Source organism: Triturus cristatus, chromosome 2_2, assembly GCF_964204655.1.
Source record: "Triturus cristatus chromosome 2_2, aTriCri1.1, whole genome shotgun sequence".
NCBI lineage: Eukaryota > Metazoa > Chordata > Amphibia > Caudata > Salamandridae > Triturus > Triturus cristatus.
The window spans coordinates 576849604-576921692 of NC_140582.1; the positions used below are offsets into that span (position 1 = coordinate 576849604).

Here is a 72089-nt window from a genome sequence, read left to right on the forward strand (position 1 = left end):
CAGCACGATCCATCCAGTCCACAAGAGAGTGCTACAACATCTTAGAGCAATTCGGAATGGGGACAATTCCTACCCCGTTGCGAGACACTTTGCAGCATATCACAACAAGAGTACTCAAGGCCTAGTTTATTTTGTGATAGACTGCATTCCTCTAAACCAACGAGGAGGTAATAGAGAAAAAAAGTTGCGTAAACTTGAGTCTTGCTACATTTTAGAGCTCAATACACGGTCCCCTGGAGGACTGAATATTGAGGAAGATTTAGTCACACACTTATAATCAGACTTTGTGTCAGCGCTGGAATATAGAATTAAGTATTTAATAGGCAACTTCTCTGCCCCGTTTTTAACTGTATCTTTTTTTATAATTTTTTTGTTTATTTGTTGTTGTATATCAGATACACAATCACAATTTCAATCTTTAAGATTAACCATGAATGTATTTGGGATTATACTGTAGTACTAGCCCACTTGGGGTGTAGGAAAAGAATGAATTTTACCTGTAATTTGTTCTTAATATATGCACTGAATTAACGGCCCACTGGGGCTTAATTATAAATAGTCGCATAAGAAAAACTGATGCCATTTATGCTATATCAGTACTCAAGGGAACATATTCTCTACCTCATAAATAAGCAGGCAACTTTTTGACAATTTGCGTTTGCTATGTGTATCAAATTTTAGCGTAGTACTGACTCGCTTTCCGAGCTATTTCTTCTATTCTAATGAGTCTGAGAAGAAATACTTTTCACAACTAATGGCATTATGCTTTCTTAATCTGTAATGTATTGAAATGTACTGAGGAGTGAGGACTTATTTATTTGTTTACCTAAATTGATATCGTAATATGTGACTATCGTATATTGAGTGCATGTATGCTATGATGACAAAAAACTACGAGTCTTTCTTTCAATACACTCTGTTAGTAGTCTTAGTCATGTGACACGATGTGAACACTTTATTTAAAATGGCCAAAGAAACGGGCAAGTCGTTGGTGAACAAGCCTGCTAGTCAGGCGAAACGCGTCCTACCAGCCGATTGCAATAAAAGTTTATTGACCAGAACACGGCGTCGTCATCCTTGCGTTGCGAGGAACTTTCGAAATTTACTACGGACCGTGCCTGGGTGGTCCGCTCCGACGACGCACCCTCTGTTCAGGAGTGCGGTGGCAGTTACCTAAGCCTGGAGGCATCATATATATATATATATATATTACCTACTGGCGGTCGCCAGTAGGTAGTTATAGTTAGGACCACGTTTCCATAGGAAAACCTCAACATTCTATTTTGAATAACTTTGGCGCCGGTCGACGAATCCTCGCGAATTTCTCAAAATAGGTGGGGCGCTACGCTCCGCTCCTACCCTGAAAGTCTCGGGGGGATCCGTCAAGCGGGGGCTGAGATAAAAGGGGGGTCCCAAAACGCGTTTTTCCCATGCATTTTTCCATAGGACCTTTAGAACGAGCTACAGCCCGAACGGCTGAACAGAATTACTAGAAATTTGGCAGAGAGGTAGTCCGTAGGTCAAGGAAGTGCCTTTTGTAGGTTTGGTGTAAATCAGTTCAGTTGATTTTGAGAAAATAGCCTTTAAATCAATATATATATCTGAGCCAGCTTACGGTACGCTTACCGTACGCTTACGGTAAGCGTACGGTGGCGTGCGCGAGCGCGATTCTGATTGGCTCTTAGATCTTAGTAAACATTCGAATCGGCCGAAACCAGGAAGCGGCGGCCGCCATTTTGTGTATTTCACTCTGAAAAAAAAGAGTGAAAACAAGGAAAGGGGGCAATGAGGAGAGTTACAGACCCCCTAACAATTGTAAGGGGGTCAAAGAAGGACAGAAAAGTACAAAAAAAACATTTATTGATTTTAAAAAAAATCACGGGGTACGCGTACGGTAAGCTCACGGTAAGCGTACGGTAAAAAAAATAAAAATAAATAAATGAAAATCAGATTTAAGAGTTTAGAAATTAGGGAGCTCTAAAAAGAGCTGTTGTGTTTATGGAGTCATTTTTTTAGTGGTACCTACAAGTAAGTACCGATGCAGAGTCTAAGGTTCAAGAGGAAGACTCTGTTCCCTTCATCATTGAAGTGCACACCATCTCCTCTATAAATGTCTTGCATGTCGTAACGCAAGTTGTTGTGGTAAATGGCACCCATACCATAGTCACGGAGGAAAGCAGAAACAGATTTGTTGACGTGCTTTCTTGCTTTGTCAATCTGTGGACAGAAATGATTGGACCAGTTCCATTTTTGCCTTTGGCATATGTTGGAAAACACAAAGGCAGTTTTAGGGAAAAGTGTAAACAGTTGTGCAAAGGTGTCCTTCATAAGCATTTCCAGACCTACCCCAGTCAAAGTGCCTAGGTCATTGCCACCACAGTGCACTATTATGAGGTCAGGGTGTTGGATTTGCATGAAGGATTTCACCAATGGCATCAATTGGTGCCACTTTAACCCTCTCTGACCAATCCATTTAATGTCTACATTTGGCAAAGCAAGGTCTCTCACCATATCTGTTTTCTCTGCAAACTTTTCACTCCAGAAGACATAGCTGTGCCCTACAATCCACACTGTGAACATCTTCAAAGGAGAACTGGATGCACTCAGGAGGTGTCTTTCAGTAGAATGGCAATATGAAAAGAAAGACAGTTTGGAAATGGAGGCATACATATTTTTTACAAAACAAAAAGAACTGATTGGCTGTTTCATACCATTCTAGAAAAAAAACTAGGCTGTATGTGAAAATTAATAGAAGCATGTTTTGTATTGGTACAAAAAAATGTGTAACCAAAGAACAGTACTATGGATTTGCAGTTAGGTTTGAAAAGTCAAGCACTCTTGCTCTGTGGAATTGAAACATTGTGTGTCGAACTTCTGACCTAACTGCACACAGCAGTGTTCCATGAGCTGTTGCTATGGTAGCAGGCAGAAGTCAAGTTGGGGGAAGGGTACTAGGCAGAAGTCAAGTTGGGGGCAGGGTACTTTTGGAAAAGGGTTGGTTTTCAACCAATAGAAATGTGTCATTACATTTGAAAAAAAGGGGGAAGCACTGAGATTTGAAACTTACATGTATATGTGTGGAAAAATAGAGGGAAAGTTTGCCATTATCTGGTTCTGCTGAGAGGAGAGAGGTGTACAGAACAGAGATCCTGGCTCTGATAATCTGCTGTTTGAGTGACACATTTCTTTCACAACTAACTAATTTTAAAGGTGAGTTTACAGTTTGAGAGGGGATGTATGTGGTAACTTAAGAAATGAATAATAGAAATGGGAATTGTTTTTGTTGTAGTTACACATGGTGGATTCATAATGTGTCAGTCTGTAAAAGAGATTTTCACTTGGCCCGAAAAAAAAAGAGCAGTAAGTGTGCTTTCAAATTGGCAAAGAAATTTCGTTTTGGCACTAATGTGAAAACATGACTCTGTGTGCATAGAAGAATTATAGGCAGAAATGTATTGCGTCTTGCTCTGGTGATTTCACAGTTGCAGTAGATGGAAAAGAGGAGCGAATTTTTGGGGGAAGAAGCAGAGGTTTAGCACACACCCATGTGCTTGCCATGTATAGTCATGCACAGTAATTAGAAGCGAGTGGGGTTTTCAGGTTTAAGTCTGTAATGCAAATACATTCAGCATCACTAAGGCTGGTTGCCCCTGCTGGAGTGTAGGCAGTCACAGAGAATACACACGGTGGTGGTCTGAAAAAAAAACTGCTTGGACATGTGCATTTAAATAAATTAAAAAAAAAGGTTTCAGAATGTGTCAGTCTGTAAAAGTGATTTCAAATTGAAAAAAGAGATATACACTTGCCCCCGAAAAAAAAAGAGCAGTAAGTGTGCTTTCAAATTGGCAAAGAAATTTCGTTTTGGCACTAATGTGAAAACATGACTCTGTGTGCATAGAAGAATTATAGGCAGAAATGTATTGCGTCTTGCTCTGGTGATTTCACAGTTGCAGTAGATGGAAAAGAGGAGCGAATTTTTGGGGGATGAAGCAGAGGTTTAGCACACACCCATGTGCTTGCCATGTATAGTCATGCACAGTAATTAGAAGCGAGTGGGGTTTTCAGGTTTAAGTCTGTAATGCAAAAACATTCAGCATCACTAAGGCTGGTTGCCCCTGCTGGAGTGTAGGCAGTCACAGAGAATACACACGGTGGTGGTCTGAAAAAAAAACAGCTTGGACATGTGCATTTAAATAAATTTAAAAAAAAAGGTTTCAGAATGTGTCAGTCTGTAAAAGTGATTTCAAAGTGTAAAAAGAGATTTTCACTTGGCCCGAAAAAAAAAGAGCAGTAAGTGTGCTTTCAAATTGGCAAAGAAATTTCGTTTTGGCACTAATGTGAAAACATGACTCTGTGTGCATAGAAGAATTATAGGCAGAAATGTATTGCGTCTTGCTCTGGTGATTTCACAGTTGCAGTAGATGGAAAAGAGGAGCGAATTTTTGGGGGAAGAAGCAGAGGTTTAGCACACACCCATGTGCTTGCCATGTATAGTCATGCACAGTAATTAGAAGCGAGTGGGGTTTTCAGGTTTAAGTCTGTAATGCAAATACATTCAGCATCACTAAGGCTGGTTGCCCCTGCTGGAGTGTAGGCAGTCACAGAGAATACACACGGTGGTGGTCTGAAAAAAAAACAGCTTGGACATGTGCATTTAAATAAATTTAAAAAAAAGGTTTCAGAATGTGTCAGTCTGTAAAAGTGATTTCAAAGTGTAAAAAGAGATTTTCACTTGGCCCGAAAAAAAAAGAGCAGTAAGTGTGCTTTCAAATTGGCAAAGAAATTTCGTTTTGGCACTAATGTGAAAACATGACTCTGTGTGCATAGAAGAATTATAGGCAGAAATGTATTGCGTCTTGCTCTGGTGATTTCACAGTTGCAGTAGATGGAAAAGAGGAGCGAATTTTTGGGGGAAGAAGCAGAGGTTTAGCACACACCCATGTGCTTGCCATGTATAGTCATGCACAGTAATTAGAAGCGAGTGGGGTTTTCAGGTTTAAGTCTGTAATGCAAATACATTCAGCATCACTAAGGCTGGTTGCCCCTGCTGGAGTGTAGGCAGTCACAGAGAATACACACGGTGGTGGTCTGAAAAAAAAACAGCTTGGACATGTGCATTTAAATAAATTTAAAAAAAAAGGTTTCAGAATGTGTCAGTCTGTAAAAGTGATTTCAAAGTGTAAAAAGAGATTTTCACTTGGCCCGAAAAAAAAAAGAGCAGTAAGTGTGCTTTCAAATTGGCAAAGAAATTTCGTTTTGGCACTAATGTGAAAACATGACTCTGTGTGCATAGAAGAATTATAGGCAGAAATGTATTGCGTCTTGCTCTGGTGATTTCACAGTTGCAGTAGATGGAAAAGAGGAGCGAATTTTTGGGGGAAGAAGCAGAGGTTTAGCACACACCCATGTGCTTGCCATGTATAGTCATGCACAGTAATTAGAAGCGAGTGGGGTTTTCAGGTTTAAGTCTGTAATGCAAATACATTCAGCATCACTAAGGCTGTTTGCCCCTGCTGGAGTGTAGGCAATCACAGAGAATACACACGGTGGTGGTCTGAAAAAAAAACTGCTTGGACATGTGCATTTAAATAAATTTAAAAAAAAGGTTTCAGAATGTGTCAGTCTGTAAAAGTGATTTCAAATTGAAAAAAGAGATATACACTTGCCCCCGAAAAAAAAAGAGCAGTAAGTGTGCTTTCAAATTGGCAAAGAAATTTCGTTTTGGCACTAATGTGAAAACATGACTCTGTGTGCATAGAAGAATTATAGGCAGAAATGTATTGCGTCTTGCTCTGGTGATTTCACAGTTGCAGTAGATGGAAAAGAGGAGCGAATTTTTGGGGGAAGAAGCAGAGGTTTAGCACACACCCATGTGCTTGCCATGTATAGTCATGCACAGTAATTAGAAGCGAGTGGGGTTTTCAGGTTTAAGTCTGTAATGCAAATACATTCAGCATCACTAAGGCTGGTTGCCCCTGCTGGAGTGTAGGCAGTCACAGAGAATGCACACGGTGGTGGTCTGAAAAAAAAACTGCTTGGACATGTGCATTTAAATAAATTAAAAAAAAAGGTTTCAGAATGTGTCAGTCTGTAAAAGTGATTTCAAATTGAAAAAAGAGATATACACTTGCCCCCGAAAAAAAAAGAGCAGTAAGTGTGCTTTCAAATTGGCAAAGAAATTTCGTTTTGGCACTAATGTGAAAACATGACTCTGTGTGCATAGAAGAATTATAGGCAGAAATGTATTGCGTCTTGCTCTGGTGATTTCACAGTTGCAGTAGATGGAAAAGAGGAGCGAATTTTTGGGGGAAGAAGCAGAGGTTTAGCACACACCCATGTGCTTGCCATGTATAGTCATGCACAGTAATTAGAAGCGAGTGGGGTTTTCAGGTTTAAGTCTGTAATGCAAATACATTCAGCATCACTAAGGCTGGTTGCCCCTGCTGGAGTGTAGGCAGTCACAGAGAATACACACGGTGGTGGTCTGAAAAAAAAACAGCTTGGACATGTGCATTTAAATAAATTTAAAAAAAAAGGTTTCAGAATGTGTCAGTCTGTAAAAGTGATTTCAAAGTGTAAAAAGAGATTTTCACTTGGCCCGAAAAAAAAAGAGCAGTAAGTGTGCTTTCAAATTGGCAAAGAAATTTCGTTTTGGCACTAATGTGAAAACATGACTCTGTGTGCATAGAAGAATTATAGGCAGAAATGTATTGCGTCTTGCTCTGGTGATTTCACAGTTGCAGTAGATGGAAAAGAGGAGCGAATTTTTGGGGGAAGAAGCAGAGGTTTAGCACACACCCATGTGCTTGCCATGTATAGTCATGCACAGTAATTAGAAGCGAGTGGGGTTTTCAGGTTTAAGTCTGTAATGCAAATACATTCAGCATCACTAAGGCTGGTTGCCCCTGCTGGAGTGTAGGCAGTCACAGAGAATACACACGGTGGTGGTCTGAAAAAAAAACAGCTTGGTTTCATAATGTGACAGTTTGTTATACAGATTTTCACTTGCCCAAAAAAAAAGAGGAGTTTGTGTGCATTCAAATTGGCAAAGAAATTTCGTTTTGTGACTATTGTGAAAAGAAATGTAGTAATATATTTAAATACAATAAAGAATTTTTTTTTTAGTTTTTTTGCAGGTATTGCTGAAGAACAGTGAACAAAATTTAAGATGCCTACAAAATCTCGAGTTCAAAAAACGCTAAAAAAAAAACTATATTTGAGGACAACTGGAGGACCAAAGTTAGTAGAAGATGCTGATGTTGGGAAAAAGAAAAAATCTTCTGGTAAGCAAAAAAGACAATTCCTAAACAAAATATTGAAAACAAACAAAAATGTACAAAATGTCTGTTCTCGGAAAAATGTAACAAAACCTACAGAACAGCAAAAAATTGAGGATTTAGTTAATGCAAATATACCTTCTGCAATTGAAAAGTTTAACATAAACAGAAAAACAGCATTTAAAGAGATACGTAGAAAAATGTTTCAGAGAAGAGTTATGTCCAATTTGATAAAGGATATAAAGAAATATAAGCAAAAGGCTAAATATTATAAGAGAAAAAAAGAAATTGAAGCCATTGCAGCAAAGGCATTAGAATTAAAAAGGAAACTATTCATATTAATTTTGAATAGGATGCGTACATTAGATAAAATGGTTAATGTACTGAAATCACAAAGCAAAAGCAAAAGAGTAGTGAACAGAACAAATTTTTGTAAAGTGTTTTTAGGAAAGTGGATGCATAGCTCAAGTAGTGAACCTTTTTTTAATGAAGAGAGCTATTTTCAAAGTAATAGTTTGCTGCATGCAGTTGACACCAGAGGTCGTTCATACGAAGTAAAAAATGGTTGCATAATGGAGAAGGAGATAATGGTTCCAAGAGATGAGGTACAAGTGATGGCAGATGAGGCAATGGGGAGACGTCCTAAAGCCCCAGTGTACACTTGGAATTGTAGTAGTATTTGCACTGTGCGTCAGGAATCTATTGACAGATTTCGAGAGTTTCTAAGAGAATATAGTAAAAAAAGTGTAAAACAAAAGATTAAGGTGCTTCAAAGTCTGGATCCATGCAGAGTGAGAGAGAATACTGGTTTGCAGGGTCATTCTCTTGCTTGTCTATCTAGAAAAGTGTGCAATAGTGTTTTCCATCATTTTAGGATGCTGGCTGTTCATCATACTGAAATGAGAAAGTTTGTGAGACGGTTGTATTTTGCCAAAAGTCCAGCAATAAAGTTAAATGAATTGAATAGGGCTCTGTTCCGAGGAACGGTATCAGATGTAGAGAAGGTTGTTGATGAAATTCAGTTTTGTTACTTTGGTCCTGAACAAAACAGTGCAGAGAAGGACACAGTAAATGAGGCAGAAGTGGAAGAGAATGTAGAACCTTGTGTAAGTAAGACATTTAATGATCACATAACAAAATTTGCAATAGTCTCTAATGAAAGACCAAATGTTACTTGTATTTGTTGCCGCAGAACTCATTATAGAAAACAAACTAGGAATGTTGATCTCTACAGAAAGAGTGAAAATGAAGATAATTATAAGTGGATGGATTTTGCAACATATATATTTCTTGAAAATTGTTTTGAATTGGGTGAAGATCAGCGTATTTGTAAATACTGCTACAACAAGTTAGAGGAAAATAGAATGCCGACCAGAGCTGTACATAATAATTTAGAATTGGATGCTATTCCTGCTGAACTTTCTGAATTAAATACATATGAGTCTATACTCATTCAATGTGTTCATCCGTTCCAGACCATAGTACGTATGGAGCCCAAAACTGGTAAATTACCTCCTTCAGATTTACTGAGAGGTTTAAAAGGTAGAGTGGTGTATTTGCCCTTGGATTTGAAAAAAAATATGGAAACTATTGATGCGGATACTTTGGAAACTGAACCATTAATTATTCTGGTTAATGGTGTACCTACAAAGAATAAGAAGATTTGGCAGGAGCTGGTAGATGTGCGGAAAGTACAAAGAGCAAATTTGTATTTGAAAAAAAATAACAAATGGTATGAATCAATTTATATAGTAGAAGAAGAAGAAGAAGAAGATTTACAAGGAGATACAGAAACACCAAGTGGACAAATTGAAAAAGTGGACAAGTCAAAGGAAGAAGAAATTTATGAACATTTTAGCATACATCCTCTCCATTCGAAAGAAGTTATGGGAGACAATATTGATCTCTTTCAGATGAAGAAAGCAAAAGGAAATCCCGTGAGTGTATGGGAGGAGAGCTTGGAAGCTCGATGTTTTCCCCAGCTGTTTCCTAAAGGAAAAGGAGGACGATACGATGAACGTCCGGAACAGATTCCAGCTTCTGAGTATCGGACTACAAGACTATATGCTGAAGATCCCAGATTTCGACAAAGTATCCCTTATTTGTTCCATCTTTTATTTGAAAGCGACTTGTCTGCACTGTCTTATGCAGTAAATCACATTTTAAAAAGTGGAGTACATTTACAAAATGTGTCTGCTAAGGATTTTATGGAGAAAGTGCAGCACCGAGATGATCATTTGGAAACACAACTGATCAATCTGATGGCTTGTCAGCGTGGGACAAATGAATATTGGTACCGACGCCATGGTGAACTAAAATGCATGTTACGCAATTTAGGAACACCAACATGGTTCCTTACCCTAAGCTGCGCCGAGTACGCTTGGGATGATTTACTGGATTTTCTACGAGAGGCCAATTCAAACATTGAAAACATCGAATACAAGACAGCAGGAGAACTGTGCTCATTGGATCCGGTTAATGTTTGCAGATATTTCAATCATAGATTTGAGGCTATGATGTCCTTCATCTGCAATAAAAAAAATCCACCCCTTGGAGAAGTAGTGGATTTCTTTTGGAGAAAAGAGTACCAGGCAAGAGGTGCTCCTCATATTCATATGCTGCTGTGGATCAAGGATGCCCCAAAGTTTGGAACAGATACTGATGAAGCAGTGTTATCTTACATTGAAGAATATGCAACATGTGCTATACCTAAAAGCACAGAAGAGTACAAGTTAAAGGAGCAAGTTCTACGTTTCCAAAGTCATCGGTGTGGAAAATACTGTCGACGGAAATACAAGAGCAAAGAAAAATACTACACTAAATGTCGATTTGGATTTCCTAGACCTGTTCTTACAAATGGAAGAGTCAACAGTTTTATGTCAGCTGTGAGACATACTATCACAAGAAAATCACCTAAGAATACCTACAACCTTAAAAGAAAAGAAGAATCAAAAAATATAAATGACTACAACCCAGTCATTTTATCCATGTGGAACGCTAACATGGATATACAGTATGTTGCTGACAATTCCATTGCTGTTGCTCGATATGTAACGTCTTACATTACGAAATCAGAAAAAACAGAATAGAAGGAAATGTGGGAAGAGATTTCTCACGAGAAGACTGTCAGTAAGAAGCTGTACAGTTTCAGTTTGAAGATGTTATCGCATCGAGAAATTGGATCCTACGAATGTTCAGATAGATTATCTTCTGCAAGTCTCTACTCGAAGTCAAGAAGAATAATTTGGGCAAGTTTAGGCCTTGCAGCAATGAGAAATCGGGTACTGAAATCTGTTGGAGAAATTGAATATTTGGCACAGTTCGAACCTGAAAGTACAGATATATTGAAAACAAACATGTTGGACACATATTATCCCAAGAGAAGTCATCATCTGGAGAACATGTGTCTCTATGAAGTGCTGCAGAACTACATTTATTCACGGAAAGCTGCAGAAGACATCAATAATGGAAAATATAAAGTCGTTGGTGAAGAAGGATGTTTGGTGAAGCAAACCAAAGGAAGTTTGATAAATCACCGGAAGCTGAGTTGCGACACTACCGACAAGAAAGAATTTTACTACTTGGCTCTTTTACAGTTGTTTAAACCATGGCGTTCAGAGGATGAACTACTGGGAGAATTCCAGAGCTATGAAGATTCTTTTAATGCTTGCAAAGACAGCATACAATGCAGTACATTCTCAACTTATCTGCAAATGTTAAATGAAGAAATTGAACAGGAAACTACAATTGCAGCAGAAATTGCTAGAGACAGTTCTCAGGACAGCCAAAGTTCAGGAACATACAGTCAAGATCCCCTAGGACAACCAATCGTTGAAAATGAAGCATCAATAGCCATGAATGAAGTGGAAACGGCTATGAATCAAGCTCAAGAAGAATTTATAGACTTAGAAAATTTGGAAAGACAACTGAATCAAGAGCAGCAACAAATTTATGAAGAGATCAAAAACAAAATTGATCACGGATTTCTACATGAAAAAAAAGAGTGCTCATGCACATCATTTCATCCAATCAGGATGTATGTAAGCGGACAAGCTGGCACTGGAAAAAGTTTCCTAATTAAAGTCATCAGAAGCTACCTAAAGCAAAAAACAGATTCTACTTTGTCTTGTGTGGTTACTGCTCCAACTGGGTTAGCAGCATATAACATAAAAGGAATCACCTTACATCGTTTGCTAATGTTACCAGTGGAGCATGAGAACAAAATACAATTCAACAAGCTAACTGGAGAAGCATGCTTGGAAGTTTCAAGAGTATTGAAGAAGATGCAAGTTCTCATTATTGATGAGGTGAGCATGGTATCAAACTTAATGCTTGCCTTTGTGCATTTAAGAATGCAGCAAATTTTGAAGACAGACTATGACGTGTTATTTGGTGGAAAACACGTCATAGTTTTTGGGGATCTTTTGCAACTTACTCCGGTTAAAGGACAACCAGTGTTTAATACTGTGACACATGAAGACACGAAGAAGTCATTGGGAAGCATTGGAAATACAAATATTTGGTCCTTCTTTGAGTACAAGGAACTTACAACTAATATGAGGCAAGCAAACGATGAAGAATATGGAAGTATTCTGAAAGATATCAGGATTGGACTACTCACAGAAGTTGGGAAAAAAGCATTACAGAGTCGGCTGTTACATAACTTATTTCCAAAGGAAGAAATAGTTGCAGAGAAAATATACAAGAATATTGCAGAAAACAAAAGTGTCATCTGCTTAATGCCAACTCTACGTGAATGCTCAATATTTAATGAGGAGCTTTTGAAATTGGAAAAGGAAGAGATCAGGAAATTGGAAGCAGTGGACAAAATTGAGGATGGAAGAATTACTGTCACAGTAACAGGCAAACTGAAAAATAAATTGGACTCACTAGAGAAGAACATCTCCAAAACAGCAGGATTAGAAAAAAATCTATATGTTTGCATGAACTGTAGAGTGTTTTTAAGGAGAAATTTGGATGTTGAAAAAGGCTTAGTAAATGGAGCGATGGGAAGAGTTGTGGGTTTTATTAATTATCAGAAAAAAGATGGAATTGAATGGTTAAAAATAAAATTTGATCAGATAGAGGAAGTTAAAGACATTTGTCGTTGTTCAGTTCGTTTCATGCTTGTGAAAGACTTATATGTACGTAGGAAGCAGTTTCCGTTTTCTCTAGCATATGCTGTAACTATTCACAAGTCTCAAGGATTGACTGTAGATTGTGCATTTGTGAACATTGGATCTAGTGTGTTCAAAGAAGGTATGGCATATGTTGCTTTGTCACGAGTCAAAACATTATCAGGTTTATTCATGATAGACTTCGATGACTCAAAAGTTAGTGCTGATACAAACTGTGTAAAGGAGTATAATAGATTAAGAAGAAGCTATGCTCCTCATTTAGGTCAGTATCCTGTGTTGGAGAAACGTGTAGTTTCTCGTAAAAGGAGAAATGAGAATATCTGTAATGAAGATGTAGAGAAGAGGAAAAAAAAGAGGAGTGATGTAATTGCAAGCAAAAAGAATAAGGAAAATGAAGAACAGGTTGTAGGATGTCATTTTGAAAATAGCTCTGGTGTCAACTGCTACGCAAATGTAGTGCTGAATGTTGCTTTTTATCTGGAAAGTTTGCAAGAGCAGATAATAATAAATCAGGGAAAAAGATTCTGTTCAGAGCTCAGTCTCCTTTTTCAAAAGCTGAGTAAAGATAAAACTCAAATAGAAAGTGCTACTGATATTAGAAAACTTTTAGATGTATGTTCAGGACGAACACAGTTTTCTCAAAATGAACAGCAAGATGCTCACGAATTTTTGATGTATTTTCTTCAGGTAGTGGAAGAAGAAGGAGTTCCCATTGACATTTTTTTTGGTCTCTCTTATAAATGGGAACATAGTTGTGATAATTGTTATAATATAAGTGGTTCTATTGTTGATAATGAAAGGTTTATTTATTTGACATTGCCAGAGAGTAAAACAGTCACTTTTGCAAACTTAGTTAAAGATGCTAATCATAGCATGAAATGTGGTGAGTGTAATTCTGACATGTTATCAACATTAATTTTAAGGGAATACGGACAGTATGTAATTTTAATGATGCAACGATGTAGAGCTGATGGATCAAAATTGGATACTTTAATAAAGAAGTTTACAGGACAGCAATTATCAATTTCAGGAAAAACTTTTGTAACTGTTGCAATAATTTTCCATGATGGACCTACTGTTACTTCTGGACATTACACAGTTTATCTAAAATGTGAAAAAGGATGGACACTGTGTAATGATTCCCAATTGATTTTCAAACAACGTTTGCCTTTTGATTTAGCAAATTCCTATCTAATCTTCCTGAAACCTAAATTTTAGAGAGACTTGGCAAGATCTGGACAAAATAATTTTACCATTTTACAGGATTACCATTGCAATTTTGTAGAAAAAAGATTTTTAAAATTATCATTTGGCCTAAAGGAAAGATAACCAATTGTAATGTGGACTTTTTAAATTTTTAATGCAATTTTGAAAAACCAATAATTTAGAGATTATCGGTAACTTCTGCACATTTTAAATTTTGGAATGTTATTGGACTGCCACTGGAAATTTTTTCAAAAATGATTTCAAAAATTACTATTTGGCCATGTGGAAAAGTAAGCAATTCTATTGTGGACTAAATAAATTATTCGAAAAATTTTCGTGAACCAAAATGTTACAGAGAATCGGTGAGATCTGGACAGATTAAACTTTAGAATTTTAATGGTTTTCCCTTGGAAATTTATTCCAGGGAAAGAATAAAAAATACTATTTGGCCTAAAGGAAATAAAATCAGATGTATTTTGGAGTTATTTGAGATATATTATTGTGAATGTACTTCTGAAACAAAAATATCAGACGGTATTTTAAAGAAAAAAGTATTGTTTTTAGATGACATTTTTTAAGAATAATATGCATTTCTGTAATGATAAGTTTAAGTGAGAAGAGATTCTGGGCTTTTTTAATACAATCTTTGAGATTGTTATTTTTTTTTGCCCGCTGTAAAATGATGAATGCAATTGCTTTCACAATTTATAGTGAAATGCAATATATTCTGAAAACAGCAAAAATAAGGCAAAAATATTTTTTGGAAAAAAATGTAAATATGTGTACTGTATTATAAAATGTTTTAAAAATATTAATACTTTTTTCTTTTTTTTCAGATCGATATAGAAAATTTTCGTAAACTACAACCATTTTAAAAACTATTTTTTTAAAAAACAAATGAATAAATATTTTTTTCAGTGAGTATGGTAAGTCAATAGTAATAATTGTAGTCTTTCAAGGACCTTGTAATGTGAAAAATGATTTTTAGTGTTTTTTTTAAAAAATAAAAAAAAAGGTACGCTTACCGTACGCGTACGGTAAAAAAAAAAAAGTTTTTTAAAAAAAATGTAAAAAAAAGATGAAAGATAAGGTTGGCTCTTAAAAGAACCGTTGTGTTCATGCAGGGACAGAGGAAAGGAACCATGGGAAAATCATTCAAAGCTACAAATGTGCTGATCTATTTTGTTATTCAATAGGGAAACACTGGTCTCCCTATAACAAATTAGAGCTTTACAAAATGTGCAATGAATATCAACCTTCCGAAATCGAGGGTTCATTTCCAGAGGGCCAGCAAAAGGAGATTCTCCCCCCACAGATGAAGGGCTCACCTGAGCTGCAGAAGAAGGAGTAAGCTCTGCAGGTGATGGTCCAGGCTGAGCTGCTGTGGATGTACTGGCTCGTCTTTCTGAAGAGTTACCTCCAAAAAGTTGAGCATGTGTCCTTTTGTGTACATCCTTGAGGTGCCTCATCATGGTGTGATTCCCAAAGGAATACTTCCTGTCAGGATTACCTCTAGAAAGTACACGCTTACACAGCTTGCAAGTAACTAAGGGTGCATTCACCTTTTGCTGGCCTTCTGGAAAAGTAAAATAATCCCAAACATAAGAAGGTTTTACTTTCCTCGCTCTCTGCCTCAAGACAGTGCTGCTGGTGCTAGCCTCACTCTCAGAAGAGCTCTGCTGTTCTGCCATCGTATCCCAAAGACAAACCAGCTCCTTCTCCCAAGGGATCACAAGCAGAAATGAGGGGAATGGGTGTGGTGTAGGAGAGTTCTAGAACTGAAAGTAGTTTCAACCAATCAAAAGTTGTGTTTCAAGATCACATGACCTACCGTACGCTTACGGTACGCTTACGGTGCGCTTACGGCAAAAAGTACGCGTGCGCGTAAAAAAGACACGCGCTTGCGCACATGCGCATAACAGTCATTTCCCGGCACTTCCGCGTAACGTGCGCGTGTTGCGTAAGCGCGCACGCGTCCCACGCGCAGTACGCGCGGCTACGCAAAGTGCGTAACTATACGCAAGCAGCGTAGATAGATTACGGACGTTGCGTAAACCGTACGCTTACCGTGAGCTTACGGTACGCGTACTATAAAAAAAAAAAAAAAAAAAAAAAAAATCTGGAAATAAATTTTACATGTTTATTTTAAAAAATATATATAAAAAAAATATTTAAGGATTTTAAAAATTAAAGCATAGTCTTTATAAAAGATAAGAAAATTAAAATAAAAATATGTTTGAAAAAAATGAAGAATATAAAAAAAAAATAGCATTTAAAAAACCTTGCAAATTCACTGAAAAAACCATGGGTTTCACACACGTTATAGTTAGGAATTAGCATTTAAAAAACCTTGCAAATTCACTGAAAAAACCATGGGTTTCACACACGTTATAGTTAGGAATTAGCATTTAAAAAACCTTAGAAATTCACTGAAAAAACCATAGGTTTCACACACGTTATAGTTAGGAATTAGCATTTAAAAAACCTTAGAAATTTAGTGAAAAAACCATAGGTTTCACACATGTTATAGTTAGCTGGACATTTTACTCGTAAAAAACCAATGAAATTGCCCCGTTATAGTTAGTTCAGCTAACTATAACTCGCGCGCCCGCAATGCACTGCTGATGACGTCACATATTACATCACTCATGACATGGTCAGTGACATCACTCATGACATCACTGATGACATCTCAAATGACATCACTGATGACATCACTGATGACATCATCCAGTGAATGTGTGTTATTCTGAAAATTAAATATGTTTTATATATGTATATCTCATGGTCGATGGAAGAATAAATGGGTATATAAGTGTCTAAATGGATGATTTGTTTTTGAAAAATTGATTGTGTAACTGACTGATTAAGTGTATCATAGTGAATACATGGCTTAGTGAGTAATGTTTAAATATGTAAATATCTGTATCAGTCTCTCACTTTGTGTATAAGTGGCTGCATGGGTTGGTGAGTAGCTACATGGGTGCCTATTTAGGTTATTAGTTGTTTTTTTGAGTATCAGTCTGAGTGTCTGCATGGTTCGGTGGGGGGTATTACGTAGTGCATCGGTGCATGAATGAGTGACTCACTGTTTGTATGTGTTGAACACAGCATGTGTGCAGGACTGTATGGGTGGATGAGTGTGTGTATGGGTGTGTTAGTGAGTGAATGACTGTCTCAATAGTGTCTTCAGGAGTAACTACATACGTTTTAAACTAGTATATGTGACTATTGGTGTATATATGTGAGTATATGTGAAAGTGAGAGATTGAAAGAGTTCCTGTATGAATAAGTATGTGTTTCTATAAGTGATTGTTTAAAAGACTAAGTATGTGTAAGTTTCCGTAGAAGTAAGTGTGGTGGTGTGTGTATAACTGTATATGCAAGTAAATGTATGTTTGATTCTTTATTAGCATGAGTGACTATGTGTGTGAGTAACTCTATGGATGAGTGGCATTGTGTAACAGGATGTATAGATGTATGAGTACATATGATGAGTGAGTACATGTATGAGTGACTGTATAGGACTGTTGGTGAATGAGTGGATGTGTATGTGGATCTTAGAATTACTGAAGAGGTTGTTGTAACTGGTATTGGTATGTCCATTGTTTTGAAATTTTTAGTCTCTATTTTTGAATGTGTGTATCAAAGCTTATATTAAGGTGAGAGGAGGTCTGCCACTCTATCACAAGGATGATGTCATCAGTGATGTCATTTGAGATGTCATCAGTGATGTCATGAGTGATGTCACTGACCATGTCATGAGTGATGTAATATGTGACGTCATCAGCAGTGCATTGCGGGCGCGCGAGTTATAGTTAGCTTAACTAACTATAACGGGGAAATTTCATTGGTTTTTTACGAGTGAAATGTCCAGCTAACTATAACATGTGTGAAACCTATGGTTTTTTCACTGAATATATATATGTATATATATATATATATATATATATATATTATCTACTGGCAGTTGCCAGTAGATAGTTATAGTTAGGACCGAGTTCCCATAGGAAATCTGAAAATTCTATTTTGAATAACTTTAGCGCCGGTTGACTTATCTTCCATTATCTTTTGTCGATCTATTTCGGCATCTTTAATGAGGATCCCCAGCATCCTCCGTGATGCCTCTTGATTGTTGTCTGCCCACTCTATGAGCATATTAGGATTGGGGTCCTCATACGTGGGGGCCACCAAAATGCGAAGCCCTCTCGGAATCCTTTTTACTTCTAGATACCTTTGGAGGGACTTAGCCTCCTAAAAAGGCAAGGGAATCTTCGAGGGAAGATATCCTCTTCAGACCCAGCAAAAGTAAAAACAAAAGAACTAATCCAGAAAATAATCAACCAAGAATGATTACAACCTATAATCGCAAACATGGCCAAATCAGAAGCATTCTTACCAAACATTGGCACTTGATCAGAAATGACCCGATTCTTAGCAAACTAACTCAGAGAAGACCAGCAATCACATTTAGAAGGGCGCGGTCTTTCAGGCAAATGCTGGTGAGCAACGTTATGAAGCGTCCTAATAAACAGTCCACGAATTGGCTCAAACCCAGAGATGGGTTTACTAAGTGCACCAAATGTAAAGCTTGTAGTTTTGGGAAAAATACACAGGTTTATACATTAGGACTATCAAAACGGATGAAAAAAATCAAAGGACATCTTACATGCAAGACAGATTTTGCTGTCTACGTCCTTCAATGCCCTTGTGGCTTGAGGTATGTTGGCAGCACGATCCATCCAGTCCACAAGAGAGTGCTACAATATCTTAGAGCAATTCGGAATGGGGACAATTCCTACCCCGTTGCGAGACACTTTGCAGCATATCATAACAAGAGTACTCAAGGCCTAGTTTATTTTGTGATAGACTGCATTCCTTTAAACCAACGAGGAGGTAATAGAGAAAAAAAGTTGCGTAAACTTGAGTCTTGCTACATTTTAGAGCTCAATACACCGTCCCCTGGAGGACTGAATATTGAGGAAGATTTAGTCACACACTTATAATCAGACTTTGTGTCAGCGCTGGAATATAGAATTATGTATTTAATAGGCAACTTCTCTGCCCCGTTTTTAACTGTATCTTTTTTTATAATTTTTTTGTTTATTTGTTGTTGTATATCAGATACACAATCACAATTTCAATCTTTAAGATTAACCATGAATGTATTTGGGATTATACTGTAGTACTACTAGCCCACTTGGGGTGTAGGAAAAGAATGAATTTTACCTGTAATTTGTTCTTAATATATGCACTGAATTAACGACCCACTGGGGCTTAATTATAAATAGTCGCGTAAGAAAAACTGATGCCATTTATGCTATATCAGTACTCAAGGGAACATATTCTCTACCTCATAAATAAGCAGGCAACTTTTTGACAATTTGCGTTTGCTATGTTTATCAAATTTTAGCGTAGTACTGACTCGCTTTCCGAGCTATTTCTTCTATTCTAATGAGTCTGGGAAGAAATACTTTTCACAACTAATGGCATTATGCTTTCTTAATCTGTAATGTATTGAAATGTACTGAGGAGTGAGGACCTATTTATTTGTTTACCTAAATTGATATCGTAATATGTGACTATCGTATATTGAGTGCATGTATGCTATGATGACAAAAAACTACGAGTCTTTCTTTCAATACACTCTGTTAGTAGTCTTAGTCATGTGACACGATGTGAACACTTTATTTAAAATGGCCAAAGAAACGGGCAAGTCGTTGGTGAACAAGCCTGCTAGTCAGGCGAAACGCGTCCTACCAGCCGATTGCAATAAAAGTTTATTGACCAGAACACGGCGTCGTCATCCTTGCGTTGCGAGGAACTTTCGAAATTTACTACGGACCGTGCCTGGGTGGTCCGCTCCGACGACGCACCCTCTGTTCAGGAGTGCGGTGGCAGTTACCTAAGCCTGGAGGCATCATATATATATATATATATATATATATATATATATTATCTACTGGCGGTCGCCAGTAGATAGTTATAGTTAGGACCAAGTTCCCATAGGGAATCTGAAAATTCTATTTTGAATAACTTTGGCGCCGGTTGACTTATCTTCGTGAAATTTTCAAAACTAATGGGGCGCTCTGCTCAGCTCCTACCCTGAAAGTCTCGGAGGGATTCGTCAAGCGGGGGCTGAGAAAAAAGGGGGGTCCCAAAACGCGTTTTCCCCATGCATTTTCCCATAGGACCTTTAGTCGAAGGTACAGCCCGAACGGCAGAACAGAATTACTTGAAATTTGGCAAAGAGGTAGTCCTCAGGTCAGGCATGTGCCTTTTGCTTAAATGGTGTAAATCCGTTCAGTAGTTCCTGAGAAAATCAAAAGTAAAATCACATATATATCTGGGCGGAGCCTAACCACACATCTCATCGTGAGATCTGATTGGCTGTCAGCACTTCATCCAAGAAGTGTTGGCAGCCATCTTGGGACCAATATACATGATAGCACCTCATTAAAAAGCATTGCAGTTAATAGACGGTTTTAAGACGTTAGTTACATTATAAATCATTTGTTGGTGGTACCATACTCATTTTAGGAATTGCGGTGTGTTCTAGGGTGATTTTACCATGTGAAAAAGCCTTCTGCTGTGATATCATGAATCATGTTTGAGAGAAAACTATTTTCTCATGCTTTTCCCACAGAGGTTTGGAAGGTGATCTATAAGCTAACTGAGAGCATATTTTCTGTAAATTCACATTATCTTTCTCAGTCATGTGAGAATGAAGTCTGACATTCTCAGAAAAACATGTACATCCAACAAGGGCAGAGACTGTCAGTTGATTCCTTTGTGTTCTACTGCAGCTTCCCAGAGTGTTCTAAAGAACAACTAGAGCGCTAACAGTCCTATTTATGACAAACGTATGGCACACCTGAAGCCACCTTGGTTGGAATAAAGTGGTAATTCTTAAAACATTTAATTTAAAAAGGAACAAAATGAGGGGGTTCAGTTTGCCAGAGAAAGTATGATTAGTGCTGCAGAAAGAAAAATTAGGGCAAATTTTGACTTCTCAAATCCTCTTCTATTTCATTAAAAAGTTCTGACATGCAGACTGAAACATGCACTTTCAATACCAGCAGCAGACTTCCCTGGTGAGCAGTAGCTTTATTACAGTGATCTAATGAGCAACTAGAGTGCTAACATTCAGAATTTATGGCAAATGTGTGACATATCTGAATACCTTCTTGATGGAATCAAAGTAAAAAACTGAAAGCATTTCCTACTGAGGAGACTGCAGTAAATGAGGAAATTAGGAAACTTCATTACAAATAAATCTCCCAAGATGGCCACCAGACACAAAAGAGCCTAAATGCAGCACAAATATCACCCAGATGTAGCCCACATGTAGCCCAATGACAGAAGTGTGCAAAACACTTATTGTTTGTGTATTTGCAGTTTTATATAGTGCAGACTTGTCAGGTATTGGAATGCTTTACATGAGCATTGGTTACATCACACAAGATCAAATTCATTTTGGTTGTAGACATGGGGAGATTAAGTGATTTGACCACAACCACAGAATGTTGAGCTGAAGCAGAAACTCCAACCTGGTTCCCCAGTTGCAAAGTCTGCAGCTCTGGAAGTACAACCACATCCTCTCGCCAAGGTGCAACATTTAATCTAGTGGTCAACTGGATAAAAAAACATAAAGATTACAAATAATTTAAAAGTTCTTTGTCGCTATTTGAAAACTCAGAAAATATGTCCTCATTTTAGTTTTTTAGAGCACTAACCATAATTTTGATGCAAATAAGACCCTCTCATATATGTAATTTCTAAAGGAAATACTCTAGGTATTACAGTTTTGATTACATCAAGATGACATCAGGCGTTCCACACTTTTGTAATACACATAGAATGTTAGCAATCTAGTTGTTCATTGGGATACTGTTGTGAGGCAGAGGCCAGGGGCACGGACTCTGAAAATTGAAGGCAGGTAGGAGAGCGCAGAGGCAACAATTTGACCACACTGGTTAGGCAGGAAGGGCAGTGGCAGCACAACAGACTATGGAGGGCAGTGGAAAGGGGGGCAGGGGCAACAAACCAACAATACAGGACTGGCAAGAGAGGCTGTGGCAATATAATAGACCATTGTGGGCAGAAGGAAGAGGCAGTGGTAGTACAACCATACATGCCAACAGACCCATTTCAGCCAGGAAACGTCGAATGTTTTTAAGCTCAAATGGGCTTTATTTGATCTGTCTCCTGTCTACAATCTCCTCTTTTTCAATGTAACTCAAAGGGGAAAATCAATACCCCAGTTTTTTTTCAAAATCTCCCTCTTACCAAGTTCAAAATGTTCGCAAGTATGGTACATTGAATCAAGGTAGGCAGGAGGAATTGGTGTAGGGACATGGACTCGGATAACAGAGGACAGGAGGGACATGGAGAGGTGCACCAAACTGACCCTACAGGGCAGGCATCAGGGTTTGCAGCAGCACAATACACCACACAGTGCATGCGGGACGGGAGTGCAGCACAACAATCCATAGAAAGCAATAGGGAGGGGACAGGACCATGCACATGGACAACAGAAAACAGATGGGAAAGAGGCAATGGTAGCTAGCTGACCATAATGGACAGACAGGAGAGAAAGCTGGAGCATAGCAGACCATAAAGGGCAGGAGGGACGGATCAGGGACATTACAATGGAACAGACAAGCCAGGAGGGAGGGAATAGGGGGTCTGCACATGGAAACAGAGGGCTGGGGGCAAGGTGGCAGGGCAGGAGCAGCAAGATGACCATGGAGGTCAGGCAGGATGGGCACTAGAAACACGACACACCATGGAGAGCAACAATGAGACTGTGGTGGCATACACACAGACCATGGAGGGAAGGTGGGAGGGGGTCAGGGGTAGCTAGCTGACCACACAGGGAAGGTGGGAGGGGCCATGGCAGCACAGAAGACCATGCATGGCAAGCAGGAGGATTAGTGGCAGCACAATGGCTATGAAGGGCAAGAAGGAGGGTGCAGGGGCATGCACAAAGGACCATGGAGGATAGAAGGGAGGGTCAGGACCTGGGCACAGACAAGAGAGTTCAGGGGAAGGGGCAGGCAGGAGGAGCAGTTGCAGCACAACAGATCAGGGAGGGCAGAAGGGTGTGGCAGTAAAATGGACCATGGAGGACAGGAGGAAGGGGATAGGGGCATGGCATGTGGACAGGCAGGGTGGAGGTAGCAGGGACAGGTTACAGTCATCTGACAATGCTAGGCAGGTGGGAGGGGAGTGGCAGCTCAACAGAACACTCAGAGTAGATAGGAGTGACAGCTCCATGGAACATAGTGGGCAAAAAGGATGGATCAGGGGCATGCACAAATACATCGGAGGGCAGGGGGAAGGAGAATAGGGGCAGCAAGCTAAGCACAGAGGCTAAGCAGGAGGTCAATGATGGGCCATAGAATTGGGCAATGGAGGGCAGGAGGAGTGGACTGGTACATCATGCTACATGGAGGGCAGTGGCAGCACATCAGACCATGCATGGCAGGAGGGAGGAGGCTAGTCCATGGATTCAGACAACAGAGGATAGGGAGGAGGTGGATGGGGCAGCAAGCTAACTGTTTAGAGAAGGTGGGTATTAGGAACGTTATTGTTTTTAAAATGTGTATATGTGCGAACTACTGTCAGAGCTCACCTTTAGCTTCTCGCTGGTTACTGTTGTCTTGCACGGGAACAGAAGTTGCTAGCTTCCCGACTCCCACTACCAATCACTCAGCACCAAGATATGTCTTGGCTCTAACTGATCAGCCGGGGGGAAGGGGGAAATTGGATAAAATAATAAACAATAGAAGAGACTGGTTCTGGACCTTCTGGTTTCCTATCTGGAATTCTTCTTCTGCTTTCACTCTGCTACTGAAGACTCCTAAGGGTAACTAAGCACACAACAAATAATTATTTCTCCTCTACTCTATCTTGTTTCTTTTCCTCTCTTCTCTTGTGAAATGCTACCTACCCAGGATCCTGAACTCTGTGCCTCTCTTCTTGTTCAACTCTGCCTTTCTTCTTTTCTTGTTATGACGTCTCTAATTATCTGTAAAACATATATCTTGTTAATTATACCTATTTATTCTTGGGTTAAGGCATCTTCTACTCTTTCTCCTCTTAACCTACCATTAATGTTACTGTTTGTTTCCTTCTCTTTCTTTTTGTGGTATCTCTTCTTTCTTTTCCTGCTCCTTGCTATTCTAAAACTGTTATCTGCTAGATTTTTTCTTCCTCTCCTTAGGTTACTGCGGAGCTGCTATAACTCAGGTAAGTCTATCTCTTTTCTTTCCTAGTTAACTGTTGATATTGTCTGTTTATTTCTCCTCAAGAACCCTTTTCGCAATATATTCCATAATGTTCTTCTTTTCTATTACAGGACTCTGTATGCTGAACTCTGCTGACCACGGTAAGTCTTAATTACTTATTGCGTCACCAAATATTGCTTAACATATTTATGTGCTTGAAAATTCTATCAATGATTCACTTAGCTTTCTTCTGTTTTCTTTTCAGGTGCGGCTGAAGTCTTCACTCGCTTCCTGTAGAGACGAGATGACTCCGTACTCGACTCCCGGTAAGTTGCCCACTACGGACTCAAGCAGGTATTTCTGTCCTCTTCGGTAAGTTTCGGTTTTCTTGACTCAGAACAACTCTCAAAAAGTTTCTCTCTGGAAAAACTTCTTACTCAATTATTCACTTCAGAACTGGGAACACAAGCGAACACGTCTTCTCTGAGGAAATGTCTTAGTGAAGTGCGCATTACTTCAGGCGCGCGCGCGTCACACCGTCTCTCTGGATTTGTTGACAACTAGACCGCAGACCCCAGCGCCTTAGCGGCCATCTTGGAATTGCGGGCATGCCACAAACTCGACCATTGAGGTCTATTCGAAACCGAAGCGCCAATCGAACTTAATTCCTTGTGCTTCACTTTGGAACTCACATTAGGGATCCTGACAGTACCCCCCACCAAGGATGGTCCTTCCACTCTGGGCTTGGTTGGATTGCGCTGAATAAAAAGTTTTATTAGCCTAGGAGCATGAACATCTGAATCCAATTCCCAAGACCGCTCCTCAGGACCGTAGCCTTTCCAGTCCACCAAATAATACAGTTTACCTCTAACTAATTTTGAGTCCAGAATTTCTTTCACCTCAAACTCCACTCCTGTATCTAGCTGAATTGGTTTTGGAATTGGTTCTTTTCTCAAATTAGGAACTGCCTTATTTAAAAGAGAAACATGAAACACTGGGTGAATTTTGAATTGGGAGGGTAAAGTCAATTTATAGGTCACTGGACCGATCTGCTCAGCAATTGGGTAAGGGCCGATATATCGTGGCTGAAATTTTCGGTTCCCTTTTAGCCTTAAATTTTTTGTATTCAACCAGACTTTATCTCCAATTCCTAGTGGAGGAGGTTTCTTTCTTTTCTTATCTGCGTACTTCTTATACTTTTCCTTAGCCTGTACTAGATTCTTTGATGCCTTTTCATGTACTGAATTTAAATGAGCTACCAAATCCTTAACTGCTGGGACTGAGAGCTCCACATCTTGTACTGCTGAATTTGGCTGTCTACCATAGTTTAAGTAGAACGGAGAATACCCAGTGGAAACATTCTTCGCGTTATTATGAGCGAATTCTGCTGTCCACAAGTAGTCCGGCCATTCTCCCTCCTGTTTCAACAAGAACAGCCGTAAATATTGCTCCAATTCCTGGTTCACCGTTTCCGTTTGTCCATCTGTCTCCGGATGGAAACTGGTGGAAAAACGAGTTTCTACTTCTAACCTTTTCATAAAAGCCTTCCAGAAATGTGAAACAAATTGGGTCCCCGGTCTGATATTACGATCTTGGGTATTCCATGTAATCTGACAATCTGGGTACTAAAGTGCCTTGCTAACTGTTTTGCTGTAGGGATTCCCTTTAAGGCCAAGAAGTGTGTCATTTTCGTGTATGCATCTACTATTACTAGTATTGTATTTGTCCCTTGACAAGATGGTAAGTCTGTAATTAAGTCTAGGGTGATTGTATGCCAAGGATGAGGAGGAATGGGCAGGGGTTGCAACAGCCCTTGGGGAGCGTGCCGTTCTGATTTTCCCTGAGCGCATATCTCACAAGTCTTTACATATTGTTCTATAACTTTACTCATCTGTGGCCACCAATATTTTCTTTTAATTAGATCTGCTGTCTTGAACTCTCCCTTGTGGCCAGCCAACAGGTGATCATGGCATTCCTGCAAGGCTTGCTTCTGCAATGCTGTAGTCGGCAAATACAATGCACCTTCTTTAAATAGTAATTCATCACGAATTTCTCTTCCAGGTTCTAGTTGTGCCCACTTCTGCATTTCTTCTGAGGTTAGAGCTTGGATTACTTTTTCTTTAAAGTTCAGTATGTCAGTGGCGCCGATAATCTTGGTATCTGGTATGATCACTTGAGCACTTAGTGGATTTCTTTCTTCTCCGGTTCCCAACCTAGACAAAGCATCCGCCTTTCCATTCTGTGCACCCGGCCGATAAGTTATCACAAAATCGTAATCGGCAAAGTACAGTGACCAACGGAGTTGGCGAGGTGTCAAGGTTCTGGCTGACTTCAATTTTAAGTTTCGATGGTCCGTGTAGACTGTTACCACATGGTGGATCCTCATTAGATAATGTCTCCACTCCTTGAAGGCGTCTTTTATTGCCAGCAACTCTTTTTCCGTAATTGTATAATTGATTTCAGCTGGTGTCAGCTTCCTGGATCGATAAGCCACCGGGTGTAATTGGCCCGTTACCTTATTCCTTTGAGAAAGAACTCCACCAATCGCAAGGTTCGAGGCATCTGTCTCGACATAAAAGGGCTCCATCGGATCGGCATGAAGGAGGATAGGTGCAGTGGTGAATTCAATCTTCAAATCTTTAAAGGCTTGCTCTGCTTCCCCCGACCATTCGAATCGTGTCCCTTTCTTCAGTAGTCGTGTCAAGGGTAGTATTCGTCGAGAAAATTCTCCAATACAAGTTTGTTGAATTGAGCTAGATAAGCCACCAGGTGCTTCCAGTAAGCGCCGCTGCTCTGCGTTGCAGAGAGGTGGTGCAGGCCGTGCTCCTTTTTACACCTCTCTGCAATGGCACTTACTGGACGTACCTAGTGGGCTATTTTGCCCCTAGGGATCCTCAGGATTCAAGGGGACTTAATCTCCCAACTTAAAAAACGGCCACAGGGCATGTTTACAGAGTGGGGAAGGAAGGGGACGGGGCCTGAGGTGATGTGTGCAAACACGCCCTATGGCGCGTTTTAAGTTGGGGAAATAATTCCCCTTCAATCCTGAGGGCCCCTGGGGGCTAACTAGCCCACCAGGTGCTTCCAGTAAGCGCCACTGAGCTGCGTTGCAGAGAGGTGGTCTAGGCCGTGCCACTTTTTACACCTCTCTGCAACAGAGCTCTGTGGCGCATACTGGAGGTACCTAGTGGGCTAGTTGGACCCTATGGACTCTCAGGATTCAAATTAACTTAATCTCCCAACTAAAAACAGCCACAGGGCGTGTTTACACAGTGGTGAAGGGAGGGGACGGGGCCTGAGTTAACGTGTGCAAACAAGCCCTGTGGCGTGTTTTAAGTTGGGGATATAATTCCTCTTCAATCCTGAGGGCCCCTGGGGGCTAACTGGCTTAGTGAGTAATGTTTAAATGTGTAAATACCTGTATCAGTCTCTCACTTTGTATATAAGTGGCTGCATGGGTTGGTGAGTAGCTACATGAGTGTCTATATAGGTTATTAGTTGGTTTTTTGAGTATCAGTATGAGTGTCTGAGTGTCTTCATGGTGCGGTGGGGGGTATTACGTAGTGCATAGATGCATGAATGAGTGACTCACTGTTTGTATGTGTTGAAGACAGCATGTGTGCAGGACTGTATGGGTGGATGAGTGTGTGCATGGGTGTGTTAGTGAGTGAATGACTGTCTCAATAGTGTCTTCATAAGTAACTACATATGTTTTAAACTAGTATATGTGACTATTGGTGTTTATAAGTGAGTATATGTGAGAGTGAGAGATTGGTAGACTTCCTGTATGAATAAGTATGTGTTTCTATAAGTGATTGTTTAAAAGACTAAGTATGTGTAAGTTTCTGTAAAAGTAAGTGTGGTGGTGTGTGTATAACTGTATATGCAAGTAAATGGATGTTTGATTCTTTATTAGCATGAGTGACTATGTGTGTGAGTAACTCTATGGATGAGTGGCATTGTTTTACAGGATGTTTAGGTGTATGAGTACATATGATGTGTGAGTACATGTATGAGTGACTGTATAGGATTGTTGGTGGATGAGTGGATGTGTATGTGGATCTTAGAATTACTGAATAGGTTGTTGTAACTGTTATTGGTATGTCCATTTTTTTGAAAATTTCAGTCTCTATTTTTGAATGTTTGTATCAAAGGTTATATTAGGGTGAGAGGAGGTCTACCACTCTGTCACAAGGATAATGTCATCAGTGATGTCATTTGAGATGTCATCAGTGATGTCATGAGTGATGTCACTGACCATGTCATGAGTGATGTAATATGTGACGTCATCAGTAGTGCATTGCGGGCGCGCGAGTTATAGTTAGCTGAACTAACTATAACGGGGGAATTTCAATGGTTTTTTACGAGTGAAATGTCCAGCTAACTATAACATGTGTGAAACCTTTGGTTTTTTTATTGAATTTCTAAGGTTTTTTAAATGCTAATTCCTAACTATAACGTGTGTGAAACCCATGGTTTTTTCAGTGAATTTGCAAGGTTTTTTAAATGCTAATTCCTTACTATAACGTGAGTGAAACCCATGGTTTTTTCAGTAAATTTGCAAGGTTTTTTAAATGCTAATTTTTTTTTTCTTCTTCTTTTTTTTTTACATATTTTTATTTTAATTGTCTATCCTTTTTGAAAGACTATGGTTAAATTTTAAAAATTCTACAATATGTTTTTATTTTACAATTTTTTTTAAAATAAACAGGTAAAATTTATTAGCAATACTTTTTTTTTTTTTTTTTTTTACCGTGCGCGTACGGTAAGCGCACGTCTTGCTGTAATTACGTTAGATTTCTACGCTGTTTGCGTTCATTTACGCAATTTGCGTAGACGCACGTCACGCGCGCATAGCGCGTAACGCGTACGCTGCACGCGCACGTTACGCGGAAGTGAAGGGGCGTGCCTGTTTTGCGCATGCGCGCGTGCGCGTGTCTTTTTTACGCGCATGCGTACTTTTGCCATAAGCGCACCATAAGCGTACCGTAAGCGTACGGTAGGTCATGTGATCATGAAACACAACTTTTGATTGGTTGAAACTACTTTCAGTTCTAGAACTCTCCTACACCACACCCATTCCCCTCATTTCTGCTTGTGATCCCTTAGGAGAAGGAGCTGGGTTGTCTTTGTGATACGATGGCAGAACAGCAGAGCCCTTCTGAGAGTGAGGCTAGCAGCACTACCTTGAGGCAGAGAGCGAGGAAACAAAAGACCTCTTACATATGGGAGTATTTTTCTTTTCCAGAAGGCCAGCAAAAGGTAAATGCACCCTTAGTGACTTGTAAGCTGTGTGGCCGTGTACTTTCAAGAGGGAATCCCGACAGGAAGTATTCCTTTGGGAATCACACCATGATGAGACACCTTAAGGATGTACACAGAAGGACACATGCTCGACTTACTGAAGGTAACCCTTCAGTAAATCAACCAAGCACATCCACAGCAGCTCAGCCTGGACCATCATCTGCAGGGCCGAGTCCTTCTTCTGCAGGTCAGGTGAGCCCTTCATCTGTGGGGGGAGCATCTCCTTTTTCTGGTCCTCTGGAAACTAACCCTCGGTTTCTGAGGGTTGAAATACGGTGCGCCACTTGTCATGATCTAATTTGTCATAGGGAGACCAGTATTTCCCTAGTGAACAATAAAATAGATCAGCACATTTGTCGTAGAGACTAATATTCCCACTCTTTCTTTCCTCTGTCCCTGCATGAACACAACGGCTCTTTTAAGAGCCAACCTTACCTTTCATCTATTTTTTATATATGTTTTTAAAAACTTTTTTTAATTTTTTTTTTACCGTACGCGTACGGTACGCGTAATTTTTTTTTTTTTTTTTTTAAATCACTAAAAATCAATTATCACATTACAAGGTCCTTGAGAGACTACAATGAAAAACTTAAAATGTGATTGTAGAGAAGTGGAAAAAAGGGACCATGATATTATTGACTTACCATACCCACTCAAAAAAATATTTATTCATTTAATTTTTTTTTAAATTGCTTTAAAAATGGTTCTAGTTTTCGAAAATGTTCTATCTCAATCCGAAAAAAAAGAAAAAAGTATTAATATTTAATAAAACATTTTATAATACAGTACACATATTTACATATTTTTCAAAAAATATTTTTGCCTTTTTTTTGCTGTTTTCAGAATATATTGCATTTCACTATAAATTGTGAAAGCAATTGCATTCATCATTTAACAGCGGGCAAAAAAAAAATTAACAATCTCAAAGATTGTTTTAAAAAAGCCCACAATCTCTTTTTGCATAAACATAACTTTATAGAAATGCATAATATTCTTAAAAAATATCATCTAATATCAATACATATTTCTTTAAAATACCGTCTGATATTTTTGTTTCAGAAGTATAATCACAATAATATATCTCAAATAACTCCACAATACATCTGGTTCCATTTCCTTTAGGCCAAATAGTAATTTTAAAATTCTATTTTGATTAAATTTCCAATGGTAATCCAATAAAAAACTAAAGTTTAAATTGTACAGATCTCACCGATTCTCTGTAACATTTTGGTTTCCGAAAGATTTATTAATAATTAAATAAGTCCACAATAGAATTGTTTACCTTTCCGCATGGCCAAATAGTAATTTTAAAAATCTTTTTTGAAAAAATTTCCAATGGCAATCCAATAACATTCCAAAATTTAAATTGTGCAGATGTTACCGATTTTTTCTAAATTTTTGGTTTTCCAAAGTTTCATTCAAAAATGGAAAAATTCCACATTACAATTGGTTACCTTTCCATTAGGCCAAATGATAATTTGTTAAATCTTTTTATTTGTAAATTCCAATGGTAATCCAATAAAATGGTAAAATTGTTTTGTCCAGATGTTGCCAAATCTCTCTAAAATTTAGGTTTCAGGAAGATTAGATAGGAATTTGCTAAATCAAAAGGCAAACGTTGCTTAAAAATCAATTGGGAATCATTACACAGTGTCCAGCCTTTTTCACATTTAAGATAAACTGTGTAATGACCAGAAGTTACAGTAGGTCCATCATGGAAAATTATTGCAACTGTTACAAAAGTTTTTCCTGAAATTGATAATTGCTGTCCTGTAAACTTCTTTATTAAAGTATCCAATTTTGAACCATCAGCTCTACATCGTTGCATCATTAAAATTACATACTGTCCGTATTCCTTTAAAATTAACGTTGAAAACATGTCAGATTTACACTCACCGCATTGCATGCTATGATTAGCATCTTTAACTAATTTAGCAAAAGTGACTGTTTTACTCTCTGGCAATGTTAAATAAATAAACCTTTCATTATCAACATTAGAGCCACATATATTATAACAGTTTTCACAACTATGTTCCCATTTATAAGAGAGACCAAATACATTTTCAATGGGAACCCCTTCTTCTTCCAGTACCTGAAGAAAATACATCAAGAATTCCTGTGCGTCTTGCTGTACATTTTGAGAAAACTGTGTTCGTCCTGAACATACATCTAAAAGTTTTCTAATTTCAGTAGCACTTTCTATTTGAGTTTTATCATTACTCAGCTTTTCAAAAAGGAGACTCAGCACAGAAGAGAATCTTTTTCCCTGATTTACTATTATCTGCTCTTGCAAACTTTCCAGATAAAATGCAACATTCAGCACTACATTTGCGTAGCAGTTGACACCAGAGCTATTTTCAAAATGACATCCTACAACCTGTTCTTCATTTTCCTTATTCTTTTTGCTTGCAATTACATCACTCCTCTTTTTTTCCCTCCTCTCTACATCTTCATTACAGATATTCTCATTTCTCCTTTTACGAGAAACTACACGTTTCTCCAACACAGGATACTGACCTAAATGAGGAGCATAGCTTCTTCTTAATCTATTATACTCCTTTACACAATTTGTATCAGCACTAACTTTTGAATCATCAAAGTCTATCATGAATAAACCTGATAATGTTTTCACTCGTGACAAAGCAACATATGCCATACCTTCTTTGAACACAGTTGAACCAATGTTCACAAATGCACAATCTACAGTCAATCCTTGAGACTTGTGAATAGTTACAGCATATGCTAGAGAAAACGGAAACTGCTTCCTACGTGCATATAAGTCTTTCACAAGCATGAAACGAACTGAACAACGACAAATGTCTTTAACTTCTTCTATCTGATCAAATTTTATTTTTAAACATTCAATTCCATCTTTTTTCTGATAATTAATAAAACCCACAACTCTTCCCATAGCTCCATTAACTAAACCTTTTTCAACATCCAAATTTCTCCTTAAAAATACTCTACAGTTCATGCAAACATATAGATTTTTTTCTAATCCAGCTGTTTTGGAAATGTTCTTCTCTAGTGAATCCAATTTATTTTTCAGTGTGCCTGTTAATGTGACAGTAATTCTTCCATCCTCAATTTTGTCCACTGCTTCCAATTTCCTGATATCTTCCTTTTCCAATTTCAAAAGCTCCTCATTGAATATTGAGCATTCACGTAGAGTTGGCATTAAGCAGATGACACTTTTGTTTTCTGCAATGTTCTTGTATATCTTCTCTGCAACTATTTCTTCCTTTGGAAATAAATTATGTAGCAGCCGACTCTGTAATGCTTTTTTGCCAGCTTCAGTGAGTAGTCCAATTCTGATATCTTTCAGAATACTTCCATATTCTTCATCGTTTGCTTGCCTCATATTAGTAGTAAGTTCCTTGTACTCAAAGAATGACCAAATATTTGCATTACCGATGCTTCCCAATGACTTCTTTGTGTCTTCATGTGTCACAGTATTAAACACTGGTTGTCCTTTAACTGGAGTAAGTTGCAAAAGATCTCCAAAAACTATGACGTGTTTTCCTCCAAATAACACGTCATAGTCTGTCTTCAGAATTTGCTGCATTCTTAAATGCACAAAGGCAAGCATTAAGTTTGATACCATGCTCACCTCATCAATAATGAGAACTTGCATCTTCTTCAATACTCTTGAAACTTCCAAGCATGCTTCTCCAGTTAGCTTGTTGTATTGTATTTTGTTCTCATGCTCCACTGGTAACATTAGCAAACGATGTAAAGTGATTCCTTTTATGTTATATGCTGCTAACCCAGTTGGAGCAGTAACCACACAAGACAAAGTAGAATTCGTTTTTTGCTGTAGGTAGCTTCTGATGACTTTTATAAGGAAACTTTTTCCAGTTCCAGCTTGTCCGCTTACATACATCCTGATTGGATGAAATGATGTGCATGAGCACTCTTTTTTTTCATGTAGAAATCCGTGATCAATTTTGTTTCTGATCTCTTCATAAATTTGTTGCTGCTCTTCGTTCAGTTGTCTTTCCAAATTTTGTAAGTCTATAAATTCTTCTTGAGCTTGATTCATAGCCGTTTCCACTTCATTCATGGCTATTGATGCTTCATTTTCAACGATTGGTTGTCCTAGGGGATCTTGACTGAGTGTTCCTGAACTTTGGCTGTCCTGAGAACTGTCTCTAGCTATTTCTGCTGCAATTGTAGTTTCCTGTTCAATTTCTTCATTTAACATTTGCAGATAAGTTGAGAATGTACTGCATTGTATGCTGTCTTTGCAAGCATTAAAAGAATCTTCATAGCTTTGAAATTCTCCCAGTAGTTCATCCTCTGTACGCCATGGTTTAAACAGCTGTAAAAGAGCCAAGTAGTAAAATTCCTTTTTGTCAGTAGTGTCGCAACTCAGCTTCCTGTGATTTATCAAACTTCCTTTTGTTTGCTTCACCAAACATCCTTCCTCACCAATGACTTTATATTTTCCATTGTTGATGTCTTCTGTGGCTTTCCGTGAATAAATGTAGTTCTGCAGCATTTCATAGAGACACATGTTCTCCAGATGATGACTTCTCTTGGGATAATATGTGTCCAACATGTTTGATTTCAAAATATATGTACTTTCTGGGTCATTTTCGGCCAAATATTCAATTTCTCCAACAGATTTCAGTACCCGATTTCTCATTGCTGCAAGGCCTAAACTTGCCCAAATTATTCTTCTTGATTTCGAGTAGAGACTTGCAGAAGATAACCTATCTGAACATTCGTAGGATCCAATTTCTCGATGCGATAACATCTTCAAACTGAAACTGTACAGCTTCTTACTGACAGTTTTCTCGTGAGAAATCTCTTCCCACATTTCCTTCAATTCTGTTTTTTCTGATTTCGTAATGTAAGACGTTACATATCGAGCAACAGCAATGGAATTGTCAGCTACATACTGTATATCCATGTTAGCGTTCCACATGGATAAAATGACTGGGTTGTAGTCATTTATATTTTTTGATTCTTCTTTTCTTTTAAGGTTGTAGGTATTCTTAGGTGATTTTCTTGTGATACTATGTCTCACAGATGACATAAAACTGTTTACTCTTCCATTTGAAAGAACAGGTCTAGGAAATCCAAATCGACATTTAGTGTAGTATTTATCTTTGCTCTTGTATTTCCGTCGACAGTATTTTCCACACCGATGACTTTGGAAACGTAAAACTTGCTCCTTTAACTTTTTCTCTTCTGTGCTTTTTGGTATAGCACATGTTGCATATTCTTCAATGTAAGATAACACTGCTTCATCAGCATCTGTTCCAAACTTTGGGGCATCCTTGATCCACAACAGCATATGAATATGAGGAGCACCTCTTGCCTGGTACTCTTTTCTCCAAAAGAAATCCACTACTTCTCCTAGAGGTGGATTTTTTTTATTGCAGATGAACGACATCATAGCCTCAAATCTATGATTGAAATATCTGCAAACATTAACCGGATCCAATGAGCACAGTTCTCCTGCTGTCTTGTATTCGATGTTTTTAATGTTTGAATTTGCCTCTCGTAGAAAATCCAGTAAATCATCCCAAGCGTACTCCGCACAGCTTAGGGTAACGAACCATGTTGGTGTTCCTAAATTCCGTAGCATGCATTTTAATTCACCATGGCGTCGGTACCAATATTCATTTGTCCCACGCTGACAAGCCATCAGATTGATCAGTTGTGTTTCCAAATGATCATCTCGGTGCTGCACTTTCTCCATAAAATCCTTAGCAGACACATTTTGTAAATGTACTCCACTTTTTAAAATGTGATTTACTGCATAAGACAATGCAGACAAGTCGCTTTCAAATAAAAGATGAAACAAATAAGGAATACTTTGTCGAAATCTGGGATCTTCAGCATATAGTCTTGTAGTCCGATACTCAGAAGCTGGAATCTGTTCCGGACGTTCATCGTATCGTCCTCCTTTTCCTTTAGGAAACAGCTGGGGAAAACATCGAGCTTCCAAGCTCTCCTCCCATACACTCACGGGAGTTCCTTTTGCTTTCTTCATCTGAAATAGATCAATATTGTCTCCCATAACTTCTTTTGAATGAAGAGGAAGTATGCTAAAATGTTCATAAATTTCTTCTTCCTTTGACTTGTCCACTTTTTCAATTTGTCCAGTTGGTGTTTCTGTGTCTTCTTGTAAATCTTCTTCTTCTTCTTCTTCTTCTATATAAATTGATTCATACCATTTGTTATTCCTTTTCAAATACAAATTTGCTCTTTGTACTTTCCGTACATCTACCAGCTCCTGCCAAATCTTCTTATTCTTTGTAGGTACACCATTAACCAGAATAATTAATGGTTCAGTTTCCAAAGTATCCGCATCAATAGTTTCCATATTGTTTTTCAAATCCAAGGGCAAATACACCACTCTACCTTTTAAACCTCTCAGTAAATCTGAAGGAGGTAATTTACCAGTTTTGGGCTCCATACGTACTATGGTCTGGAACGGATGAACACATTGAATGAGTATAGACTCATATGTATTTAATTCAGAAAGTTCAGCAGGAATAGCATCCAATTCTAAATTATTATGTACAGCTCTGGTCGGCATTCTATTTTCCTCTAACTTGTTGTAACAGTATTTACAAATACGCTGAACTTCACCCAATTCAAAACAATTTTCAAGAAATATATATGTGGCAAAATCCTTCCACTTATAATTATCTTCATTTTCACTTTTTCTGTAGAGATCAACATACCTGGTTTGTTTTCTATAATGAGTTCTGCGGCAACAAATACAAGTAATATTTGGTCTTTCATTAGAGATTATTGCAAATTTTGTTATGTGATCATTAAATGTCTTACTTACAGAGGGTTCTACATTCTCTTCCACTTCTTCCTCATTTACTGTGTCCTTTTCTGCACTGTTTTGTTCAGGACCAAAGTAACAAAACTGAATTTCATCAACAACCTTCTCTACATCTGATACCGATCCACGGAACAGAGCCCTATTCAATTCATCTAACTTTATTGCTGGACTTTTAGCAAAATACAACCGTCTCACAAACTTTCTCATTTCAGTATGATGAACAGCCAGCATCCTAAAATGATGGAAAACACTATTACACACTTTTCTAGATAGACAAGCCAGAGAATGACCCTGCAAACCAGTATTCTCTCTCACTCTGCATGGATCCAGACTTTGAAGCACCTTAATCTTCTGTTTTACACTTTTTTTTACTATATTCTCTTAGAAACTCACGAAATTTATCAATAGATTCCTGACGCACAGTGCAAATACTACTACAATTCCAAGTGTACACTGGGGCTTTAGGACGTCTCCCCATAGCCTCAGCCGCCATCACTTGTACCTCATCTCTTGGAACCATTATCTCCTTCTCCATTATGCAACCATTTTTCACTTCGTAAGCACGACCTCTGGTGTCAACTGCATGCAGCAAACTATTACTTTGAAAATAGCTCTCTTCATTAAAAAAAGGTTCACTACTTGAACTATGCATCCATTTTCCTAAAAACACTTTACAAAAGTTTGTTCTGTTCACTACTCTTTTCCTTTTGCTTTGTGATTTCAGTACATTAACCATTTTATCTAATGTCTGCATCCTATTCAAAATTAAAATGAATAGTTTCCTTTTTAATTCTAATGCCTTTGCTGCAATGGCTTCAATTTCTTTTTTTCTCTTATAAAACTTAGCCTTTTGCTTATATTTCTTCACATCCTTTATCAAATTGGACATAACTCTTCTCTGAAACATTTTTCTACGTATCTCTTTAAACGCTGTTTTTCTGTTTAAGTTTATCTTTTTAGTTGCAGAAGGTATATTTGCATTAACTAAATGCTCAATTTTTTCCTCTCCTTTTCTATTGAAAACATTTTTTCCAGTACAGACATTTTGTACATTTTTCCTTTTTTTGAATATGTTCTTTAAAAAATCTTTTGTTTGCTTACCAGAAGATTTTTTCTTTTTCCCAACATGAGCATCTCCAACTAACTTAGGTCCTCCAGTTGTCTTCAAATATAGGTTTTTTTTGTGGTCTTTCTTTACTCTGGATTTTGTAGGCATCTTAAATTTTGTTCACTGCTCTTCAGCAATACCTGAAAAAAACTAAAAAAAAATTCCTTTATTTTATTTAAATATATTACTACATTTTTTATGTTCTTTAGAAATCTTAAAATACTATAAACCCCTTTCCTATAAATGAAAATCACAATAACACCTTCACAAATTAAATTTCTAAAAATAATTCCTGTGTGCACACAAAGTCATGCTTTGAAATTAGGCAGAAAACTGCTTTTTCAGACCAGCACCATGTGTAACCTGGGTGACTGCCTACACTCCAGCAAGGGCAACCAGCCTTAGTGATGCTGTATGTATTTGCATTACTGACTGAAACCTCAAACCCCACTCGGTTGTGAATACTGTGCATGATTCCACAAGGTAAGCAGCTGGGTGTGTGCTAAGAGTCTGCTTCTGCACCAAAAAATGGCTCCCCCTTTCCATCTAATGCAACTGTGAAATCACCAGAGCAATACGCAATAAATCTCTGCCTGTAATTCCTATATGCACACAGAGTCATGTTTTCACATTAGTCACAAAACGAAATTTCTTTGCCATTTTGAAAGCACACTTACTACTCTTTTTTTTGGCAAGTGATAAACACTTTTACAGACTGACACATTATGAATCCACTTTTCAGATTCTTAAAAAAGCACATGTCCAAACTGCTTTTTCAGTCCAGCACCATTTGTAACCTGGGTGACTGCCTACACTCCAGCAAGGGCAACCAGCCTTAGTGATGCTGAATGTATTTGCATTAATGACTGAAACCTCAAACCCCACTCGCTTCTGAATACTGTGCATGATTCCACATGGTAAGCAGCTGGGTGTGTGCTAAGAGTCTGCTTCTGCACCAAAAAATGGCTCCCCCTTTCCATCTAATGCAACTGTGAAATCACCAGAGCAATACGCAATAAATCTCTGCCTGTAATTCCTATTTGCACACAGAGTCATGTTTTCACATTAGTCACAAAACGAAATTTCTTTGCCAATTTGAAAGCACACTTACTACTCTTTTTTTTGGCAAGTGATAATCACTTTTACAGACTGACACATTATGAATCCACTTTTCAGATTCTTAAAAAAGCACATGTCCAAACTGCTTTTTCAGACCAGCACCATTTGTAACCTGGGTGACTGCCTACACTCCAGCAAGGGCAACCAGCCTTAGTGATGCTGAATGTATTTGCATTACTGACTGAAACCTCAAACCCCACTCGCTTGTGAATACTGTACATGATTCCACATGGTAAGCAGCTGGGTGTGTGCTAAGAGTCTGCTTCTGCACCAAAAAATGGCTCCCCCTTTCCATCTAATGCAACTGTGAAATCACCAGAGCAATACGCAATAAATCTCTGCCTGTAATTCCTATTTGCACACAGAGTCATGTTTTCACATTAGTCACAAAACGAAATTTCTTTGCCAATTTGAAAGCACACTTACTACTCTTTTTTTTGGCAAGTGATAATCACTTTTACAGACTGACACATTATGAATCCACTTTTCAGATTCTTGAAAAAGCACATGTCCAAAGTGGTTTTTCAGACCAGCACCATTTGTAACCTGGGTGACTGCCTACACTCCAGCAAGGGCAACCAGCCTTAGTGATGCTGAATGTATTTGCATTACTGACTGAAACCTCAAACCCCACTCGCTTGTAAATACTGTGCATGATTCCACATGGTAAGCAGCTGGGTGTGTGCTAAGACTCTGCTTCTGCACCAAAAAATGGCTCCCCCTTTCCATCTAATGCAACTGTGAAATCACCAGAGCAATACGCAATAAATCTCTGCCTGTAATTCCTATTTGCACACAGAGTCATGTTTTCACATTAGTCACAAAACGAAATTTCTTTGCCAATTTGAAAGCACACTTACTACTCTTTTTTTTGGCAAGTGATAATCACTTTTACAGACTGACACATTATGAATCCACTTTTCAGATTTTTTAAAAAGCACATGTCCAAACTGCTTTTTCAGACCAGCACCATTTGTAACATGGGTGACTGCCTACACTCCAGCAAGGGCAACCAGCCTTAGTGATGCTGAATGTATTTGCATTACTGACTGAAACCTCAAACCCCACTCGCTTGTGAATACTGTGCATGATTCCACATGGTAAGCAGCTGGGTGTGTGCTAAGCGTCTGCTTCTGCACCAAAAAATGGCTCCCCCTTTCCATCTAATGCAACTGTGAAATCACCAGAGCAATACGCAATAAATCTCTGCCTGTAATTCCTGTTTGCACACAGAGTCATGTTTTCACATTAGTCACAAAACGAAATTTCTTTGCCAATTTGAAAGCACACTTACTACTCTTTTTTTTGGCAAGTGATAATCACTTTTACAGACTGACACATTATGAATCCACTTTTCAGATTTTTTAAAAAGCACATGTCCAAACTGCTTTTTCAGACCAGCACCATTTGTAACCTGGGTGACTGCCTACACTCCAGCAAGGGCAACCAACCTTAGTGATGCTGAATGTATTTGCATTACTGACTGAAACCTCAAACCCCACTCGCTTGTGAATACTGTGCATGATTCCACATGGTAAGCAGCTGGGTGTGTGCTAAGAGTCTGCTTCTGCACCAAAAAATGGCTCCCCCTTTCCATCTTATGCAACTGTGAAATCACCAGAGCAATACACAATAAATCTCTGCCTGTAATTCCTATTTGCACACAGTGTCATGTTTTCACATTAGTCACAAAACAAAATTTCTTTGCCAATTTGAAAGCACACTTACTACTCTTTTTTTTGGCAAGTGATAAACACTTTTACAGACTGACACATTATGAATCCACTTTTCAGATTCTTAAAAAAGCACATGTCCAAACTGCTTTTTCAGACCAGCACCATTTGTAACCTGGGTGACTGCCTACACTCCAGCAAGGGCAACCAACCTTAGTGATGCTGAATGTATTTGCATTACTGACTGAAACCTCAAACCCCACTCGCTTGTGAATACTGTGCATGATTCCACATGGTAAGCAGCTGGGTGTGTGCTAAGAGTCTGCTTCTGCACCAAAAAATGGCTCCCCCTTTCCATCTAATGCAACTGTGAAATCACCAGAGCAATACACAATAAATCTCTGCCTGTAATTCCTATTTGCACACAGTGTCATGTTTTCACATTAGTCACAAAACGAAATTTCTTTGCCAATTTGAAAGCACACTTACTACTCTTTTTTTTGGCAAGTGATAAACACTTTTACAGACTGACACATTATGAATCCACTTTTCAGATTCTTAAAAAAGCACATGTCCAAACTGCTTTTTCAGACCAGCACCATTTGTAACCTGGGTGACTGCCTACACTCCAGCAAGGGCAACCAGCCTTAGTGATGCTGAATGTATTTGCATTACTGACTGAAACCTCAAACCCCACTCGCTTGTGAATACTGTACATGATTCCACATGGTAAGCAGCTGGGTGTGTGCTAAGAGTCTGCTTCTGCACCAAAAAATGGCTCCCCCTTTCCATTTAATGCAACTGTGAAATCACCAGAGCAATACGCAATAAATCTCTGCCTGTAATTCCTATTTGCACACAGAGTCATGTTTTCACATTAGTCACAAAACGAAATTTCTTTGCCAATTTGAAAGCACACTTACTACTCTTTTTTTTGGCAAGTGATAATCACTTTTACAGACTGACACATTATGAATCCACTTTTCAGATTCTTAAAAAAGCACATGTCCAAACTGATTTTTCAGACCAGCACCATTTGTAACCTGGGTGACTGCCTACACTCCAGCAAGGGCAACCAGCCTTAGAGATGCTGTATGTATTTGCATTACTGAGTCCAACCTCAAACCCTTAAACTATTCTTTTTTTATACCAGTACACCTTAATTTATCGTGAAAACATAGTCCATATTATTTTACATGTTCCTCACATTTAAATTTCTCCCAAAACAGAAAATAATAAACACAACTTCAACAAAAGGAATCCCATTTCTATTATTCATTTCTTAATTTACCATATACATCCCCTCTCAAACTCTAAACTCACCTTTAAAATTAGTTAGTTGTGAAAGAAATGTGGCACTCAAACAGCAGATTATCAGAGCCAGGATCTCTGTTCTTTACACCTCTCTCCTCTCAGCAGAACCAGATAATGGCAAACTTTCCCTCTCTTTTTCCACACATATACATGTTAGTTTCAAATCTCAGTGCTTCCCCCTTTTTTTCAAATGTAATCACACATTTCTATTGGTTGAAAACCAACCCTTTTCCTAAAGTACCCTTCCCCCAACTTGACTTCTGCCTAGTACCCTTCCCCCAACTTGACTTCTGCCTGCTACCATAGCAACAGCTCATGGAACACTGCTGTGTGGAGTTAGGTCAGAAATTCACCAAACAATGTTTCAATTCCACAGAGCAAGAGTGCTTGACTTTTCAAACCTAACAGCAAATCCATAGTACTGTTCTTTGGTAACACATTTTTCTGTACCAATACAAAACATGCTTCTATTAATTTACACATACAGCCTAGTTTTTATTCTAGAATGGTATGAAACAGCCAATCAGTTCTTTTTTTTATGAAAAAAATATGTATGCCTCCATTTCCAAACTGTCTTTCTTTTCATATTGCCATTCTACTGAAAGACACCTCCTGAGTGCATCCAGTTCTCCTTTGAAGATGTTCACAGTGTGGATTGTAGGGCACAGCTATGTCTTCTGGAGTGAAAAGTATGCAGAGAAAACAGATATGGTGAGAGACCTTGCTTTGCCAAATGTAGACATTAAATGGATTGGTCAGAGAGGGTTAAAGTGGCACCAATTGATGCTATTGGTGAAATCCTTCATGCACATCCAACACCCTGACCTCATAATAGTGCACTGTGGTGGCAATGACCTAGACACTTTGACTGGGGTAGGTCTGGAAATGCTTATGAAGGACACCTTTGCACAACTGTTTTCACTTTTCCCTAAAACTGCCTTTGTGTTTTCTAACATATGCCAAAGGCAAAAATGGAACTGGTCCAATCATTTCTGTCCGCAGATTGACAAAGCAAGAAAGCACGTCAACAAATCTGTTTCTGCTTTCCTCCGTGACTATGGTATGGGTTCCATTTACCACAACAACTTGCGTTACGACATGCAAGACATTTATAGAGGAGATGGTGTGCACTTCAATGATGAAGGGAACAGAGTCTTCCTCTTGAACCTTAGACTCTGCATCGGTACTTACTTGTAGGTACCACTAAAAAATCACTTCATAAACACAACGGCTCTTTTTAGAGCCCCCTAATATCTAAACACTTAAATCTGCATTTCATTTCTTTTTTTTTTTTTTTTTTACCGTACGCTTACCGTACGCGTACCCCGCGATTTTTTTTAAAATCAATAAATGTTTTCTTTGTACTTTTCTGTCCTTCTTTGACCCCCTTACAAATGTTAGGGGGTCTGTAACTCTCCTCCTTGCCCCCTTTTCTTGTTATCACTCTTTTTTTTCTGAGTGAAACACACGAAATGGCGGCCGCCGCTTCCTGGTTTCGACCGATTCGAATGTTTACTAAGATCTAAGAGCCAATCAGAATCGCGCTCGCGCACGCCACCGTACGCGTACGGTAAGCGTACCGTAAGCGCACCGTAAGCTGGCTCAGATATATATATTGATTTAAAGGCTATTTTCTCAGAATCTACTGAACAGATTTACACCAAACCTACAAAAGGCACTTCCTTGACCTGAGGACTACCTCTCTGCCAAATTTCTAGTAATTCTGTTCAGCCGTTCGGGCTGTAGCCCTGTCTAAAGGTCCTACGGAAAAATGCATGGGAAAAATGCATTTTGGGACCCCCCTTTTATCTCAGCCCCCGCTTGACGAATCCCCCCGAGACTTTCAGGGTAGGAGCGGAGCGCAGCGCCCCACCTATTTTGAAAAATTCGCGAGGATTCGTCGACCGGCGCCAAAGTTATTCAAAATAGAATGTTGTGGATTTCCTATGGAAACGTGGTCCTAACTATAACTACCTACTGGCGACCGCCAGTAGGTAATATATATATATATATATTAGGACCTAGTTACTATAGGAAAATGGCAACATTCTATTCACAATAATTTTGGCGATGATTGCTGAATCTTCGTAAAATTTTTAAAACTAATTCTTTGTTGAGATCAGCTTCTATGTTGACAGTTTGGGGCTGATTCGTCAAGGGGAGGGCGAGAAAAAAGGGGGGTCCCAAAACATGTTTTTTCAATGTTAATTTCCATAGGAAACTTTAGACAAGTCTACAGGTCGAACGCCAGGGAGCTGCATTGCAGAGAAGTATTCAGAGGCCACGCCCCTTTTTACAACACTCTGCAACGCAGCTCCGTGGCACTTACTGGAAGTACCTGGTGGGCTCGTTGGCCCCCAGGGGACCTCAGAATTGAAGAGGAATTAATTCCCCAACTTAAAATGCGCCACAGGGCGTGTTTGCACACATGTCAACTCAGGTCCTGCCCCCTTCCTTCACCACTGTGCAAACGCACCCCGTGGCGTGTTTTAAATTGGGGGATTAACTCCCCTTGAATCCTGAGGGTCCCTGGGGTGCAACTAGCCCACCAGGTACCTACCATAGCAAACTGCAGTGTCCCGGGGGTGGGCACCCTGGGACACTGCAGGAGCCGGCCCTGGGGGTGGTGGTCCCCAGGAATAAATCTAAGCACAAGGCCCCCCTTAACACATACTTTGAGGTCCAAGAGAAAGGGGGAAGAACTAGACAGTAAGGGAAAAGCTCTTTCAGGACCTATATAATTTTATTTGAGACTACAAAGAGTTCTCACCTGCCATCATCAAAAAGGTAAAATTAAACAAAAAGAAACATGTATTTATTAACAGTTTTTATTTATATTTTTTTGAATTTTATGAATATTCATCAAGGGCTCCAGGAGTGGGGCGGCACAGCCCCCCTCCTACCATTTACAAAGCCCCGGGGAGGTGGCGGTCCCTGGGGCTTGGGAGTCCGTAACGGACCCCTCAATTTGCATACTTAGTGCCCCAGGGAGGTGGCAGTCCCTGGGGTATGTGGGGGGCTCAAGCACCCCCACACAGGTTTGTTTATTTTTTAAAAAAACAAGCCCCGGGGGGTGGCGGTCCCAGGGGCTCGGCGGGGCCATGTGCCCTCACAAATATTTTAGAAAAGCCCCGGGGACCGCCACCCCCCGGGGCTTTTCTAAAATATTTGTAGGGGGCCTTTGAGCCTCCCCACCCATTTAATACACAAGCCCCGGGGGTGGCGGTTCCCGGGGCTTGGGGGGGCCTTTGAGCCCCCCACCCATTTAATTTTTGAAAAGCCCCAGCGGGTGGCAGTCCCCGGGGCTGGGGGGCCCCTTTGGGCCCCCCATTACAATATAGAGATTGCCCCCGGGACTTGGCCCACCCGGGGGCTAAATAATAACGAAGCGCGGGAGCCCGCGCTTCTTTTTTTCTTTTCATGGCCGGATCTACGGATCCTCTGAGCATCCCGTGATTTTTTCAACAAAAAAAATAAATGGGTGGGTCCTGGGGGTCCTTGTGGGACCCCCTGAGCAGGCCTACGGGGTCAGAGTGTTTCTACCCTGCCCCCTTTTTGTGTTTTGCGCGATTGGTTTTCTCTTTTCTTGTGCCTCGGTTCTACCGAGGCACAAGATGGCTGCTAACACTTCCTGGTTTGGCGTGTTGACAGCCAATTAGCATTAAGCTTGTGATCGGTAGGGTGCGTTGATCCTCCGTACCTCTAGATATCACTATCTTTATTCCTTAATTTCTCAAAAACTACTGAACGGATTTACACCTTTTTTGAAAAGGTCACTTTCTGAGCCAAGCAGTACCTTTTTGCCAAATTTGGTGTAATTCCGTTCAGCAGTTTTCGCTATAACAGTGTCCAAATTTTCCTATGGGAAAATTCTTTTTTCACCACTATTTTTTTAATTTCTCAGGAACTACTAAACGGATTTACACCATTTAAAAATAAGGTCGCTTTCTGAACCAAGGGCTAATTTGGTGTAATTCCATTCAGCAGTTCGGGCTGTAGGTGTGTCTAAAATTTCCAATGGGAAATAACATGGGGAAACCGCGTTTTGGGACCCCCTTTTTTCTCAACCCCCGCTTGATAAATCACCCCCAAACTTTCAGGATAGGAGCTGACCGGAACGGGCCATTAGTTTTGAAAATTTTGCAAAGATTCGTCAACCGGCGCCAAAGTTATTGGGAAAAGAATGTTACAATTTTCCTATGAATAATAGGTCCTAAATATAACTACCTACTGGCGACCGCCAGTAGGTAAAATATATATATTGGTAGAATGAACTGCACTACAACTCCCATAAGTCCTTGGAGAAAGCTCATTGGAGCAAGCCTATCAGCCTATCAGAAGGCAGAAAGTAGTATTAAGGTGTGGCAAGAAACGCTGTGTACTTGGTAAACCAGCCTATGAAGAAGGAATACTATCCGAAATGCGTCGGCTACATCCCACTGTGTGTTGAGGCCTGAGGAGATTGATTGCATCTAGAGTGCGCTTCGCTGAATGGGCAACTTGGAGCAGTATGTTTTCACGGTAGCCCAGCCGTGGACAGCGCAACACCGCATATGAAAAGCGGGCCGTAGGGCTTGAAATCACGTCTGCCTCCTTTGGGGAAGCGAGATTTATCGCATCCAGAGTGCGCGTCGCTTGTGGGCAACTCAGAGCATCATGTTTTCACGGCAGCCCAGCCGTGGAATGTGCACCACCGCATTATAACAGCGGCTTGAGGGGCTTGGAATCACGTCAGGCACCTTGGGAGAAGCAATACCCGGCAATAGAGACCCAGCACACAATGGGGACCATTTGAGGGTTTGATTTGGGGACCCTATGCACACAGCACCCATTTGGGTAGAATGAACTGCACTACAACTCCCATAAGGCCTTGGAGAAAGCTCATTGAAGTAAGCCTATCAGCCTATCAGAAGGCAGAAAGTAGTATTAAGGTGTGGCAAGAAACGCTGTGTACTTGGTAAACCAGCCTATGAAGAAGGAATACTATACGAAACGCGTAGGCTACATCCCAATGTGTGTTGAGGCCTGAGGAGATTTATTGCATCTAGAGTGCGCTTCGCTGTATGGGCAACTTGGAGCAGTATGTTTTCACGGTAGCATAGCTGTGGACAGCGCAACACCGCATATGAAAAGTGGGCCGTGGGGCATAAAATCAGGTCTGGCTCCTTGGGGGAAGCGAGATTTATCGCATCCAGAGTGCGCGTTGCTTGTGGGCAACTCGGAGCATCATGTTTTCACGGCAGCCCAGCTGTGGAATGGGCACCACCGCATTATAACAGCGGCTTGAGGGGCTTGGAATCACGTCAGGCACGTTGGGAGAAGCAATACCCGGCAATAGAGACCCAGCACACGATGTGGCCCATTTGAAGGTTTGATTTGGGGACCCTATGCACACAGCACCCATTTGGGTAGAATGAACTGCACTACAACTCCCATAAGTCCTTGGAGAAAGCTCATTCGAGCAAGCGTATCAGCCTATCAGAAGGCAGAAAGTAGTATTAAGGTGTGGCAAGAAACGCTGTGTACTTGGTAAACCAGCCTATGAAGAAGGAATACTATCCGAAATGCGTCGGCTACATCCCACTGTGTGTTGAGGCCTGAGGAGATTTATTGCATCTAGAGTGCGCTTCGCTGAATGGGCAATTTGGAGCAGTATGTTTTCGCGGTAGCCCAGCCGTGGACAGTGCAACACCGCATATGAAAAGTGGGCCGTGGGGCTTGAAATGACGTCTGGCTCCTTGGGGGAAGCGAGATTTATCACATCCAGAGTGCGTGTCGCTTGTGGGCAACTCGGAGCATCATGTATTCACGGCAGCCCAGCCGTGCAATGCGCACCACCGCATTATAACAGCGGTTTGAGAGGCTTGGAATCACGTCAGGAACCTTGGGAGAAGCAAAACCCAGCAATAGAGACCCAGCACACGATGGGGCCCATTTGAGGGTTTGATTTGGGGACCCTATGCACACTGCACCCATTTGGGTAGAATGAACTGCACTACAACTCCCATAAGTCCTTGGAGAATGCTCATTGGAGCAAGCCTATCAAAAGGTAGAAAGTAGTATTAAGGTGTGGCAAGAAACGCTGTGTACTTGGTAAACCAGCCTATGAAGAAGGAATACTATCCGAAACGCGTCGGCTACATCCCACTGTGTGTTGAGGCCTGAGGAGATTTATTGCATCTAGAGTGCGCTTCGCTGAATGGGCAACTTGGAGCAGTATGTTTTCACGGTAGCCCAGCTGTGGACAGTGCAACACCGCATATGAAAAGTGGGCCGTGGGGCTTGAAATCACGTCTGGCTCCTTGGGGGAAGCGAGATTTATCACATCCAGAGTGCGTGTCGCTTGTGGGCAACTCGGAGCATCATGTTTTCACGGCAGCCCAGCCGTGCAATGCACACCATCGCATTAAAACAGCGGTTTGAGAGGCTTGGAATCACGTCAGGCACCTTGGGAGAAGCAATACCCAGCAATAGAGACCCAGCACACGATGGGGCCCATTTGAGGTTTGATTTGGGGGCCCTATGCACACAGCACCCATTTGGGTAGAATGAACTGCACTACAACTCCCATAAGTCCTTGGAGAATGCTCATTGGAGCAAGCCTATCACCCTATCAGAAGGCAGAAAGTAGTATTGAGGTGTGGCAAGAAACGCTGTGTACTTGGTAAACCAGCCTATGAAGAAGGAATACTATCCGAAACGCGTCGGCTACATCCCACTGTGTGTTGAGGCCTGAGGAGATTTATTGCATCTAGAGTGTGCTTCGCTGAATGCGCCAGTAGGTAGCAATAGTTAGGACCTATTTTCCAATCTTCGCAAAATTTTCCAAACTTTTGGCCAGCTCCGGTCTGCTCCTATCCTGAAACTTTCACGGTGATTCGTCAAGCGGGGGCCGAGAAAAAAGGGAGGTCCCAAAACGCGTTTTCCCCATGCATTTTCCCCTAGGACCTGTTGACGCAGCTACAGCCCGAACTGCTGAACGGAATTACACCAAATTTGGCAAAGAGGTAGTCCTCATTTCAGACTCGTGCCTTTTGCTTAAATGGTGTAAATCCGTTCAGTAGTTCCTGAGAAAATTAGAGGTAAAAGTATATATATATCTATGGCCTCGGAGGATCCGCGCACCCTCCCCGCACCCTCCCGAGCACGAGCTGAATGCTTATTGAATGCCAACACTCTGAATGAGGAAGTGTTGGCAGCCATCTTGCGCCTCGGTAGAACAGAGGCACAAGAAAGCCCCCCGAAAAAAGCGCAAAACGTGACAAGGAGGCAGGGTAGAAGCACCCTGGCCCCCTATGCCTGCTCAGGGGGTCCCACAAGGACCCCCAAGGACCCAAAAATGGCCAAGTCCCAGGGGCAATATGTCTATTATAATGGGGGGCCCAGAGGGGCCCCCCAGCCCCGGGGACTGCCACCCCGGGCTTATCTGAATTATGGGGGGGCTCTCAGCCCCCCCACCCCCGTGGACCGCCACCCCCGGGGCTTTATTTTACATGGGTGGGGGGGCTCAAAGGCCCCCCAAGCCCCGGGGATGGCCACACCCCGGGGCTTTATGTCAATGTATGCGGGGGGCTCATGGCCCCCCCGCAGCCCCGGGGGGCCACCTCCCCGGGGCACTAATTATTTAAAATAGGGGGTCCATTACGGACCCCCAAGCCGCAGGGACCACCACCCCCCAGGGCTTCAAATTAAGTGGGAGGGGGCCGCGCGGCCTCCCCAGAGCCAATGATGGCCCTGGGGACCGCCACCCCCCAGGGCCGGCTCCTGCAGTGTCCCGGGGTGCCCACCCCTGGGACACTGCTGTTTGCAATGGCAGAGCGGGAGCCTCGCGGCTCCCACCCTGCCATTGCAAACTGCTTTGCTTCATTGAAGCGAGAGCAGGGAATCCTGCTGTCGCTTCAATGAAGCAAAGCAGATTGCTTTTCCACATGGGGATCAGCATGTTAGCTGCTCCCCATGTGGAAAAGCAATGTCGGCTCCCGCAGGAGGCGGGGAGCCGGCTGGAACCGTGAGGGGATTGGGGACCCCCCATGGTCCCCAATGAGGTGGCCAGGCCCCGGGGGATGGGGTCCACCGGGCCAGTAGTGGCCCGGGAGGGGGGCCACACGGCCCCCCTCCTAAAAATTAAAAAAACAACAAATAAACGGCCCGGGGGATGGGGGCAAGGAAGCCCCCCTCCAAAATACAAAAATAAAAAAAAAGGGCCATGCCCCGGGGGATGGGGTCCCTGGGGCAAATTATGGCCTCGGGAGGGGGGCCACGCGACCCCCTTCCCGATTTTTGGGTTTTTTTAATAAAAAAAAAAACTGGGGGCAGGCCCTGGGGGATGGGGTCCCCAGGGCCAATAAATTAGAAAAAGAAGGGGGGCTACACAGCCCCCCTTCTAAAAAAAGAAAAGAAAAAAAAAGACGGGATCGGGCCGGAGGCCACGCCCCCTCCTTGCACCACTCTGCAAACGCGCCCCCTGGCGCGTTTGCAGAGGGGGATCTAATTCCCCTTGAATACTGGGGGTTCCTGGGAGCCAACTAGCCCACCAGGAACCTCCAGTATGCACCAGGGGGCTGCGTTGCAGAGAGGTGTAATGAGGCCACGCCCCTTTTTACACCTCTCTGCAACGCAGCTCCATGGCGCTTACTGGAGGTACCTGGTGGGCTAGTTGGCTGCCAGGGGACCTCAGGATTCAATGGGACTTAATCTCCCAACTTGACATGCGCCACAGGCCGCGTTTGCACAGTGGTGAAGGTAGGGGGCGGGGCCTGAGGTGATATGTGTGCAAACACGCCCTATGGCGCGTTTTAAGTTGGGGAATTCATTCCTCTTCAATCCAGAGCTCCCCTAGGGGCCAACTAGACCACCTGGTACCTCCACTAAGCGCCACGGAGCTACATTGCAGAGTGTTGTAAAAAGGGGCGTGGTCTCTGAACACCTCTCTGCAATGCAGCTCCCTGGTGCATACTGGAGGTACCTGGTGGGCTAGTTGGCCACCAGGGGACCTCAGGATTGAAGACGAATTAATTCCCCAGCTTAAAACGCGCCACAGGGCATGTTTGCACACGTCACCTCAGGCCCCGCTCCCTTCCTTCACCATTGTACAATTATTCCTCTAAAATCGTAAGTCTAAGCGTACTTACCAGTAACTTGTATTTTCTTCCAAAGGAATCCATTGTGTGGTTTTCACCAGAAAAGTTTCTAAGTGTCCATTTCTGAAACGTACAAATATTCCTCTAAAATCAGCCGAACTACGAATTCCGATTTACTCACCTGTTATCAGGAGTGAACCCAGTGCTGTATCTTTTAGCCCAACATTGACCATGGAAAGTAATTCTAAGCGTACTTACCAGTAACTTGTATTTCCTTCCATAGGAATCCATTGTGTGGTTTTCAGGAGAAAAGTTTCTAAGTATCCAATTTTGAAATACACAAATATTCCTCTAAAATCAGCCGAACTATGAATTCCGATTTACTCACCTGTTATCAGGAGACAACCCAGGGCTGCATCTTTTAGCCCAGCACTGACCCTGGAAAGTAATTCTAAGCGTACTTACCAGTAACTTGTATTTCCTTCCATAGGAATCCATTGTGTGGTTTTCACCAGAAAAGTTTCTAAGTGTCCAATTTTGAAACGTACAAATATTCCTCTAAAATCAGCCGAACTACGAACTTCAATTTACTCACCTGTCATGCTGTCAATGATCAATAGAACACTATCAAATATACTTATACACCTATATCGACATTACACACCAGCACACATCCTAATCACTTATGAAGTCAGCCTACTCACTTATGCAAACAATGGATCATACTTACTTTTACTTAGCTATACACTTATAAAAACACCACTTCATCTATTCATATAGATAATAACTCATACTTAGTGTGTTATAAAAACACTATTACAAGTATAGTTATCCATACAGTCACTCATACAATCACTGAGTCTTATGTATACTTATTTATATACAAAAACTGACACATACACTGGCTTTTATTTTCCTAATTTGTTGGACATGTACCATTGAGACATATATTGGCTCATCGCCACACCCATAAAGATATTCACTCACCCAAACAACTGTTATAACATGTAGTTTTAACTTCATATACCTACTGAATCAACTATTCACACATCTTTGGGCAGTCACACACACCCCACCGAACCACACACACATTCACTCTCCCATACAAATACTCAGTTAACTAATCAATAAATAATATAGACTTTCACGTAGCTAGTAACCAACTGGTGCAGCAGTTTACACAACAACTGACAAATTGATACAGATATTCACACAGTTTAGTCACTATCCAATATATTTAGTGAGACACTATAAATTAGTCAAGTAAACAGTCAATCACACTGCTACTAAATCCTCCATCCAGATATTTATATTTATATTTCCACTCATTCTTCAATGCAAATTACTATATATATATAATACATATTTAAATAACAAACCAAACCACATTCACTGGATGATGTCATCAGTGATGTCATCAGTGATGTCATTTGAGATGTCATCAGTGATGTCACTGACCATGTCATGAATGATGTAATATGTGACATCATCAGCAGTGGATTGCGGGCACACGAGATGTAGTTAGTACAACTAACTATATCGGAGGAATTTCAATGGTTTTGTTCGAGTGAAATGTCCAGCTAACTATAACACCCCTAAAACCAATTGTTTTTTCAGTGAATTTCTAAGGTTTTTTTAAATGCTAATTCCTAACTATATCAGGCCTGAAACCTATGTTTTTTTCAGTGAATATATATATATAGATATACATACAGATATGTATACATATATATATTGTTGTAAATATGTTGACATTTTTAAGGCATATAAGCATGAAGAAAGGTGTCAAATGAAGCTTCAACGGGTTAACATTATAGTACTTATTAGCCGTTTTAATCCATGGAGGTTTGAGAACTCGATCTGCAGATGTCCAGGGACTAAAATGAAAAAATAAGGACACTAACCCTATGGTCAAGTGAGATTTCTGAGGCTGCAAATTCCCCAGCACTGACGGGCTGGCAACAAGACTAAAGTTAATCCTGCAGCCTCCATTTCTGGATATGGGGCACACTCGCTTTGTCCAAAGAAAAATGTAAAGGTCCACATAAAAGGGCATTGTAAGCCCACTCTGACCCCTAGACCATACTGGCGACCCTCAACTGTTCCCCCACAAAACAGGAAAAAGTTAAAAAAAAATGACTCAACACACCTAAACTAGTGCTGGTAGCTCATGGTCTCAGAACCTAGGCAATGGACTGAATATACCTAAAATGGTGCTTGAAGTTTGTGCCCCTGAAAACTAGACACCTAACTATGGGCGATGTCTTGGGTGAATTAAGACTGTGGGCTAGTTGTTGGTGCTGGGGACTACTAATGCCATTTTGGGTGTGTCAATCATTCAGCCATGGAAAGTAGGGAATGGACTACAGACACATTTGATGACAGTTGGAAATTAAACCATGGCATAAAAATGCCTCCTTAGGTGTGCCCTAGGGTGAAATTCCGATTTTTGGGGGGCGGCTGTTGTTTATTTTTATTCTCATTCATATTCATACTCAACTTTTTTTACTAAAATGTGCAGAATGTGCTGCCCTTCTTTTGCTGGGAAACTGATCCAACATGCCTAGAGACAAAGGCTACACTCCCTGTAAAGTATTTTTCAGTTTCGAGACCATTCTGAGATTCTGATTGGCTGTCAACTAAGGCAATCTTGGTCAACAAGAAAAAGTGTGATTTCCTTGGTAACCAAGCACGCATCATTTACTGAGAAGCAGGAGTCCCGCCAAGGTGTTTCAGCAAGTAGCTGCTCCATTAGCTGCTAACATGGCTCGTCAGGAGAGCCAGCCATGCCGGGAGCATTAGCTGCATCTGCACAGGAGGAGGAGGAGGAGGACGTGCAGTGCCTTGGGGAACATGCCACCCAACAAAACACATGAATGAGTGGGAATTGTTTTTGCACGGGGGAGGAGGGGGTAGTAAATGTGCTGACAGTCATAGGAAAACTCTTCTATAAGAAGCTCAGCTCAGGGACTAGAGACTACTGCTCCTTCAGAACGATGTGGAAACACCTAAAGTTGAAGCATGAACAGGAGCACTGTAGACGGCAACAGACTAGAGTCGAGGCACAACATTGCCAAGCATGCCAGAAGACACTGTGCAGAAGCAGCAAGAGGTAACCCAATATACATCTGAGAGTCATTTTACTCTATTTTATAGAGTGCAAGGTGCATGCATATATATGGCGTGGAGAATAAAATCGCCGCATAGGAGATGAGTAGATGGAGGAGCATTATCGAAAGTTCCATCAGTAAACAAAAAAAAATAAATTTGGAAGTGCCCATTTGCCCAAAAAGTTGTATACAAAAGTATAAACATCAAAACAAAACCAAAAAGATAAAATCACGTCCCAAAAAACCTAATGAATCATTCTCTGAAGTACTACCACAGCAATCTAAAAAATGATGGGTCTCCATTAAGCATGAAGCAGCTTGATAAGCATGGGTGAATATGGAGACCAATGGGACCAGAGTTATTAAGGAAATCAATAAAGTGGATGAGCACCATAGTGGTCTATGTTAATCTGGTCTCGGTTTGAAATCTGGAAGCGCGTTCTCAGCAGAGCTTTTGCTGCCTACAGGGATTTCATTGGACAATATATCCTCAATGATTCCTCCCATACCCTGGTTTAAAAATACACGATTCGAGGAAGAATTTGCCTTATTTCGAAGATCTGGAACTGTCTAGCTAATGAACTTTCCTCACTAAATCTAAAAGATAGTGAAGACAGTGTAAGCACTCACTTATTTATGGAATTAGAAATCCAACAATTGAATTTCTCTCTTCTTACATATACGCACGTTTTCCTTACGAGGAATGCTATTTTGATTCATTAAATATATAGCATCGTTAAACAAATCCTTAAAACATTTGAAGCGTCTGGTTTGCTAAAGATGATGTTACCACGATTGAATCCTCCAGAGTGCTGATAATGACGTATCTCTTGGCCTAGATTGTAATCCAAGATTTTCGTTTCTTAGACTAACACTGAACATTCCTCTTTTAAAGCCAAAATTGTATTTGAGATACCGTAGCAGGGAATATTTCATAACTCCTTCGAGTACTAAGACATTCTGGCCGAAAATATATTTTTAATCTGCTTTGTGTCACAAACATGCGATTCAAAGTATTTTAATTTACACATACTTCATGTCACCCCAGCATTTCCTACCGAAAATGCTGACAAACCACGTCGCCCATGGTGAAATCTTCATAGGTGAAGTGGCCCTTTCAGAAAACAAACACACCATACAGGAAAATATGATCCCATTTTTCTAGTTTACTAAAAATACTATTTTTTTTTAGATAATTATAGTTCCATGCTGTCACTGAAGCCAACCAAAACAGCAAACAGACTGGTTTAATCTGTAGTAAAGTTTCTGCAACGGTTATGTAAGTGAATAGTAAAAGACACTAATGTACATTTCTGAATAAAGCACATTGAATGCTGGTTGCCAGTAGATAAGAATAAACGACCAGCTGATTCTATTGGAAAATAGTATTCCAGAAAGATTGTACAATTGTGAATCAGAGTGATACGTTTTTTGAGAGAGAGAGGCAGGAGTCTTGATGAGAGGAATGAAAAATGTCCTAACTAACGTAACAGAAAGTTTCAATTCTTTTAATGACTCGGAGGCTATGCCTTCTCTCTTCACTTTATTTAACAGCAGCCAATTAACAAAATAACAACTACTTTCCCATGAAGCCTTGAGAAAACTGTAGTACAAGAAAAATTTTCAATGAGGGCACAGTCCTACGTGGTCTAATCAGTGACAATCCAGCTCAACGTAGTCCATCTTCACTGCTCATTTCCTCTTTCATCGTGCGAAGTCAGTCGTTGGAGCATTATCACAAATCTTGTTTATTTGAATATGATCCTACAAGGACAAAGGGACATTGTCACTTATCGAATAAGTATTTGCCAAAGCCTTTGGACAAGTAACTGTGAGAGCAGACATTAAGCAACACTGTCCCAACAAATTCAAGGTTAAACTGTATTACTTACTCCGAAATGGGGAGGGCAATCATCAAATGAGATCCCTAGGGTGGGAAAATCCTCCCCTCTAAGTCCGTAATGGAACTGAAACTTTCCTTTACGTTAGATTGGAATTTTTTCATTCTATGTCGTGACTGGAGGCGAGGATTATGCTAGTTTAAAGCTTGCTCACCCCGAGGTGAGCCATGTCTCGCACTGGCTTGAAGTAGAATCTTTTAAAGGTCGAGTCCGAAGAATAATCTGCCGCGTTGAGGATATCCTCCAAAGGACACCCAAGCTAAATGCTTTAGATGCCATTGCGCCCCGTGCTGAGTGGGCTTGATAGTCCTTGAGGCTAATACCTGCCTCTTACATAACCCACCTCACCCATCTAGCTATGGTGGGGGAAGAAACCGCCCAAAAGGGCTTGCGTAACGTGATAAGGAGGTGTCTCTCTCCTGGGGGATGGAATTCCTCCCTCATTTCCTCATATGCTTTCAAGCAACGGACAGCACATAGTTTAGGGGAGTCTGGGAACTCTGGGTAAGAGATTACTCTTGTGTGACACTTCGTCCTTCTGTGTACCATAAAAGTCACACCATTAGGGGTGAATATGCTGCCTGTGATGACTAAGGCCCTCACGTCAGAGAAGCGGCAGCAAGAAATGAGACAGAGTAGCATAGCCAGTTTAGCTGACAGTTCCTTTCGTGAGAGGAAACTATTGAGTTCCCAGGATAGAAACAGGTTAAGAACTTGATTCACATCCCACAAGGATGAATAATGGGGATCAAGGGGTAGCGAGATTCTGATACCCCATAACAGTCTGCATACGAGAGGGTGCTCCCCAATGCCCGCGTTGTTGAGCGGCACATGGCCCGCTGAAATGGCTGATCAAAAGGTATTTATTGACCTGTAGTCCAGGCCACTAGAGCCCAGATGAGCCAGATGTTCAGTATGTGAACTACATCGGCGTCCTGGAGATTAAAACCCCCTTGCATACACCAACGGGACCATCTGCCCCAAGCGGATCTATATTGTTTAACCATGCTGTCCACCCAAGCCTTGGACATGAATGCGTCAGCCTTTTCCGAAAGGCCTGGGACCTTCCATCGTCTCCTGTAATCTGCCATGCCATGAGCCACAAAGAGTTTCCCTGAATCAGTGTATGAGGAGTTTGATCGGGGTACAGGAGGAGAGTTGGAAACTTGGGGAGTAGGATTGGAGAATTCCAGGAAAGTTCCAATAGAACTATAAACCAAACTTGCGACCTCCAAAGAGGGGTGGCCAACACCACCTCCGCTCGTTGTCCCCTGACCTGTTCCGTTGCTCTTGTGACCATCGCAAAGGGGGGGAAGCGTACCCCTTCTGCTGACTCTAGTCCTGGAGGAAGGCATCCATGGCTATTGCCAACGGGTCGGGTCTCCAACTGAAAAAATGAGGGAGCTGGTGGTCCAATCGAATGTATGATGTTACAACGCAAACATTTACAAGGCATGCCTTTACAATGCAGTTTTTACATCGCAACAACCATTATAACACATGATTTTACATTGCATGCCATCACAACGCATTTTTAGAAACTACATTTACAAAGCATGCCATTACATCGTGTTATACCATTACAACGCATACCATTACTTGCATTTAAGGTAAGTGTTAGATAGTTTATGGATAAAAGTTACTATTCCCACTCCAGTAAGTGCAACAGTAGGGTAAGTGTTGGATAGTGTAGGGGTAAAAATTACTATTCCCACTCCAGTGAGTGCAACAGTAGGGTAAGTGTTGGATAGTGTAAGGGTAAAAACTATGTGTTGTAATAGTATGCATTGTAATGGTATGCGTTGTAGTGAAATGCATTGTAAAGACATGCGTTGTAGTGACATGTGATGTAATGGCTGCGTTGTAATGGCATGCGATGTAAAGGATGTTGCATTGTAATGACTGCATTGTAAAGGTAGTTCGATGTAATGACTGCGTTGTAAAGGTTGTTAATCGGTCAAATCTCGAGGCAAACATGTCCACCGAAAACAGATCCCAACGGTCATTCTATGTCGCAAAGACCTCTGGGTCGAGCTTCCACAGACTGGAGTCTCTGAAGTTGCAGGACTGGAAATCCCCCACTTGATTTTCTCGACCGGGTAGGTACTCTGCTGTGACTGACACTTGGTGGTCCAGACAGTTTTACCAAAAGCTGGCGGCCAAGTCCGAAAGAGCCTTGGATCTCATGCCCCCCAAATGGTTGATATAAAAGACCGCCAAAATATTGTCCATCTTTAGAAGGACTGAATGGATTCTCTCATCCAACAACGGACGGCGAAATAGCCTGCCAGGAGTCTTTAACAATTGATATGTAATGTGTTCTTCTAGAGACAACAATCCTCCGGTAGAAAACTCGCCGCATCTGGCCCACCAGCCTACTCTGCTGGTGTCATATTCCATCACCAAGTCTGGGGCCGACCCAGAGATCGCCCAGCCGTTTCAGGCTTGCATGTGCTCCAACCACCATCTGATCTCCTCTCGGGCCTCCTCGGACAAAACTATTTTGTGGGAGTAAGGACAACCTCTTTGTAAATGTGTGACTTTGAGACGCTGTAGCACTTGATATTGGAGAGTGCCTGGGAAAATGGCCTGGATCGAGGCAGAAAAGAGACTGACTATTCAGGCCATTTGTCTGAGCGACGCCTGATGTCGTGCGAGGGAATGCCTCAATTTGTGTTGGATTTTTGAGACCTTTTTGGCCCGAAGACTGAGAGTGGAGGAAGTGGAGTCTACTACAAAGCCCAGAAATGTAAGGGTCTTTGAAGGCGTGAGAATTGAATTGTCTCATTCCCTACAAACCCCAAGCCCTGGAGAAGATCCACAGCCACTCGAAGGTGGCAAAGAAGCTGGTGAGGGCTTGCGCCCATCAGGAAAATATCATCCAGGTATACAATCATTCGTATACCTTGAGCCCTCAGGAACTCTACTGCCGGTCTGAGGACCTTGGTGAAGCTCCAAGGAGCCGAAGATAAACCGAAAGGAAGAACGGAAAATTCGTAAATTTGATGCCGCCACATGAACTGGAGGAACCGCCTGTGGGGAGGAAAAACCGGAATAACCAGATAGGCATCTTTGAGATCAAGCTGCACCATCCAGTCCAAAGTATGCAAAACATCCCTGAGGAGGTGGATTCCTTACATTTTGAAGTGGCGGTAGACCAACCACTCATTGAATTAGCTGAGATTGATAACCAGCCGTTTGCCCCCATTCGTTTTGCCTACCAAAAGTATGTTGCTGATGAACCCTCGAGGGTGAAGGGTTGTGGGGACGATAGCACCTTCGGCCAGAAGGGATGTGACTTCCGCTTCCACTAGGAAATCCTCTTGTTGCAAGAACTGAATGGGAAGGCGTCTGCGCTCTTGATAGGGTTCACCTACATAATCTCTGTGGAACCCCTGAACTGTCTGCAGCACCCATGAGTCCCCCATGGTGGAAGTCCAGGCCAGGAAATAATTCCCAAGCCTCCCCCCTTACCCTTAAGTGAAAAGGAGGGAGAACACTCACCAGGGCTTGTAGAGGAAGCTGCACCTCGTTATCCTCTGCCATTGCCACGCTGGCCTCTCGTGGGGGAGAAGTTCCCGAATCAAGACTGGTCCTGGTATTGACCCAGTCTGGGGCCCTGTCCCCTTATGGGGGGAGTTAGTTAGAAGGGCGGCCAGTCAAGCGGCCCCTACCTCGACCGGCCCCGGGGAAAGATTTTTTTAATAGACCACTGAGCTCTATCAAGGGAGGTTAAGGTGTTGACAAATTTACATAACTCCTTCAAGAAGGGCTCCCCAAAGAGCCCTCCTTGTGCCATGACCCCTGCCTCTGAGTCAGCGAGGTCCCCCAGCTTGGGGTCTACCTTTATGAGGAGGGAGCGTCAACTCTCCATTGAGAGGCTACAGTTGGCATTGACCAAAAATACAATGGCCCTTTGATTCCACCCCGATAGGGAGTCTGGTGAAATCAGGGAGCCTGTTAGCTTGGCCTCCCTTGGGACGACGAGTTTTATGATGCAGTGGACGCATCCATATATAAATAATCCATGGCACCGGCCCCCGTTATTTTTATGATTATTTATAAGATTATGTCAAGGATTTTTGTAAGGGGGCCCAATATGTCCAGGAGTTTTTCCTGGCATGCTCACCAGGACCTATCAATACCTTTTTTTGGGTCCTTCATACATTTTTGCAGAAAAGTGGCCATCCGTGTATCAATTTCTGGAGTGAGGGCCACCTTACCCTCCAGGGAAGGTCGGGGACACACTGCCCTCAGGCAGTTACGGGCTTCTTTCTCCAATGGCTTGCGAATATGCATTGCCACATAACGGGCGACATTGTCAGCTGGACCCCGTTCAGAGGAGCGAGGGTGGATGATCTCATTAGGATCAAGCATGTCAGAGAGGTACTGAGAGGGGCAGGGCTCTGTGTCAGCGTCCCCAGTGTCAGCATTGTCTGGAACCTGGGAAAAAGAATGCAGTCAAGCCGCAACATCACACAGCAATTCATCGTGCACACAATACAAGGTGATACATAAGCGCTAATATACAAGCGATAATAATAAGTATAACGCGGCAGTGCTGCAATTTAAGCTAACGCGTCACAGCAATAACTCAAGCATTACAGTCAAATAATAGCAGAGTCATGTAAAAGCACTTACCTCGGCTGTGCAGCAGTGAAGAAAGAGGATGAAGGGTCAGTGAGGACGGACTACGTTGAGCTGGATTGTCACTGATTGGATCACACAGGACTGTGCCATGATTGGACATTTTTCTTGTACTACAGTTTTCCCAAGGCTTCACGGGAAAAGTAGTTATTTTGTTAATTGGCTGCTGTTGAATAAAGTGAAGAGAGAAGGCATAATTCTCGCCTCCGAGTCCCTAATAGAATTGAAACTTTCTGTTACGTTAGCTAGGAAATTTTTCATTCCACTCATCAAGACTCCTGCCACTCTCTCTCAAAAAACTTATCATTCTGATTCACAATTGTACAATATCTTTCTGGAATATTATTTTCTAATTGACTGAGCTCCCATAAGTCTCAGATCATCTCAGTAAAGGTATATTGGTTCCTTTAAGGAATCCTTCACTCACCTATGTGGGGTAAAAATGTTATGAATTGTGGGAGCTCAGGCCAAGACTGTGCCTTCTTATTCCCATAGCTTAACAATTATATTCACAGCACAACTGCTCAGCAGCATGGGTAGGACGTGCGTCTCCAGCGCAGTCCACGCAAGAATGGATCAGTGCAAGGGTAGTACCTGAGTAACTGAATGAGTGGAAAGGTAACGCCTGAGTGATTAGATGAGTACAAGGTAGTGCTTGGGTAATTGCATGATTGAGCAAATACATGCATAGTACCTGCATGATTAAGTTAATGTAAATGTAAATGTAAATTTGATACTTGTATAGCGCACTACTCACCCGCAAGGGTCTCAAGGCGCTTGTACGAATACCGCTGTGGAACCCATCCTGGCTTTCCCTGTGAGGCGTGAAGGACTGGGTTATTCTAAGACCCAGCGGTGCCAGGGAACAACACCTGAAACCTTCGTGGGTTACCTGTTCTGGCGTACCAAACACAGAGACACGGGACACTTCCAGCGACGTCAGAGATCAGCGTTTATTTACTGCAGGGATACAGAGGTCACAAGAAGTACACAACGTGTAGGTTCTCGGAGACTGCTTCGAGTTGCAAAAGTGGGTCGCTCCTTTTATACACGTTTTTCCCATAGAACAGTATGGTGAACAAAGATTACAACTCAGTTCCCACAATAAACTTCAAAAGAGTCGCGTTCATGTTTCAGGAGGCCGGAACATAATTACAACAGTATTGCCAGTTCCCAACTGTAAAAACATATCTTCTCTGCAATAAAACACATTCCATCCCGACCGTAAACACATTAGGAGAAGGGACAAAAACAGATGCAAAGAAAGGACAAGGATGCACAACAGATTAGAGAAGAGTGTTAGGAGTAATAAAGGGAACTTGATAACGGGATCAGAGACCCCGTGTCTAATGTATGCATGACTGAAACAATAGACCGGCACGGCAAAATGAGCGTGGAGCGGGGCCATCTGCCTTCGTCGTGTCATTTCCCTCGTCATGAAAGTCATACTCAAAGAACACGTGTCCCTCGTGTAAGCTTGGGAGTCCCAGGGTCACGAAGCGGACAAAGTCCGTTCGCTGGCTACTTGAGGGCAAGAAACAAAATGGATGCCGTATCTAAAATGGAACCCGAGGGTTCAGATGAACAAACTCAAAAATAAGACGAACCATACGTGGTTGCGTAGCGAAACTGCGTACACCCACTATACTCGTCATTTGCGGTTCGTAGATACCCAACTCATCCATATTCGTCACCACTCGAAAGTGTTGTTCCGTCCCACACGGAACCTCAGACGCTCCTTTTGCCCTCATGTAGGCAAGCATTAATCTATTTCAATATTCATCAGATCGTTCAGTTGCTGCTGGAACATCATTCTATTCATCAACGTCTCCTTGGTAACAGATGGCCGTCTTATACACGTTGTAGCACATAGGCCACATAAGGCAGGACCACACTGTACACAAAGACAACACGTGAACAGAAACGTTACAACAACCCCTACGATCATCAGAATCTTCCAACCCCAAGTTGACATCAGGCCCCAAAACCATCCTAGAAGCGTCCAATTACCTTCGTCCACGTGTATGGACTCGGAAATCTTGTGCAACTTCGAGATGGCTTGGTAGACAGTTGGAGCATTGTCAGGAATAAAAATGCAACAACTCGAATGGATAACTTTACACACACCACCTCTATCTGCGAGAACAACATCTAGAACCATACGGTTCTGCAACATCATGAGTCTATCCGCCTGAAGTTCAGCTGTTAAATTACCAAGGGCACTTGCAGTAATATTAGCAGTCGACTCAACTACACGTGTCAACTGTCTTAGGTTCCTACTATTAACCATAGGTCCCCAAAACGGCAAGAAACCCTTAAAGAAGTCTCCTGCTTCTTGACCGGCAGTATCCTCTTTGCTAATAACGCCTCTCACAACTCTAGTTTTGTGATAATCTGAGGCGACAGTGAAAGTCGGTGGTAAAAGATTCGCAATATAACAGGTACCCGAGAAATCACGGGGTAACCATGTATATGCGCGTTCATAACATACAAAATAAGTGCCCTTAGCAGTCAGAAAAACAGGGGAGGAGAGCATCGGCAGAACATACGTGTCAGTGCAAGCACTGTTCCCAAGTTGTGCTCTCGGATTTCGACCCAAACCTTTCAAGCAGAAATTACCGAGGTGTGGTACAATCCATATTGGGGACGAGCTCTTAAGCTGTCTATCACCCACTGACGTACTATACTCAGCCTCGCTCAGATCCTTATAAGCCTGTACCTCTTCATTTGGGATAAGCGATGCATCAAAAACATCTCTATCCAAATCCGCTATCGCTATCGCCAAAGGTTTGTGATACGGCCCAGGACCAAAATTGGCAGAACGTGGCTCTCGACTGGGGTAGGAATCTAGTGCACTACGGAACATAGTTTGGAATGCTCGAGCCGAACCCTGGGAGCTGTAAGGAAGGACCAAGTATGGAATACCCCTATCCATGGTATGTGGCATTAACCCACACACCCAACAATTGGTAGTATTCATCACCAACTGATGCTGATGTAGAAGTTGAACGAAGGAGTTATTCATAAATTCCGCACGCCTAACCTGTTCATGTTGAGGCAGAGGATGAAAAGAATGTGGGGAAACAGTGGTGAGGGAGCTTAGTTTAGGAGAAAAGGTAGGTGAAACAGAAGGTAATAACAAATGTACTCCAAAATACACTCCACCCACCAATAACATAGATACGGTCAGGAACAGTAGGAACACCTGAAACAAAAAACATTTTGTACGTACAACTCTTCTTAATTCTGATCTCTGCGCCGACATCCTTTCTACTTCCAACAGCTTAGAGAATGCCATCCTCTACAAACCGTCCGTGACGTACTTGACGCACTTCGTTCTGAGTAGCGATTATCAATCCCCAGGAGTTCCCAGGAATCGACAAAAGTAACCGACCTAGCGTCAGAAACCTGCTAAACAGAAAGGAGTACCCGCACGGCCCTACGGTGACCCGGATGGAGAGGTTTCCTCGAAACGTTCAGTGTTATTACAAATCTCTTAGCCGTGGGACAGCACATAAAAACTCAAAAAGAAAGGATATAATTGTCCATAATGTTCATAGCATCAAAAAGCAAATATACAACTAATTTTTATTAGTCCTTGAACGAAGAGAGTATCGACTTCTTACAGGTCGAGTTTGCTCTACAAACAATTGTTCAGCTGGCGCAACAGTATTCGATGAAGTGGACAACGAGTCAGACCTTGGGCTCTCTGCTACCGATGACTCCACATGTGGGTTTGGCAGTGACAAATCATTCCCCACAGGTTGAGCGTCGCTAAACGGCACAAAGTGCAAAGGAGTCTCAGTTTCTGTTGCCGAAATCCCAGTCCTCACCCAACCATCCGTTGGTAAGGGGATCGGTACCTTTTTCGTGTGGCTGGCGTGTACCCAGTTCTTCCGGCCCTCCAGTCGAACCGCAGTCCTCGTTGTCAACAAGACTTGAAAGGGTCCTACAAATCTTGGCTCCAAGTTACGTTTCCGACCGAAATTTCGGGTAACAACCCAGTCCCCTGGCCGGAGCTGGTGTCCAGGACCCTCTGTCTGCGCCGGTAGAGCTTCAAAGACCTGTTGATGGATTAACCGTAGTTTAGTGGTCAAATCATGCAGGTAATCAATTAACATTGGATACTCAAGACTATCAAAAGCCCTTGGTCTCGGGACCCCCCAAATATTCGCAGGGCGGCCGAACACAATCTCATATGGGCTAAGCCCTACTCGAGAGTGCACGGTTGCTCTGGTCGATAGGAGAGCCAGAGGCAAGGCATCAGGCCATGATAGACCAGTCGTAGCCTGTATCTTCGCGAGTTTTAGTTTCAGGGTACCATTGTACCCTTCAACCAAACCCGCTGCCTGTGGATGATTAGCACTATGGAATTTTTGACGAATTCCAAGACCCTTGCACACACTTTGCATTACACTTCCCACAAACTCACTTCCATTATCCGACCATACAATCCGTGGCATTCCGTACCGAGGAAAGTATTCCTTCAGCAGGATTTTTGCTGTGGACAGGGCAGTGTTATCTTTAAGAGGATAAGCCTCAATCCATCTGGAGAATGCACAAACCACAACCAAAACATACTTCAGGTTATTGCATCTCTCCATATGGATAAAGTCCAGCTGGATAACCTCAAAGGGACAAACAGGAGGAGCAAAATGACCAGGTGGAGTGGGAGTACCCTTGCCAGGATTGTGCATCAAACACACCATACAATTCTTAACCACTCTCTCAGCACATTTAGCAATACCCTCATTCCTCCATACAGGGGACAAAAACCTACATATTCCTTTCGCACTGATATGTGACAACCCATGAGCCATCGTCACAACAGCTAATACGTACGCATCTGGTAACATCCACCTCTGACATTCCGTCAGGTCAACCCAACATCCATGCATGTCCAACTTTCCCGTACTTTCTTTCCACTTAGTCTTTTCAGCTTTAGTAGCTTCGTTCTGAATTGCTTTCACACTCTCAATAGTATTTTCACACATACCAGTCTCCGTCGGCCACCTCACTGAACTCGTGACATACATTCGGGTCGCAAGATCCTTAGCCGTTTCCTTAGCAATCTCATCCGCAAACGCATTACCACGACCAACATCATCCGTCACTTTCCGATGTGCACTACATTTAACAATCGCCACTTGTTTAGGCAATGTAAGTGCATCCAAAAGGTCATTCACGAGCTGCCCATGCTGAATCTTCGTACCATGCGATGTCATAAATCCTCTTTCTCTCCACAGTCTTCCAAAGTTATGCGCAACACCGAATGCGTACTGACTGTCGGTAAACACATTCACTCGCTTTCCTTTAGACAAAACACACGCTCTTGTCAATGCAATTAACTCTGCAGCTTGTGCTGAATTCTGATTCAATCTCGCAGTTTCCACAACCGTGCTCAACGTCACTACAGCATACGCAGTCGTCACATCGCCATTCGGCAATTTAAAGCACGAGCCATCCACATACAAAGTACCATCGGGATCTGTCAAGGGAGTGTTTTTCAGGTCCACACGACCTTTTGTTTCTTCCTCAGTTCGTAAATAACAATCATGTGGTGGCACATCATCTGATTCCATATTAATCGGCAACAATGTCGCCGGATTCAGTACATTACAACGTTTGATCTGTATATGACTTGCCAAAAGGGTCAGCTCGTACCCAGACAACCTTGCACTCGTCAGATGTTGAGTCTTTGTCCGATTCAAAAGAGTATCAACTGCATGCGGAACCATCACCATGAGCATATTATCCATAACAAGACCTGCGGACTGCCGAATAGACGCCGCTGCTGCCGCTGTCGCCCTCAAGCAACTTGGCAACGCTCTAGCTACCGGGTCTAAGGTCGAGGAAAAATATGCACACGGGCGCTGCTTGCCACCAAATTGTTGCGTTAAAACACTCAACGCACAACCTTCCCTCTCGTGAACGTATAATGTGAATGGCTTGCTGTAATCAGGAGTACCTAACACGGGAGCCGAACACAATGCATCACGTAGTTCAGAAAAACTTTTCTGACATTCCTCCGTCCATGGCAAAGGAGTCGAAACATCCTTGTACATGAGAGCTATCAATGGCTTCGCTAACAGTGAAAAATTCGGAATCCACTGTCTGCAGTATGACGTGATACCTAAAAAGGCACGCACATCTCTCTGGGTTGTTGGCACAGTCATTCGAGCAATTGCTGCGATTCTTTCAGGGGTCAACCTTCTTCCCGCCTTTGACAATAAGTGACCTAAGTAGGTAACTTCTTGACAACAATATTGCAATTTAGAAGGTGACACTTTGTGGTGTAAGTCACAGAGATGCTGTAACAGTGACACAGTAGCAGTCTTGCAAACTTGTTCAGCATCTGCAGCTACCAACAGATCGTCGACGTACTGAATCAAAGCCGCACCAGTCGGCAGCACAAATGCATCTAGTTGACTCTTAAGAGCTTGGCTGTATATCGATGGGCTCTCACAGTAGCCTTGAGGTGCGCGTTTGAACCGGAAACTGCGACCTCCTAACGAAAATCCGAACAAATCACGACTTTCCTCAGCAATCGGAATGCTAAAGAACGCATTCTTCAGATCGATTACCGAGAACCATGATGCAGAGGCTGGAATCAGAATCAGTAAAGCTGTAATGTCTGGAACCACAGGAAACTGCGGGACAACAATTTTATTTACTTCCCGTAAGTCAATAACTAGACGGTACACGGGAGGCTTGGACGGATCAGTTCGTTTCAGAATAGGCAACACGGGACTATTACACACGTTACCTCGTGTCTCCTCGATAACATCTTTACCAATCAGATCATAAATGATCGCTAATAGTGCCCGTTCACCATCAAGGGAAATACGATACTGGGGTATGCGTGGTAAGCGCGCATCAACTTTCAATTGAACAACATAAGGTGGGATATCCAGCAGGCCCACATCATTGGGACCTGTCGCCCACAAAGAAACCGGAAGAGAACTCAATTCCGGTGGGAGCTTATCGATCGATAGATACATAGGGGAAATCACATTCTCACCCAATGTAAGCTCCACACCCGTAGGAGAGCAGTACAAAGTCGCATGTAACCTCTTCAACAAATCCAAGCCCAAAAGATTCTCACCACAACCAGTAGTCAAAATCAAAGGAGCTTCTAACTCATGAGACCCAATCGTAAGGGGCAAGGGGCTAGAAACTGGATTGCTAACGGGGGCGCCAGAGAATCCAACGGAAACATTCGTTAAGCCAGACAAAGGCGCGCCAGGGAGTTTCGAATGCATAATGGAACTTTTTGCTGCACCAGTGTCCAACAGAAAAGGCTCAACGACGCCCAATGTGGCTACTGCAACATAAGGCCCTCTCTGATCAACCGGAACTGATACTTCTCCCTTCCTTTGTCTATGGCTGTCCTAATAGATACCATCCGTATCAACATCACGCTTGACGTAATAGTCATCCACATGATACTGTGCAGATCTACCGGACGATGGTTCGCGTCGATCGAAACAATTCTGCGAGTCTGAGGAAGTGGCAAAACGCTCGGCCTGATTCTGAGTAACTCCACGACCTCTACCACGTGAAGCTTGTTGAGGACCACCACGACCTCCTCGAGCTGACACACCATTATTCCTATCACGGAGAACCGGACAATTAAACTTCAAATGGCCCTCCCCTCGACAATACGCACATTGATTATATCCCAACACAAAACGAGGTGCGGGAGAGTCATTTCGCGTCTGCGATCTGGAGAACTGTGATTGCGATCGATTTGGCTGTTGCGAATCACTGAAATTCGAGCGCGGAGGATACGCTTGCTGCAATAAGACCTTAGTTTTAAGATCCTTTGTTTTCTTATCTGCACGTTCACTTTCCTCCTTTTCCCTATTTTCGTAATATTGGGCCGTAGCCAATATTTGAGCAGTGGTAGAAACAGCCCATGAACTCTCAGAATTTTTCAACTTATTGCTAAGTTCGGGCAACAAGTTTGATACAAACTTATCAACAAACAGCCGCTGACCACCCTCTGAACCCATGTCCTGGCCACTATGATCAACAAATGATTCCTCGAATCTCGTAAAGAAATCGGAAACGCTTTCATCCCTCTTTTGCTTGCACGCGGACAACTTGTCCCAATTGACGCGCATCGCCGGCATAAGCGTTTTCATAAGGGTAATTATCCTCTGGGGCAAAGCCACAATAAGCTGCTCAGGCTTAGCCCCACCGACTTGCTGAGCGTCTGCCGCCGTAAGGGCAGCCCAGTCACCGCCTAACTCGGCCGCGTGATTCTCGTGACGAATTTTCGCCCAAATCGGCTGGGGCACTACATTGCCAAACAACATGTCAATATCAGCAAGGTTCATAACAGTAGCATCCACCAATTGGGACAGCTCCTTATAATAACCTGCTGGATTTTTACGGGGATCAGGCAAAGTTTGCTTCACCTGTAAGACTTCCGATCGTTTCCAAGGGAGGTGTATCCACTCTCTCTGAAAATGGCCTGGGACAGCAGGGTTAGCAGTAGGATCACCTGGCATCCATACTGGGGGAACTTCCCGCATCGGATATTGACCAGGTTTTGCCATCCACTCTGCGGTCTCTTCCTTAAACAATGCTCGAGGTTGCACTGTACATCGAAATGATAACAAACGTTCTAGAGCTTCTCGAACCTTGTCACCTACGATCACACCAGTTGTGAACTGATGCTGGAGCTCAGAAACCTCAGACGGTACATTATCTACCACATCATGATCCCACTCCTCCTTCAACGATTTACACAATTCCTCAAACACGAATCGTTGAGTGGGCGCATTAAACTGAGAAAATGTTTCAAACACTACACGCGAAGTGTATTTAACAGGATTACGAATCCATTTACGTACCATTTTTGCCAACGATTCACGTTCCCTACCATCAGGAAGCTGGCTGCGCCTCTGAGCGACATCTGAAAGAGTCGAGCCGAGTATTGGCCCAAAAAGCGGAGAATAAAGAGTAGCAACAGCAGTCAGGAGACGACTACGAACAGAAGGAGAAGAGGAAGAAGATGCAGGCGCAGCAACAGTAGGGGTGGAGGCAATAGAAGTAGACGCGGCACCAGGAGTAGTGGGAACGACAGACTGAGGAGGGACTTGAAAAGGCGCAGTAGGAAGAGAAGCCGGTAAAAGAGGATGAACGATCTGCGGCACAAGGGGATTCGGGAGAGCGGGAGGAACGGCGGGCTGACCAGCAGCCGCCAAAACAGCAGGTGGAGGAAGAGGTAAAATCACAGGGCCCAGAGTATCGGGAGCATAGGGAGGTGGTGATTTCAACAGATAAGACAATAGCGAATCCTCTACCGCTTCTTCTCCCGACTTATCGACATTAGACGGTAGCACCGGATAACATTTATCCACCGCCATATGATGAAGTCGAGCACTAACTTCCTGCTCTTTCTCATCTTTGTCTCGCTGATACTGTTCAGCATCTCGCATCACCGTAATAACGCCTTCTCTTTTATTTTTCTTACTCTGTTTGATTTCTTTCTGCTTGGCCTCTTTCCGCCATAACCGGAAGGAATCAAACATGGCCGGCCTAGCCTTCTTTTTAAACAGTTCAGCTTCCAAATTATCTAAAACGGCAGTTTCGAAACTACCATGAGATGGCCAACTAAGAACACCATCATTTTTAGTGTAGCGGACCCAATATTCATTATACACGATAGGACCCACACCATGGCGACTATAGAGCTCGTAAATTGGAGTTCCAACCGGAGGTATCGGACATGAATCCTCCAGCCGGGAATCCATTCTGCAACATTTGAGAAACCCAAACAAAGTACTACGGCTAGGCATCGCGCACACTAACCGAGTTTACAAACTTCAAGGGCTATCGAATTTATGATATCCTCGCAAAAAATGCGAGACCCTCGGTTTTTGGCAATTGCAATCGTCAAATAAAACCCAACAACTAAGAACCACGAATGCTATGGTACCATGCAAACAACAAAGGAACACTGGGAGCGACCCACAAATACTTAACTGAGAGAACAATGGCGTCACCAGGAAGGCCCGTCTATCGTCTTGCCGTACAAAGGACTACGCCAGGCGCCAAGACAGGTCGACAGTCAGGGCATCAGTCCGTCGCAGCCGTCAGGAGGCGGGGATCTTCGCGGGAAAAGACGTCGGGCCACTTATTTCGACAACTGGATCGGTGAAGCGGGGTGCACCTTCCCTCGGAGATTTCACACGAAGTTCCTCACGATCGTCGGGCTTTGGACCGGTACCGTTGATGTCGCCCCACGTTGGGCGCCAACTGAAGGACTGGGTTATTCTAAGACCCAGCGGTGCCAGGGAACAACACCTGAAACCTTCGTGGGTTACCTGTTCTGGCGTACCAAACACAGAGACACGGGACACTTCCAGCGACGTCAGAGATCAGCGTTTATTTACTGCAGGGATACAGAGGTCACAAGAAGTACACAACGTGTAGGTTCTCGGAGACTGCTTCGAGTTGCAAAAGTGGGTCGCTCCTTTTATACACGTTTTTCCCATAGAACAGTATGGTGAACAAAGATTACAACTCAGTTCCCACAATAAACTTCAAAAGAGTCGCGTTCATGTTTCAGGAGGCCGGAACATAATTACAACAGTATTGCCAGTTCCCAACTGTAAAAACATATCTTCTCTGCAATAAAACACATTCCATCCCGACCGTAAACACATTAGGAGAAGGGACAAAAACAGATGCAAAGAAAGGACAAGGATGCACAACAGATTAGAGAAGAGTGTTAGGAGTAATAAAGGGAACTTGATAACGGGATCAGAGACCCCGTGTCTAATGTATGCATGACTGAAACAATAGACCGGCACGGCAAAATGAGCCTTGAGCGGGGCCATCTGCCTTCGTCGTGTCATTTCCCTCGTCATAAAAGTCATACTCAAAGAACACGTGTCCCTCGTGTAAGCTTGGGAGTCCCAGGGTCACGAAGCGGACAAAGTCCGTTCGCTGGCTACTTGAGGGCAAGAAACAAAATGGATGCCGTATCTAAAATGGAACCCGAGGGTTCAGATGAACAAACTCAAAAATAAGACGAACCATACGTGGTTGCATAGCGAAACTGCGTACACCCACTATACTCGTCATTTGCGGTTCGTAGATACCCAACTCATCCATATTCGTCACCACTCGAAAGTGTCGTTCCGTCCCACACGGAACCTCAGGCGTCCACTCCTGGGCACCCCCAAGGTGGAGGCCAGGCATCCTTAGCGTTGTGGGGGCCGTTGTGGAGATTAAGCAAGCTATTGCCCAGAGTTGCAGAGTGGGACTCCATGATTGGAATAGGCACCGAGGCGAGAATTATCAGGTCCGTGGAATTTTTGAGCCCAAGACCCGCCGAGGCGGGGAATTGAACCCTGGTCCCGGGGTAGACCTCTGCATCAGGGTCTGCCGCTCTAATCATTGAGCCACACTTCTCCACTAAGTGAGTGCATGGATTGAACCTGGGTCATTGGACAAGTGCATTAGTAGTGCCTCAGTGAATAGATGAGTGCATGGGTAGTGGCTTTGTGAATGGATGAGCGCAAGTGCAGTGCCTCAGTGAAGGGATGAGTGCAAGGGTAAGGCCTGTGTGAATAGATGAGTGCATGGGTAGTGTGTGAGTGAACTAAGGGTGTATGGGTAGTGCCACAGCAATTGGATGAGTGCAAGGGTATTGCCTGAGTGAATTGATGAGTGCATGGATAATGGCTGGGTGAATGAATCAGTGTATGGGTAGTACCTGGGTGAACAGATGAGAGCATGGGTACTGCCTGAGTGATTGGATGAGTGCATGGGTAGTGTCTGGGTGAATAGACTTGTGCATGGGTAGTGCCTTGGAGAATAGATGAGTAGAAGTGTAGTCCCTGGGTGAATGCATTAGTGCAACTGTAGTGCCTGGGTGAATGGATAGTACACAGGTAGTACCTGAGTAAATGAATGAGTGCATGAGTAGTGTGTGAGTGAATGGATGAGTGCAAGGGTATTGCGTATGTCATTGAATGAGTACATGGGTAGTGCCTGAGTGAATGGATGAGTGCATGCATAGTGTCTGAGTGAATGGATGAGTGCATGGGTGGTACCAGACAGGGTAGTGCCTGAGTGAGTGGATGAGTGCAAGAGTAGTACCTGGGTGATTGCAATAGTGCATGGGGAGTGCCTGAGTGATTTGATATGT

At 41.9% G+C, this 72089-nt stretch overlaps 1 protein-coding gene across 1 annotated transcript; it reads left to right on the forward strand.

Annotated features, from left to right (window-relative positions):
• Positions 1 to 3100: 3100 nt before the first annotated feature.
• Positions 3101 to 58245, forward strand: LOC146862531 (uncharacterized). Its single transcript, XM_085643094.1, has 5 exons — positions 3101 to 3210; positions 7126 to 10290; positions 23850 to 23875; positions 23985 to 24014; positions 58079 to 58245. Exons 2-5 carry the CDS (start codon positions 7169 to 7171, stop codon positions 58243 to 58245), a joined length of 3345 nt encoding a protein of 1114 aa, XP_085499220.1. The 5' UTR covers positions 3101 to 3210; positions 7126 to 7168.
• The last annotated feature ends 13844 nt before the right edge of the window (positions 58246 to 72089 follow it).

Coding starts and splice junctions, on each gene's coding strand:
- LOC146862531 (XM_085643094.1), top strand. CDS start 7,169: ATGCCTACAAAATCTCGAGTTCAAAAAACGCTAAAAAAAAAACTATAT. Junction 10,291..23,849: donor AACGCTAACATGGATATACA/GTATGTTGCTGA, acceptor TCCTCTCCTTAG/GTTACTGCGGAGCTGCTATA. Junction 24,015..58,078: donor GCTGAACTCTGCTGACCACG/GTAAGTCTTAAT, acceptor ACAAACCCCAAG/CCCTGGAGAAGATCCACAGC.